Below are 56,813 nucleotides of genomic sequence, written 5' to 3' on the forward strand. Positions count from 1 at the left end.
CTTCCATTATTTCCTACTGGCACGGTTGCAATGCATCACACAGACCTACTGCTGGTCGTAATCTGATCATTTTTGGATTTTGGGAACATACCACATAGATTTATTTTAGAACACTGGATATGATTTTATTGGTAGTATTAGCAGACTAAAGTCTCAAACAGGGAAAATCATTCCACAGACCCCAAGACAGATTTCTTTTATGAACCATCAAGCCGTTCAGTTAATGTGTACAATAATATTCTGTTGCTGATTATGCTGATCTTATGATAACATATGATAAGACCTTATCTACAGTATATAGTACACAGTACGTTTATTCAGTACCAGTAACTGGCGAGCAGAGTTAGGGACTTTAGGGTAAGGATTCATTCAATTTATTCAGGGAAAATCACATGAATAAAAGGTTTGAATCAGGCTCCTCAACCTTAAGCTCCAAATGAACAATAGCTGCCAGTTCTAACTGCACAGTCATTTGCAATTTTTCTCAATTACTTACATAATATGCAGGAAATAAAAGTCTCTTTTCTCCACATCAGATATAACCCATGAATAAAACAACAGAAGAAGAGCTGTGCAGGTCTATTTTACTATTTACTATTTCTGCTTGCTGAGAATTTGCTGTGTACAAAACAGCACATGTGATATATAGATATATATATATAGATAGAGGTAGAGATAGGTTATCTACCTCTGTCCATATATCTAAATTTGTTTACTTTCTTTTTCCTCTCCTTTATCCACTATTCTTCTCCACTGTCAACAGTAAGTTCCTTTCATCACAGTCTTTATTATGTGTGTATTCATGTCCTGTTTGGAAGCTCACTGGCTGACACTTGGCTGGCAGTTGAAGATATTTTATTACACTGTTTATAAAATATATTTTAGACCAGATATTTATAGTAGATATTTATGAATTGTTATGTGGCTTTTTGCCGTAAAGGGAAAAAAGCATGATACTTTCCTAGACATTAAGGTTACATAATTATCAACATAACAACATTAATGAATGATTCATAAGTAAGGTCAGAATACTATTACAATGTGGTATAATGGCCATTGGTCAGTGGTCTTGGTCTTCTTCTGCATCCTATGCTTCTCAAAATGACATTTTGACATTTAGGGAAAAAATAGTGTTCTTGTGCTGGTTTTTAAAATCCCACACATTCTTTTAGTATTTGGCACAAGAGGCTTTTTTTGCAAAGCAAAAGTAAAAACTTTTATAATGCCTGTTAGTAGGTGTTGGAACACCACAAGCTGCCAAACCACTTCGATGCACCTTGATATAGATTCTTCAAGTCTCTGGAACTGCTTTGGAGGAATAACATAACATAACATAACATAACATAACATAACATAACATAACATAAAACATAACATAACATAACATAACATAACATAACATAACATAACATAACATAACATAACATAAAACATAACATAACATAACATAACATAACATAACATAAAACATAACATAACATAACATAAAACATAACATAACATAACATAACATAACATAACATAACATAACATAACATAACATAACAACATAAAACATAACATAACAACATAAAACATAACATAACATAAAACATAACATAACATAACATAACATAACATAACATAACATAACATAACATAACATAACATATATGATTTACATCATTTTACTCATGAAACCATTAAATAAACCCTTATGTCATGTGGACTAGGATATTTTGTCATGGAAGAAACCAGAAAGAGATAAAAACATGACAGTATTGGATGAAAGTTTGGTAGAATTCTATTTAAAAAAACTTCAAATCTAACTTGATATCTATTTCTATTAAAACTTATTATTCAATGGGGAATGGAATCTAAGACTAACAATATAACAGCCAATCACTTCTACTATACAAAAACACCCAACAGGGCCTTTTTTTTTGTTCACTGACTTCTGAAATAAAATCCTGGATATTCACCTGCCATCTTGTTTCATTTTCCATCTCTCTCAAAGCTAGATAGCTAGACTTATAAACAACAAATTTTAGAAATGAATACACATTTCTCCTCCCATTGGAACCTCTCTATGTTGGCAAAATTCAAAATGACAGATTAATAACCTGTTGTCTAGTGAGCATTAATCATTTGTCTCATTAAATCAGTAACTATCAGTGAGACCCTACAGACACTAATTGATGCACAGGCTTCACCAAGTGTGTATTAGCTCTGTGTCCAGAGCTACAAAGGAGAATATTCACGCAGGCTCTGCTGTTTGCCAGAAAGCGTTTGAGTTCAATGAACAAACAGTGTGATATTGCAGTGAAGTATTTCATCATTTGTTCAAATAAAATACTGAATTCCACCAAGATTGATGTATAATATACACTTTGGTAAGCATTTCATTGCTGAATTTTAATTAAATTTTAGGGTTCATGTGTAGTCTCAAAGCAATCACCTGTGAACAGAAATTTAGACTTCATATTAATTTGCAGTGTCCCTTCCCTCTAAGAATTCATGTGAGCCCAAATCATATCATCGAAATGCCCCGAAGCATAACAGAAGCTTTTTTTTGTCTTTCATTTGCCCCCATCCATATATGTATTTTCATCACCTCACTTGACACTTGAGGAGAAAACCCTGACTGAACCCTCTTGATTTGAATCTTGCAAGCTTGGCACATGATAACAACTATGCTAGTTGTGACATCCCTGAGTTGAATAAGTCCAGAATACTAATGTACCATCTTTTTTAAGCCTCTAGCTCAAGTAACCAGTACTGGTACAGATTTATCATTTATAAGAGGGAAGAGAAAAAGAACAGAGCAAGACTCACTCTTTTTACATTACAGAAGTACAGAAAGACTAAAGATAACTGAGGCCATAATTCAAGATGGTCTTTAGTGCATTTTGTCTCTTCCTATGCCTCTCATGCTAGATTTAGGGGCTTTTATGTCAGTGGTGTGAGAAAGATACAAAACTATAAGCCAAAGTATAGTAGCCCTGCACCTGAATAATGTTTCAAAAGAAAAAAATGATCATATCAAATCAAAACCTGTAAGGATTTTTGGAGTAACAGAGTAACATTGTATGGACTTGAAGGAAAATTGTTCATCACACCACCAACTTTAGTGCTAATGTTATTGTAATTGAATTAAATTACAGTCAAGTGGTAGCAGAACAACAACCTATCAGGAAAAAAACAAGGTGATAATTGCCAACTCTGGTAAGCACAGAGGGAATCACACGCCAGTCAGCGGTAATGTGGCAAAAGCTGAAGCTGCTAAGGCCGAATTGCAAAGAGTCAGTGTTTCCCTGATGCAACTCTGTGAAACAGGTCATGAAAACCTCCTACACCTTTGCATTTCAGCCAGTTTAGTGATATTGTTAACAATCATGGTAAAAGTACACAAATTCATTCAAATTGAGTGGCCTTTGAACCTGTGATTAAGAAATACACTTACATACCCATACAACTAGTGGAGCCGAAATCAAAAGATAAACCTTTTTAATCTGAGCCAAAGTCAAAACTGAAAAACTGGATATGGTTGTATTTATAGTGTGATACTCACCACACTGGTTTATTTCTGGAAACCAAAAGAATCCCCTTCTCAACACATTTTGCAAAAAAATATTACATCTGTTGTTTAAATAAATCCCTTTGTGTAGACTAAGGCATCAATATAGTACTATCAAAGGTAAACATACAGCCTGACAGGAAAATCTTATCAAAGTGCTGATTATCCATTAAAAGCTTTTCTGTAATGCATGTAAATACTGGAGAGGTTCAATGCTTCACAGCAGGAAATGCTTAAAATGGCTGCATAAGATCAAATAGAGTAAACCATACTCAACACTTTCTGGCTGCTTTCACATGTGCGCGCACACACACACACACACACACACAGATGTGAAGGAGTTAAAATCTTACTATGAATCAAACAATGAATTTCCGGTGTTATGTGTGTGAGTTGAAGACTTCCACAGTCGACTTGAAGATGGTGATGTGTTTCATTTGGGAAAGCAGCTTTCTGTTATATTTGTTGTTTGGTTTATTTTCATTATATGTTGCGTTAAACAGGTTTACATATATTCTAGGTTGGCATATCATCCAGTGGCAATGAGTCTGTTAATCATTCAAATTCAAATGCGAATCTTATGTCATGTACACAACTATACACAGTACGACATGCAGTGAAATGATTTTTCAACTCTCTGCGTCATTGAATTTTTGAACTGAAATAGAGTTAAAATGAAAATAAACAAGGGAAAAATTATAATAAAAAAGAATTTAAACTATAGACTGTGAAATAGCCCTACCGTGTATATTTACCATTATATATATTTATATATATACCGTCTATTTTCTAAATGGGTATTTAAATGTAATTCTTAGTTGTGGGTTCAAAAAGTCTGGCACCTATAAAGACTTTGTGTACTTTTAGCACGACAGATGACAACAATGTAGTTGAAGTGCAGAAATGTAGGAGGGTTTGTCATGACCTGCTTTAGAAACTAACAATACAATTACATTAAAATAGAATTTAAACTATACGTCAAGGAATATATAAAGAAAAGATATAAATATAATATAAAAATACAGCATGACTATTATGATTAATCATCAGAATGCAGAATTAATCACCTTCTCTTTCATCCATTATTATATTTTACTTTGTACAGCCTCCCACTTTATTGTAAATTATACATTATAGATAAAAAAATACTTTATCTCAATTTCGTGGACAGTTGTAAAACGTATTTCATTACATGTCCTACTGTGCACAATTGTGTATGTGACAAATAAAATATAATCTGAATATAAAATTCGAATTTTTTGTAGTGTTATCTAAAAGAATCTAGAAATTTCTTTTGTGTATTTGTGTAAATTTGAGTGTTAGATCTTTTAACAACACAGGTTTAATACAGGTTTAAAGAAACATCTTTTTAGGGAAACATCTCTTTGCTGTTCCTCAGACAGCTAGGATTGCTGTGTCCCTATGGTTACTGTCATGCTCACATGGCGCTTTAACTGCCCTAATTATTATCCTTGAGCAACAACAAACCAGAATAAATCAGAGCACTGCACAGATGGCAGGGGACTGTTTTCACTGCTCTGAATTTCCTGTAGCCCTCTTCTCAATCTATGAGTCAGAAAAACTCACAAAGAAATAGAAACCGGATGCAAACGACACAGCATAAATGTAATTATAATGTGGATAATTATGGTGATGTTTGTAGTGCTCGCTGTGAATGTTTCATCTACTGACTGGATGCTTTTAATGCCTACATCAACAGGCCCATGATTTGCATTTTGATTTGGGTCAAGACAAGGTGGACAAGGAGAAGAGGACGATGTGAAACTTTGAAAGACTAAAACAAACCTCTAATGGTTTCAAAATAAATAAGACTTTGCCAAAGACAATGAAATTATACATATGAACAGGACGGATAGCAAGACACTCGGTCTGGATAAGGATTCAAATGCTGTAATTGTAATATGTGATCAGAAGATTAGGTAAGATGAGGCTCTTAGAAAATGAAAGCTAACTTTTTTTAAAATGGTATCGTAACCCATGCTATAAAACCTGAGCTATTCTGGTCTATTATGTTTTCAACCATAATGTACTGGATAAAAGTGCAGAGAAGTGCTTTGTGAAGTCCCTCTATGAGGAAATGGTTCAGGATCTAAAGACTCGGGAGATACCAGATGCAGCGACTCAGTAGATTTAGTAAGTAATGAGGTAGAAAATACAGAAAGGGCAGTCGTAACTAAAGTGGAAATTGCCTCTGTCAGTCCTGAGCTTTTAAAGGGAACAGGGAAAATTCTGAAAAACACAGATACAGCATGGGGGTGAGGGTAAAAATGTGAAGAGGGATTGCCTTTGAAGAGGAAGTCAGAGCAAGTGGAAGCACAGGCTGAAAACTCATATACATTCTCCTCAAAGGCTGCAGGATCAAAAACAGGAAACTCAGATTGGTCCACATGGCAGGACAGCATCACTGCTGATTAGAATTTTTGGACATGCAGAAAGTAATTACAGATGCAAAATCATTCGCATTGTCTCTGAATTCTAATAAAACATTGAATTACAGTAATCAAAAGGAAACAAGACAACAATTAACCTTAATGTTCTACAGAGCATATTGCAGAGGATGAAACAACCATTCATTTAATATTTCACAATTGATTTGCATTGTGTGCTGACTTGAAAATAAACAATATTTTTTGTCACATAGGATTTGTCAGAAATACTGATTGATGCAGAAAACCTGTGTCTTTCATGTTTCTGCCTTCACATGCACACAGGCTTAAATATAATCATATAATCAAGAAATGTTTACAGTTTAGATAGCATTACTTTGATTTGACATGATACTTGATAATATGTGATTGATTTGATTCTACATCTTAAATCAAAATAAGTAACTCTTGCAACTCTTCTGAAGCAATATGCTGGATGTTTAATGTTGAAAGTGACACCTTTATGTTTAAAATTGTTTAAAATCAATCTACTCCTGTTTGATTACTGATATTAATACTTAATAGCCTTATATTGAAATTTATTTAGATCAGTTCAATCAGATCAGTTCAAACATGCATATGTGTGACAATCCATGGGTGTGGTGCATTTAAGACTTGTCTTAGTATTGGTGTTGTTTTCTGTATGAATCATTTATCCTCACAGACTTGTACAAACACATTCAGACATTCTCTCTGTTTCTTTAGAGTTTAAATGTGCAACATTTCTTCATTTGCAATTTTACCAGCAGAGACACAGAGGCTTAGTAGTTAGCTAAGATGTTTGACTCGCACCCATAGTGGTTGGGGGTTTGGTGTTTTTTAATTTTCACTAAAAAGTTAATTCACCATATTTAAAACATTGTGTTGCATCAACGTAAGTTTACCAGCAGTTACCACAAATCAAAAAGCATCATGCAAAACTTTGCCTTGTCTTTTTCTTCCTCTTGCATCTGACCCAATGCTTTATTTTTTTAGTGTGAAATTAGTAGTTAATGTCCATATAAATGCAGTGAAATTGTGCTTAATTATTGAACACCTAATGGAAACTGTGGCATCTAAAATGTATTATGCAAATCATTTTATATTTCTAAGGTTCTCTTCTTTCTCTTCTTATGTTCCACTAGTACTCAGGTTTCAAATCATGGTGTGCACAATAAAGCATTTATTTTCTTAATGCATATATATAATACTAAAGAGAATATGAAAAATCACTGCATCTCTTCATAAGACATTTTACTCACCAACTTATGAAAACTCTTTGAATGTGCATAGCTAGGCTAACTTGCTTTTTTAGCCCTTAGCTCTCTGCTGTTTTATGTAGCTCTGTGTTGCTTTTAAGTAGCACAGAGGTCCTGGAGGAACATTGTCTCATTTCACTTTGTACTACGTCAGCAGTATATGGTTGAAATAACAATAAAAGCTTGATTCTTGACTTGACTTGACTAGCTGCATATCTCAAACACAGATATACCCATCAGAGACCTGAGATAAGCAACAGAGGGTGTACTAATGAAGACATCACTCTAGCAGCACATATTGCCTGGAAGAAAGTGTAAGGAATTTTAAAGAGCTTCTTTTTCTATAAGAGCTATGAAAAAAGGTAAGGTTTTTTTTTTTTGTTTTTTTTGCTCTCTGCAGATAATGGATTTTTCTCCATATAATGTTTTTTTGTATGGAGAAGTAAAACTAATAATCCTAAAGCTTTATCGTCTGAATCTTTAATATACTATTATGGCCCTACATATGCAAGGTATTGTTAAGTGGATTTGTGCAGGTCAGTAACCATATGTTTCCTTTGTGTGAATGCTCTTTTTCTTTTTCTTCAAGGTAATAGGCGACAAAGAAATTTGTGTATGCAATTTATTTATACCTCATATTTTCTTAGAAAAAAGATGAATAGATCCTGCTATCATTTAGAATCTACTTTTTCTGAATACATAATACATCACTATACATCTTCGATAAAAAAAATATTATATTTATAGCAATTTTAAGCCATAAAGTAAATAAAAATATATTTGAAACTATATGTCACTGTGAGCCATATTGTAAAATATATGATGTGCAATATGTATATATTATATATGTATAATATGCAAATATTTACTACTTTTATCATTTCTACATACAGAATATATTTTTAACATGAATATAATATTTACTATGTTTATTTTATATTTTTAAAACTCTTAATTTATACGATGTGTGATATGTCATAAGGTATTTTTAAAAAAAGTTTTCAGGACAGAGTACAGGGATCATGACAAGGTGCATATAGCTGTTATAGCTAACTAATTAACTTTTCTTGTGTATATAATACAATACTAAATGTAACTCAGAATCAGAATCAGCTTTATTGCCAACTACATGTACAAGGAATTTCCTTTGGTGTGTCGGTGGACAACAATACAATCTAAACATAAAAATATAAAGAAAAATCTAAGAATTTTAGCTTTTTAGCTATAAACTAGTAACTACAAACAGCTATAAAGAATATTGTGTAGATTAATACAGTAGATTGCTGCAGCATAAGTGCACTTTGGGGTGTACTGTTATATATGTTGTATACACAAATTTGGGGTGCTAACTGCATCACACCACCCTGTTATAGATTATTTTTAACAGATAAACATTGCCTGTGTTTCCTGTAATAGAAATCCCTGTCATGGTATATTCCTTTCGTGTCCTAGATGTGCAATTCACCATACACAGTCTTATACTATATATAACTAAATGCATACCCACATCCAGTTTCTCCCTGGGGTGGCAAGCTGGGTTAATATCTGTGTATGAACTGAAGTATCTACTGAACTGAAAGTTGTGAGCTTGAATCCCAGTGACCATCAAGCTGCCTTGAGCAAATCTATCTATCTATCTATCTATCTATCTATCTATCTATCTATCTATCTATCTATCTATCTATCTATCTTTCTATCTATTTTCAAATGCTGTACATGTACTAAATGATTTCCTCCCAATTCTCAAGAAGAAGAAAAAGAAGAACTGAGAACAAGAAGCCTTTATTAATGCCACACATATATTACAGCACAGCGGAATTCTTTTCTTCACATATCCCAGTGGAGGAAGTTGGGGTCAGAGCACAGGGGCAGCTATGATACAACGCCCCTGGAGCAGGGAAGGTTAAGGGCCTTGCTTGATTGCCCAACAGTGGAGCTTGGTGGTGCTAGGGCTTAAACCCTGATCCTTAACCACTTTAGCCACCACTGCCCAAATCCACCCTAGGTGTGAATGTGTGGGTTGAGTACTCTCCGAGTACTCAACCCGGATCCACCATTGATCAACAATGTTGTTGAAGGAACGAGTGAATAAATTTGTCCTCGTTAACCTAGTGGGAAATTAGTGCATTCTTGTGCGCCGCAGAAGCACGCGCTCTGCCGGCGGTACGAGGAAGCGCAGCTGCAGCGTCTCCTCCCCCACAGCTGGATAACAGCACGATAAAGGCTGGAAAACACACACACACGTCTCCGGAGCATCTCAGCATGCTTTTCGCTCACTGTACCAGCACTAGAACGCAGTAACAGAGCGTGGACGTGGAGGAGAGCTGCACATACCTTTAGAGAACAATGAATGCGGGCTGATTTCACAGGTAAGAGACGCGTCCATGGCGTTGGGACTTGTTCAAGGCCGACCGACCACCGCTTTGTGCTCGCGAATTACAAACGCATTGTGGGGAAGAGGAGGAGGCGAAGGGAGAGGAGGGGGAATGGGCGCAAATCTGCAAGCTATTCCCGGCTGTCGCGCGTGCACAATGGCAAAGCAGCATGCTTCGAGTCGAGTCTGCTATCCATTAAAGTAGATCAGTTAGTTATTAGGGATCGTGCATGCAAGAAGTAGGTAACGGGATTGCGGCTGTATTACGGTCATTGTCTAAACCAAGTAGAGCATCGTGGCTTTAATCTGGAGCCAAAACATACAAAGCAGCCCGTGCTTCAGTTAGACTTGGTTTGTAAACGCTTGATCGATAATGCAGCATGCTCGGAGTAGTTTTGTGATGATCACTGCAACTTCACCATACACGTTGTTGCATTGTGTAGTCTTATTTATTTATTTTTAATCTTTTTATTTGACATGTTATTGTACTATGACTGCTCTGGGCATGACCACACAACGTGTATATGTTACTCTTTAGACTAAAAGTGGGCGTTGTTGCAAATACAAATACATTTCAATTAAATTTAGCCTGGATTTATATTTGTGTCCAAAATGCACACTATGTGGTTGCTTTTAAAGTCAATTCGATAAACATTTTTGTGCATTTTCTACAAACAGAAAGCCATGGATCAGAGCAGCTTGTGTTATTAATTAAATGTCATTACACCTGAGGACAAGAGCTTACATGCTGCTCCAGTCTGTTTATTCATCAGGAATAAACGTACTGTGGAGCACATTGATTTATCATCTTTCCTAGGTTCCTGCTTATTCTGAAGAACAAATAATGAAAATAATCTTCCCCAAAAATGTGCCACTGTTTGCTGAGTGTGGGAAAGTTAATGAAGCCTGTTTGGTCTGACTAAATTTAGCCTACCGAGTACTTGTCATTAGTCCACTATTGGTCAGTCACATTTAACCTTGATTTGTCCCCCGATTAAGTCTTAGTATTTTCCCATAAGTCAGTATTTTTTTTTGTCTGAAATGGAGATGTTTTGGTCACGTCGGCTAATACTTATTTTTCATGTCTTAAACACAAGTTCACTTGATTACCCCAATGAGGCAAACAGTTGTAAATTCTGTCTAAACAGAGTCATGCATTTGGATTTATGCTGACAGGAGCTTACAGCTTTTTAAATAGTATAGACCCGTCCAGACAAGACAAGAATTTGTGGTAAAGAAGGTAAAGGAGGTTGTCAGAGTATAAGCTTTCACCAAGTTTGCTTTTGATGTTTAGTTTTCTCCTGAGAGAATGTGCAATGGAGGGAGGAACAGAAGTCATTTTTAGACAAATGTTGGGTTATTTGTCCTCTACTGCTGTGTACTCTTCTCTAATTATTGCCACAAGCGTGTTTGTGCTGGGAGCTGAGGAGAATTTTTAGGCCTCATTCAAGCCGACCAAATGGGGTCTGTTCCTGTCAATTCCTAACTCATGGAAAGCCAATAATGTTCCTTTATCAATGTCCATCTTTTATTATTCCCTTTTATCAGTTGTTATGGTCATGCTATAATCTTTTCTGTAAACCACATACATATATGATTATATACATAATATATTTGCCATACTATATAATACTAATAGGATGGCTCTGAATAGGCAATACTGAATATTTTATTTATGGTTGTTGGTCTTTTTTTTTCTCTTTTTGAGGTCAATTTTGGATTTTTCATATCTTCACTAGAAATGACAATTTCAGATATCACATTAAAAGAGAAGAAAATAAAGCCTAAGATTTGACTGCCATGGAAACAGTAATACCACAAAAAGCTGTTTGTTAGACGATAATCAGTGATAAGTAGTCGTCCATTTCAGGCCACTTCCAGCCTAGGCGCTGACACTGTCAGTACAACACTAGTAACTGCGTTATTACTGGCTACATTTTCCACATGTAATGTTCTCTAAAATAATACAAATTAGTAACTAGGAATCACATTGTAGTCTTAGGATGATCATACAATGGTGCAAACTGTGTAGTATTTGAAATACCGAACGGTGCTCTGTTTCAGAATATGTAGCATGTGAATATGACTGGCGTGTTGACATCCACAAACATATCCTGTCATGGTTCTTTAGAGATTAGAACATGTGGCAGATACTATCAGGATGATTCTGCTCTTGAAAGGCTGTGCAACTGTGTTACATTTTCTGAAGTAGGAGTCAGCACGATGCAGTTTGTGGAAACACAAAATAAGGGTAAACTGGACCAATCCATCTATATATGGTTCTTCTCCAAACTCTTGCCACTTGCCTCTTCATTTGGGGAAGTTGGAAGCACACAATTATCTAGAATGTCTTTGTATGCTCTAGCATTATGATTTTCCTTCACTGAAACTAAATGGCTCAAACCTTTTTCCTTCCTGGCATTACCTCTGTGGGCAGTGTGAGGTCCATGAAGACATATTTTGCCAAGGTTGATGTGGAAGATCTCGAGCGGCCTGCATTGAGCCCTGACCTCAACCCCACTGAACACCTTTGGGCTGAATTACAGCACAGACTGCAGACTGGACCTCCTCACCTGGCACCAGTCCCTGATCTCACTAATGCTCTTGCAGCTGAATGTGCACAAATCTCCACAGCCATGCTCTGAAAAGCTAGTGGAAAGCCTTTCCAGGCTTCAATAACAGAGGATAATGTCCATTGTTTTGGATTGAACATTTATGGGTATGATGGTCAAATGTCCACAGTTTGGCCATATAGTGTAAGATATCTGTCACTTTCATATCTGAGAGTGGGTCATGGACGTGTAGCATTGATGAGTGCCATTGTGCATGATAGAAGATGATTTTGATTATGAAAATTTTCTATTACTGTTATTTATGTTACATTTCCAAAGTTGAAGTTTGGACCACTAAAAAAGTGATGTTGACTAATGGTAGCTAAAACACAAGCCCTTGTTGAGAAGATTACTTCCTTTATATGGAATTCAGTAACTGTGACAGTTATGCTAATGGAGATCTTCTATGCACTATGGAGATCTTCTTCCTGTAGCTTGTTGTAACATTTTTCTACCAGAGAGGGCTGAAAGTGTAGCTTTGCATAATGGTCTATTTTACTTAATGCTCTCAGTTGTGCAACAACCTTCGTACCGAATAGCAACATATGAAACGACACGCTGCTACAGAAACCAGTAAAGAGATGATGTCTGCTCAAGAGCATTCCTGGCGTCCCTGTGTTTGTTGGATATGTGTAGAACTGCAGTCTGTTCTCTCGTCAAACTCAAAGCTTGACACCTCACACTGTTTGTGTATGCTGCTGCCTTCTGATTCCTTTCTCTCTTTTTCATTTTTTTTCTCTGTCTAATGGGCTGTAAGGCATTAGAAGAGTGTCTGGCGTGCAGCACTGTGCTCTCTGGCTGAGACTCACAGAAATTTGAGACGATGACTACAGAGCAGCCGCTATGAGTTGCGTACCTCCATGGTAAATCTATCCGTGCCTGCTGAAAGCCACGGTTCTCTGACTTCACACAGACTGAAAGCACTTCAATTAGAGACACACAAAAGAAAGGTAATGGAGTCTTACTACAAACTTGTAAGAATTTGCCCTGGGTATAATGCCAAGACACACTACAGTTCTGATTTCATCTCTAACCCCTTTCTCTAAATGTTGAGTACTGCTTGCTTCTTTCCGCAGGAAGCTCTGCCATAACTTGTCTATTGCTTGTTTCTTGTACCTGATAGCTGACTCTGATGTGGTTTATATTTTAAATGGCAGCTCTGCTCTTCTTTAAGTTTATCAAGAAATTTATTTGTTGTTCATTCATCTACAGTAACTGATTTACTGCTACTGGTCAGGGTCATTGTGGGTCTGAAATCTGTCTCAGAAAAACACAACAATAGGATTAAACAAAACTTGCTGACTGCACTAGGGCTTTAAAAGGTCTATCACAGCCCATCATGCTGTTTGGCAGTGAATAGCTGCACTACAGAACCCAAGCTATCTTAATCTGCAAATCTTCTGCAATAGAGATCTTTGATGCAAATAAAAACTTTGGTGAAATCTGTTGAATGACCTTTTGTTATAGGGTTAAAAAATGAGGATGCAAGGGAAGGATGACCTGGAGAAAAATATTATAATGTGTCTTTGTTCAAGAACAGCTTGTGTATGCTGTCAGAATTCTTGAGGGCAATAAAAATAAAAACCTGATTACCTGATAACACACACCCTTCTTCCTTTCTGTGTTTTATTTATCAAAGCCTAATTAACAATTGTGTTATCCTCACCGACTTCTTTAAACCAAGAGACCACCAAAAAACACAACACATTTCAATGTAGTCATTTTTTCCCCAAAAAAGTAAACCACCATTTCGAAACCAAGTGGGAACAATTAGTACACCCTGTAATTCAGTAACACGTAGAACCACCATCAGCTGCAATAAGCTGAAGTAAATGTTTTCTGTAGGAGTTTATCATAGTTTTAGAGAAATTTTGCCCCACTCTTCTTGCGTGAGTTCATTGTGGTGTTGAGGCCATTTGTTTATGCACAGCTCTTTTTATGTTGTGTTTGCTTGCCTTAACTCCCACACATGCTTAATAGCTTAGCTAATATGACACAAATGCAATTTTACACAGAAGATATTCCAGTCTTTTTAAATCAGAAGTTTAATCCAACAAATGCATTTTTTTTAAAATCAATGCTTAGCAAGAACACACATTTATTAACACACAGTTATCTGTAAACAGCAAAACAGGAAATAAACCGAGTCAAAACACCAGAACAAGAAAGAAACAGGAAAGTGCAGGAAGTTTGCTTTTTGAAAAAAAAATGCTTACCATTAAAGGCTGTTAATTAGAGTCTCACACGGCATAACAGTCAGAGACCTGATTGTTGTTTGAATGCTCATGCTTTTATGTAGTTATAATTCTATATGTTTTATATAGTGTTCCCATTAACCTAGGTGGCTCTATCTGTTATGCAAGCACAGAGTTTTACACAAAATTCCACACACAGAATAGAATGTATATGCCTTAGTGGTGGATGTGTCATGGAGGGTCTCATTTGTGATTTGAGAATCTGCGTATGGGAAACATTGAAATAAGTCATTCTTACATGCTATTTCATTCTTAATCAATTCTAACAAAAGAATTTTTCAGAAGACCAGAGAAGAAGCAGTAAAAAATAAATAACGGTGAAAGGTGAAGAGAAAACCGTCCATCCATTATCTGTATTATTCCTCCTTATCCACATGGGGCCTGGAGTCTGTGTAAGGTGACTCAGGGCACAAGACGGGGAACGCCCTGGACATGGTGGTAACCCATTGCAGGGCGTAATCACACACACACACACACATACACACAGTCTAAGTCTACACACAAGTCTGTGGGCTGGGGGAGGAAACACATGAAGCATGGGGAAAACATGCACATTTTACAGATACAGAAGAGGGAATGGAACCTCCAGCCCTGGTGGTGCGAGGCAAATGTTCTAAATGCTAAGCCACTATGACCCCCATTTCCATGATAAAACCAATAAAATTGTCAATTAATTATGGATAATATAATTAACAAAAAAACATGCCATTAAAAAATTAAAACCTGCAAGTAACCCCCTCTCTCTTTCTCTGCTTCAGCAGGAAGTGGTTGAGGTGGCTTTATGTGTTTAAACAGCTACCTATGATAATTTGGTCACAACCTCTATCCCAATCTTTTGAACTGAAGAGTTTTCACAAATTTGATACGTGTCACAGTGAGCTGTGTGTGTGTGAGACAGAGAGAGAGAGATTGAAAGAGAGTGACATACACTTGGCTCCTGGCTCCAGAGTGGGGGGGTGAGCTAGGATTAGTGAGGTGAGATAGCTGAGTCTGGGTTGGGACACAGTGCCCGCTCTGGGCTTGAAGGGATATAAACGCAGCATGTCTGTGTGTGTAATTATAGGCCTGGCTCTGAGTGCTGCAGTGCTGGGCAGCAGAGCTTACAGGCATCACTCGGCTGTGTGTGTTCTAGCCAGGTGGCTGCTATAATAAGCCCTCATTTTCACCTTGACACTGTGTAGTTGGCGTGTATAGTGTGCTTTGTTCAACAGAGGCTAATTCAGCTTGTTTATGTGTGTGTATCTGTTTAAGTGTGTGTAAAGTCATGTGTGTGTGTATGTGTGTATAGTTAACGTCTGCTTGTATGAGCATTTGGGCCAAGATTTCACCCTGTGCTCAGGTACACGGTGAAAACAGACCAAATGAAAACTGACACAAGACCAGAGGGTGTAGGTGTGTGAGTGTGTAAGTGGTAAGGGCCTTGGTATCATTCTTTGCCTAAGCATGATGTCACACTTGAAAAGTAAATCCATGGCGTCTGCCAAACTTGTTCCTGGCTTGTGATTTTTTTTTTCTTCGGAAGAGTTGCTAAAATTTATTTTCTTCCCAGAAATTCCAGTAGTGCTTACTAATCTAAAATGAAGTAAACATTTACTGCGGTGTCTTGGAGATTGAAATAGAAGTTTCATTTCATTTCATTTCATTGTCTGTACCGCTTATCCGATCTATACTCGGGTCACGGGGAGCCTGTGCCTATCTCGGGAGTCATCGGGCATCAAGGCTGAAATAGAAGTTGTTCTCAAATATTAGCTACTTTTAGAATATAGCTGTTTTCCGGTTAAACATGATCAAATTTCTTATTAATCCGTAATAGAACAGAAGCAGGTGGTACAGTTTCAGTTGAATCTAACTGGCTAGTTTGAGGCTAGGTGATGAGATCATTATGGTAATAACACAGTATGCACTTCCATGCATAGACCTTCTGTTGCGCTTATCATACACACGGTCATGAGGAGCTTGGAGTCTATCCCAGGAGACTCTAGGCACAAGGCAGGGAACACCCTGAACAGGGTGCCAAGCCATCACAGGACACACACACTTTTACACACTACAGACAATTTAGAGATCCCATCAGTCTATAATGCAGGTGTGTGGAAATCACACTAAGCTCATTCCTGCTTATTCCCCATGAGTCATTGTTTCTGCTTAAACAGTTCTTATCACACAGACAATAAAATACTGTGTGAAGGTGCTGATAATTATGGAGAAACTTCCAGAAAGTTTCTTCCTGTTGTGCGAAGGCTAGCTGCAGATTTGGCATTTTGAGTTGTAATCTAAACTGTTTGACTCTGTAAATACAGAAATACAAGAACCGTCTTTCCTCAAAGCTCTTATTACTCCTTGCACTGCACTATGCTCCTTCTGATCTACTAGCACTACTTCACTAGTCCCACCATCTCTCAGGGTAAGAGGCAGGTATACGTCAAGACTTTTTTCTGTTCTGGCACCGAGGTGTTGGAATGAACTTCCCCTAGATGTCTTATCATTTGAGTCACTGGCAGTCTTCAAACAATGGATGAAGACCTACCTCTTCCTGAAACACTTAAACTACCTCTTATTTTTCCTGTTTGTTTTATGTATTTAAAATAAAAAATGTTGTGCTATATTTCCCCCCAACACAGTTTTTTAGTTTGATGGTATCCTAAGCCTGTGTCTATTGACCCAGTTTTGATGTATTCATTGATAAAGACTTCAAAGCACTTTTGTACCTCGCTCTGGATAAGGGTGTCTGCCAAATGGCAGAAATGTAAATGCAAATATGAATTAGTTATTACATCTGTTTGGAAGTGCTGTATTTCTGTAGATAGCCCGCATGGAGACATTTCTCTTGACGCTTATGAATTCTGTACCACACTGAGACAGAGCCAGTGTTTCTGCAAGGCAGAGTGAATTTTCAGTGCTATAATTTACTTATTCATTAACTTTATGTTCAGTGACTTCAACCAGTTTAAGACGATGTGTGATGACACTGGTCTTAGTCAAGTTTATTGCTTGTCACACAGCATGAGATGATCCAATTAAAATCTGGGCTGAAGTCCATAGCTGACTGTGATAACGTGTACTGCGTGTCTGCTTATATTAAGAAGCTCCTCTAACGATTGACCGGTGTGATTGAAGAAAATTAAAGATGTGTGCTCATGCAGATACCAGAGCCATATATCACAAACAGAAACACTTAATATAATTAAGATATTTTTTTGTCAGTTATCATTGCCGCTAGTGCAATCATATGACATCCTCTTGTTGGTTGCCTTTAAATGAGCATTGTAATCGTGTTTAGACCTATGCATTTTGTTTTTAAAATGTGTAGAACTTTGTGTAGAACTTTAACTCAGTTGCCTGTGAGCATGTCATGTTGTGCGGTTATAACCATAATGAAACTCGCAACCAAGTATTCATTTTTAATCAGACTCTAAACTCTTCATTTTTAATCAGTTTTTCACTTCATTTTAATAATTTCAATATTTGTGAACCAACTTGATTTTTTGAGGGGGTTATTTATTTATTTATTCATTGATTTTTTTAATTGCTGAAATTGAAAGCACCAGATTCTTGTTTTAAATTCCTACCAGCGAAGACAGCTGTACTCAACATGTGAATCGAACAGGGCTTTGGCTGAATGTGCATTGTGATGACGTCACATGACACACCTTGGCTCAAATCTTTGGAAAATCTGATATTTATACTCCAAAGATTTGAAAAAGCGTGATGTGTTAATTTACAAGGATTGGATAACGTGCAATTTTCGTATGCTGTAATGCCAGCTTGAGTGTAGTATTACAGTTGGAAATAAGGTGAACTAGTTAAGAGTAATGAAAACAGACCCTTGCACTCTGTCTAGCGGAATATAGATGTAGATACTGTAGAATATATTACAGATGGATGTACCCTAATGTAAGAAACTATTCCTTATGAAACTATTACTACTCCTTTTTAGTCTATCTGATGGTGTAAAGCACACAAGGCTGTTTATAGACCCAGAAGCATGGTATGGAAAAAAAATAAAAAGCAATCATGCAAAGCATGTTCTAAATACTGAGTATTAATTTGCAAGTGCACAGCTAAACCACAACACTTAAGCAATTCTGCTCTGTTTCTTCTTTTCATTTTATGCTTCTAAATGATGAACATGACTCACCTCCATTTGAGTGAGTTTAAATGACACTTTATGTAATTAAGTGGGCTTTCATTTCACATTCTGCTGTTTTTGACGAGGGCAATATGGCAGGAATTTAAATGCGAGTACAGTTGTCTCTGTGACGCATTTCCCCCATATCCCTGTTCTGCATTATCCTTTTATGTAGTGTCATTTACATGAATGAGCACTCAGACGAAGGGAAGTATTTAGCTCTGAACCTTTGCTTCATTTTTCTCGACCCTTTTCTCATCATCATCATCATCATCCATCTATTCAGCAGGTTTACTACATGCAATGTTGCGAAATTGTTAAACTTCATTGAAATTCATCGAAAGGCTTGATGGATTGCCACATGCTAATCAGAGTTTTGCACATTACTGCTTATACACGCATTCAGACACCCAAAATTATTAGCGCCTCTTCAGAAGAGACAAATGATAAAGGGAAAAGCCCTGAGCTCTGCATGGCCCTGCTTCATAAGACATTTGTTCCTTAGTGTCAGGTTATCTTGGGATGTGTGTTTTATATTTAGTTGATGCATGTGTGTGCTTTTCTCTGGCATTAAGATGTAAGCTGAACAGAGCAGAGCAAAACATATGCAATAATTGTAAACCAGCAGTTGCAACCACATCAGGCTGTTTGAGTTGTACACAACCATAGCTTTTTTTGGTTCGCGTACAAGAAAGTTTTATAGACTGTTACTGCATTTTGAAACAATCTTTTATTAGATTTGTCTGTTCTGTTGCATTATCTAATTGAACGCACATTAATTTACATTTAAACCATTTGGCATTTGCTTGTATTTAGAGCAACTTAAATTTTATATAATTTTATACAGCTGAGCAATTGAGGGTTAAGAGCCTTGCTGGGGCATCTTGCTGGGGCGCAGAAATTTGAACACAGCCTCTCCAATCAGTATTCCAACACCTTAACCACTGAGCTACCACTTTCCATAATTTTCTTTCCTCATAATGTTCACTGGAACGCTAACATCAGTTTGTTTTCTTCCTCAGTAGTTCAGTGCAGTCTTCAGGTTTGTGAGTTTTTCTGCTTATTGCTATGGCTTCCACATAAAGCTGCTTCACTAACTGACTGAAACATTTTGCAGCGTAGACATCAAAATTTAGCCTGGCATTAAACCTCATTTACGAGGGCTTGCTGCAGAGTTTCATGCATATTTCATACTCAAGATACAAGCTAACATCATTTTAACTGCCATGCCTTTGTCATGCAGCCCTTCACTTGGAGGAAGGAACAGACAAATAAATGCACGACTGTAAAAAGCCGGCCTGTTACACCTAATTCCGCTGTTTGAACATGATTATAACTTCAATATAGTAGAGAAGCTTTACATATCTGAAGGACAAAAAAACGTCCACGTTCATATGTTTAGTGTTCAACATTCTGCTTTACCTGAAAAATCTGTAGAAACAGACACACTTCCCCGATATTTTGGATAAATAACCTTCATTGCCTTTCCTATTCTTATTCTACTTTCACGCAAACAGTGACTCTCAGTGACAAAGAAACCAGAGATTTTTTTCCGATGTCTTTGGCGAGTGTTGGTGTCTAGATATGGGCGAGAAAGTTGAACTGTATGCAAATAGGGAGCGAATTTGTGCTGTCTTCACCAATGTGAGTGAAGCCAGTTGAGCAGACATGATGTGTTAGAAAAAGCACACACTTCGTATGAGGCGGACATGCACTGTTGAATTTTATACACAAACACCAAACCTCCCTCCGGAATGTCCATATTCATATTAGCTGCCAAAAGTAAAATGTTAGTTGCACCACCCAGTCATGAACGTTATCACTAATTATCATATGCGTTGCTACTTAAACCACAGAATTCCTTCACTCCGCGTGCGGACATAGTCTGTGCTAGAATTCGGCTGGTATGCTGTATCGAAGCGTATAGCGCGGTGAGAGGCGATATCTAGAGGTCTAGGATTACTAAAGGCATCCGTTATTCTCTTCTCGGTATTTGAGAGGTAATATTACGAAAAGCAATTTAACAAGTTTTCACTAAGCTCAGAATACGGTAACTCGTATCGGAGCGCTCAGCACCCCGAGAGGTAATCTCGATAGTGGGCGGCGCGCGAGAGGCTCAGCAGCGCAGCGGTCCGCTCTTGCGCATTTCCCCAGGTGATTCTTCCGGCTTCGCTGGGTGAAGCGGTAGAGCTTTGGGCACGTGTCTAGAGATCGCTACGTCCTCGGTTCGAGCCTCGCTCTGGAGGTGCCTTCCAAGTACTCCACTCTACTTTTCATCTTCACTCTATTAAAACCCTCATTATCCCATTATATTATTCTCCTATCCTTCATAGCTGATACACCCAACAATTCTACTATACATTGCTTCAGTTGCACACTTTCCCTATCTGCCCCGGGCACCAGTCCGCTCTCCCCTCAGCATCCTCGTAGAGGACGGGGCTGACCCGGTACTTCCCCCTTCTTAACGTACTGAAGATCCCCCTGTAACACTGATTCCATTGAAGGTTTCCACATATTGAGGAAGAGATTTTGCTTGTCACTGTTTCCTCAGATTTGTTTGTTCAGGATTTAAATTTAAATACAGATTTCATTTTTCTGCTGCGCAAAACTGACTTGCCATGAACGTGACATACAAATTGAATTCAATTCATGGCTTATTAACATTTCAGGGTATTTTTTTTTTTTATGAATTTTTAGAGTATGTATGAATTGTTTTAAAAAGAACAAGGAATCTTTATGTGGATTTTGTGCCACAGGCAATTATGAATTTGAAACTGGACCAAAGTCTTGTATATAACCATTAAAAGGGCTACTTTTAGCCTATAACGTTTCATTTAGTATACTGATATGGATCTGTATCATTTTCTTGGGATCTATTATATTTAGCCTGAGGCTCATTTTAAGAGGCAGACCCAGGTTTAATAATCATATAATTATATTGTCTATCTTATGCTACCTTTAGAGAGCTCTTTCTAATTGCCTCATAAAAGCTCACAGGATGTTTATGGCCATGGTTTTCAATTTCAACAGCCTGGTAAGCTGCCTGCTTATTTAGCTCTTTAAATATATGCTTCAGCACCTTTTATAACGCATCAAAATGAAAAACCAATACCTGCTTATGTCCTTCTAAGCCAATCACTATCTTGTCAGGATGAAATTATTCAGCCTCTTAAACATTTGTTATGGTTTAAATCGAGGGCGTCCGGTGCGTGCGTAAGCATGTGCAATTGATCTGTTTCTCTGGGCTGGAGTTTTCACATTCAGCCAGTGTTTACCTCCATAAATTATTCCATTTACTGTTTGGAGAGAAATCAGACCAAAAGGGATGAATAATGGATGTGCTGAAATGGGCTTGTTGCTAATGGAGGTGTGAATTCAGCCTTGGAGCTGATAACTTTCACAAGCTCCTGCTCTCCCACCCTCCAAACAGTCACAGCCACTTCATCCCACTAGTTTTATTTTCACATCCTCTCTTCTTCCCCCACTCTCCAACGCACTGGGAAGTTCCTCAGAGACACCTTTTTCGCTGGGCTACTTAAAACAGCTCTGCTGCAGCTTTGCGTTCCCTCTGGCTTATCTTAGGCTCTTCTCCTTACTCTCTCTGGCTCTGGCATACATTCTAGGAAGCGGTTTGTTTCATTTAACATTTTTATTCAAGCGGATTAAGAGGTTGTGCACTGCAGTGTGCGTATCTGCTATGTGTTAAATGGGTTTGTTGTGTGTTGACGTGCTTGGGGAGTTCCTCTCTGCTCTCCACAGGCTGCATGGCCTCATTACTTACAGAAGGGTGGCTCTCTGGTAGAAATAACACAAACTAAGAGGAGGTGAAATGCCTCTGAGGAAATGGACAGGAAATAATTTTAAGGAGGAAGAATAATGCCGGACTGTGATGTTGTTCAGTGGGTTACTAAATGTATTGAAAGTAATTACAGCATAGTAATGGAGAAGCTAGGGGTCTTTGCGACCCTCTACAACCTCTATTAGTGTACCATTTATGAGAATATGCCCCTATTTCTCAGTCTGGTCATGAAATAGAGGGGACCATCTGTGGTCATTTTCAAGGTTGTCCAATAGGCCGCCTTTTATCTCTTTTGTTTTTTTTCCCCTGCTATACTGGCTGCCAGCTGAAAGAATGACTTTGAAGACAACAAGAGCATTTTTTTCCCCAAACATCTTTTGGTGCACTGAGTAAAATGGAAAATGTAATAACAGATATACATGACATGAAGACAAGAATAGAATACAGACAATCCCCATAACATGCAATGTTGATATTCCCACAGCTATTTTAACAATAGTAATAAAGCTATACATCTGTGTGGAAGGAGTGTAATGTAATGTATGCATGTGACTGGGTTTGGGGGGTAGTGTGAGGGTTGTGTGCTTTGTGTGAACGACTTGCATAACGATCAGGAACAGCCTCGTAGAATGCAGTGCGAAGCCTTCTTCTTCTTCTTCTAGCTACATAAATAATGGAGTGCTAGCCTCTCACAGTCTCTTTTCTCTTCTGCTCTTGCAGCACTCCTGCTGCTTGTCACATCTTTTTCACACGTTGTGTGTGTGTGTTTGTGTGTGTGTGTGTGTGTGTGTGTGATTATGGCTGCCTTTCCGTAATGAAATGTGTAAACCAGGAAATCCATGTCAGATCACTGGAGACCAGTGTGTATTTGTGTAAAAAAAAAAAAAAATCACTGTTAATGGAAGAAGGTTTCTAAAAGAAAAGCAGAATTCTTGGAATTTTTTTGGAAAATTGACAGCAATTAGAATCCTTATCTTTAGTATGAGACAACTTCATAGGATAAACATTTTTATTAAAATCTCTGTGGAAGTAAAGCTGATTTTTTATTAGGGCCCGAGCACCGAAGGAGCAAGGCCAGAGGCCTTGCACCGTAGGTGCAGAAGCCCTATTGTTTTCGTTAGAATTATTTATTTATTTATTTATTTATTTGTTTATTTATTTATTTATTTGTTTATTTATTTGTTTATTTTTTTTTTATTATTTATTTATTTATTTATTTATTTTTATTTTTTTTCTCAACCTTTCAGGGCATTTTGGACCCCTTAACATGCTCAAAAACTCTTGAAAATCAGCAGACAGGTTGGAATCTGTGGCCATTAGGACGTCACCATGGCTCGGCCCTGGGCGTGGCACACACCCGTTACAGCGCCCCCTGGAACATCTTGCTGCATAGCTGATACACACTTGCACATATCCATGTACAACTTGGTACACACTTAGATCTCATTGAAGGGGATTTTTGATATCTCAAACGGTTCAGCCGTGAGGAGCCCTTAAACTTATGGCGAATAAAAGGAAGCAGGAAGTGGCTAATAACTTTGGTGTATATTGTGTGATGTACATCAAACCTCAACTTTATGTTAAGAGAAGAAAGCTGATCACATGGACATGACTACTGTCAGTGTCAGTCATAGCACCACCAACTGGCAGCAGGAAGTGTGTCACTTTTAGAAATCTCTAATGTTTTCCCTTACTTTCACCTGATTTGGTTGAAAATCAGTCAGAATAATGTCAGGACATGGCTGATGTGAAACTGTGAAGGAATTTGTGATATCGTGAATGATGTTGCTATTGTGAGGACATAATAGAAAAATATTAATGTTCTTATATCTTAACAGTGGAAAGCCCTAATGTTTCAAAAAATTTTAAATAGAACGAACAACTGGTTGTGAGTGATTCTGCTTAGTTTCATGATTTTGTGACGCTCTAACGGCTCACAACAAATTTCTACATTTATCAGTCCGAAGAGTCCATGAAGAGTCCACTCCTGCAGTACTAGACTATGTCCACTAGAGGCTCTTATCCCGTTATCTTAATTTTTTTTACAATATTGCTTCATTTTCACAATTCATATATACAGAGCCAACCAAAAAATGTATATACACTTCAGGAAAAGAAAAATATTATGATGTAAATAATATTAGTATAATATTAATAATATTATAATAATATTATCATAATACCATCATATAAATCAATCTATAACGTATAGCAATAAATTTAGTAATACAATATTTATACAAATTTTTGTATAAAAAAATGTCTTAAATCCTGAAATGTGTATACATTGCATACAAATGTATACATGTGTATACATTTTTCTGGGTGACTCTCTCTCTCTCTCTCTCTCTCTCTCTCTCTCTCTCTCTCTCTAGTTTAGAGGGAGAGCCATTGTCCCTTTGGACATCACTGGACATTGCTATGATCTATTTCATTAAACCCAAACTGTCCCTTTTGCCCTTATATAGTTTTGAAGGAAAGTCAGTTTTCGTTTTGCCATCAGTGGACTTTGCTGTGATCACTTTCAGTACAGCCAAATTGTCACTCTTGTCCTTTTGGTATTTCCCCTTTTAATGCATGTACCCACTGTGCTCACTGTGTCTGGTGAGGTGATGGCACCATGTAGTGATGGCCCATAGTGCGAGGGCCCGTCATTGCTGCTTGCAGCTATATTTATTATTTGTCATTTTGTTGCTATAGGAACAGTAAAAGATGGCAGTAATTAGAAAGTTTATTTAATTTGAAGGATGGCAATGTGTATTGCAATGTGTATTGTGATTGATTTGTTTGTATATTCTAGTTGACTGCTTGAACCTGGGGAAAGGAATTAAACAAAGGTTGAGAGGAGAAATATTTTATTTGATTTGCCATATATTTTTATTTATTTTTGATAACCGAATGATCTGAAAAATCTCTAGACTTTGAGAGGTTATTAATGTAATATTAAAAGAACTGAATTATTGAGTTTATTTTCAGGCTTTGAGGTTTGTTTTTGGATTTTTGTGACCTTTCAGCATGGTTTATTGCAGATGTGCGCATTGTGTGAAACCCTCTTTTACATTGATTTTGTTTTACAGTGCCATCATGCTATGAATACTTCTTAAACAAGAAGCAAATCCATTCATTGTTTTTGGTTTCTTTTTTTCAAGGCCACCAGCTTTGTCCTGGACCTTACCTTTATACTACTTAAACCTTTTCCCTAAGGGGATTTTTTTCCTCGCTCTGCCCACCTTGCCATCTGTGACTTTCATTTTATTAGTCACTGAAATGGAAAATCCCTCACCACCTGTGCATCTCCACTCGCTCCAACTAACCACACACACAAATGGCAAGAATGGCACTTAATGCTCAGGTTTCTTTTTTAATCCTCATCGATTACAATTTTCTCACACTTCCAAAAAGCATGAATAAAGCTGGGAAGATGAGCTAGTTATGGCTTGTTCAGTACACACAGCTTTGCTGGTACATAGATATTAAAAAATAGATTTCATTGAGTATTATTGTTACCTGGGCAATATTAATTAATTAAATTATTGATTCTATGCAGTCATTTATTTATTATATGCTTCAAACTGTCACTTTTACCAATCAAGCTTTTGACTGGTGTATTGAACTGGTGACATTGCTTATCTTTATATACAGTATGTGGGTTAAACATTTCCATTATGCAAAAGCCTAAACGGATACAGTGTTCCAGACAAATTTGATATTCTGCATAAAAATGATGATAACAGATCACCTGCTTTTTAAGAAGAATTGTTTATTCCAGCTCTTGCTGTGTACAGGTGAGCGCTGTTGGTTTTCACACTGGGCACGTTTGCTGTGATCCAAATCCGAGTGAGATTCTATCGAACGCTGGTTTATTTTTGTTCGTATTACATCATCTCAAATGTGCATGTGTAATCTATCTATCTATCTATCTATCTGTCTGTCTGTCTGTCTGTCTGTCTGTCTGTCTGTCTATCTATAGAATTCGATTGTATAGTGTAGCACATGGTTTGCCGTACATATAACAATAATTGAATCTTGAATTATATGAACTAAGGCATCTCGCCTCTTCTGTGTAATGCAACATTCCCCATGCTGTATGTATTTCTGGAAAATAATTGTCATCATCAGATAAAACATAAACACAGGTTACTTTACTTCCTGAATAAGTCCGGACATGAGTACAAGTTGTGTTCACATTCACACTAATCGTGGCACAGATCCAGTGCAACTGAACTCATATCACCTCCTACAAGTAGGCTTGGGTTCAGTACCACGTTGTGCTTACTGAACCATGTAACAGCTTTATCAGTGCGAAACACTGTCAGTAGGAAAACCTCCTTTGTTATGCCTGTAGCCATAAATAATGCTAAACAACTGGTGCGACATGTAGTAAAAGCAAATACTGCAAATACTTCTGTGTATAAATTGCAAAACAAAGGTTATTATATAAAAAGGTTATTCATAGGCTTGGTTTCTTTACTCATCAGAATATTCAGAATAAAATGTACCTTGTTGTAGGGTTGCACAATTAATCAATTTTCTAATTGCGATTAATTCAATTCAATTCAATTTTATTTGTATAGTGCTTTTAACAAAGAGCATTGTCTCAAAGCAGCTTTACATGAGAAACAACATAAGAAAACAACAAACACATAAACAGACAAATCCCAAGTGAGCAAGCCTGAGGTGACTGAGGCGACTGAAAGGAAAAGGCAAGGAAAAACTCCCTTAGATGGTATGAGGAAGAAACCTTGAGAGGAACCAGACTCAAAAGGGAACCCATCCTCATTTGGGTGACAATTGTGTGATGCCGATACAGCATGTGTAGGATGTTATGTAAATCAGTAAGGAGGTTGTTGTCCACAGCACTGCTTTGAATACCCCAATCCTCACAAAGCAGAACCCGGCTGGAGCTGGTCCATCTCCGGATGCCACTGGAGCCGGCACAGTCTCTGTATGCCTCGGGATGGGTAGAAGAAGGGACAACAATGGAACAGCATTAGCGAAGCTGCTGTTCATAATATTAGCAGTACTAGATGATAATGTGCATTTAATCAGATGGAGCACAAGGTTATGGGATGTGTTAAAAGTATGCCATGCTAAAGAGATAAGTCTACGTTTAAACTGGGAGACTGTGTCTGAGCCCCGAACACTGTCAGGAAGACTATTCCAAAGTTTAGGGCTAAATACGAAATTACAGATTACAGTGACTGAGCAAAAATGTAGGTGAGATAATTAAAAAAACACCCCCCCCACACACACACACACACAATCCTCCACACTCACTCAAGGGAGGATTTCCCCCCTATTTTCCAGGCTCTGACTATCACAAGAATATTGAAGCCACAGTTCTGCATTTGAACCTGATTACAATTTTGAATGGGACTTTTCTTGGAAGGGAAAGGGAAGGGCCCTGAGATGGACTGGCGACCTGTCCAGGGTGTACCCCTGCCTTTTGCCCTATGTGTGCTGGGATGGGCTCCAGCAGACCCTCTGACCCTAATTAGGAATAAGCGGGTATAGATAATGGATGGATGGGATAGGGAAGGGGAAAGTCAGAAATCTAACAAATTGTTTATATTTATGTTTGTATATACAGTTTATATAAATGTAAATAAATTCCTATTTATTTCCATAAATTCCAATAAATTTCTGTTAAGTTTCCAACTTGGAAGATTTCCAAAATTCCCAAGATGAACTTCCCATTTACCGGAAATTTTTTGCCCCTTTGCAACCCTATTATATGACACGTGAAATGTGTGTGAAAGAGGATATATAGCATCGGAAGCCTGAGGGGAAATAAACAATTAAATTGGAGAAAACAGCCTTAAAATGTAGTTGAATGTAACACCAGCAATTAGCAGAAGCCGAAAAAATCATTGTCGGTTTTTAGATATACACATACACATTTTGGGTCACAGCACTGTAATAGAAACAGACAATTATGGATACTGAATATTACATATTCTAACAACAATAATAGAAACATCTACATTAGAAATAAAGAATGTAGGCATCATTGGCGATCCAATATTTAATTATTGTGGGTAGCTGGGACAAAACTGCGGTTAGGAGATTGTATGTGTATATGTTCAGAAAAATTCTCTGTGGTCTATGGACCAATATCATTTATTAATTAAAGCTTTCTTCTGAATAATCATTTAATATAAAAAAAGTTCATTTAAATATAAAAATATGCAGTGTGTCTCAGAAGAAGCGCATAGTAGCCTTCATCTCCTGGGCTGGCAGTTGTGTGTCATAACAAATTGGGGGTAAATGGGGTAAAAATTGTGATTTAGTGATTCTAAATGACTTCATGTCATATAGCGTTTGTAAAAAAAAAAACACTATACATAAAATATACTGTATACTATAGATTATGTTTATGTAGATTATGTAGCTGTAGCCATACATCTCAAATAAATAAATCTCAAGTGTATCTATTAGCACCCACCCACCAACCATGACCCCAACAACCCCTTACCCCTTACCCCTAACCCCCAAACACTCAGAAGGTGTCACTCAATGTATGATTAGCAAAATACAAAGACATAGAAATACTTCTGTCAATGTGTTTTTGTTCATATTACTTGGTAATGATTTTTCCTTTTTTTTAATTTTCTTTTGTGGTTCTGTCTTTCAGTTATACAGAAATAGATGACTGGAAGTATGACAAAATTTAGACATTTATATTAACTGTAAGGGTTAGCAGCATTTTAAGTTTTCTTAAATGAGGTCAATGTTTTCACACTTCCTAACTGGATCCGTTTTGTTTTTCAGAGCCTGACTGTATTACAAAGGAATGGCATCAAGCCAATAGGAAATCAGCTGAGGTGAGAATTGTGCCCTACTCTTCTGTTCTTCATTCCTTCCTGTTCTTGTCACCTTTGTTTCCTGGCTCTATTTTGATATTTGTGCACGTGTCATGCATATGCAAGCCAGTAAAAAGGCTTTTTCAGCTATTCTGTGAAAAAGACAGACAGAGAGAGACAGAGAGAGAGAGTGAGAGAGAGAGTGAGAGAGAGAGAGAGAGAGAGCGAGCATGCACTGTATAAAAAGAACAGAGATCAAGGCTAACCACTGATCAGTAGTGGTTTGCTTTGTATAGAAACTTTACTGTTTTTGAATAAAGCTGTCAGTTATGATCCAGAATAAATCTACATGTGTCAGCCTACTGCATTATAGGAAACTCAGAGCTTTAGCAAAAAAGACACTGACTCCTCCATGACCTCCATTCAGTTTTCATATGTTTATTCTAAGCATATACAATCCCTCTGAAAGTATTGGAACAACCAGGCCAGTTCGCTTGTTTTTTGCTGGATGAATTTAAGAGAATTACTTTCAGTTCCTGATATTCACATCCAGACGAGTTAAACAAATAACAGCATGTCAGCTTTGACTTGAACATATTTTTTCAACACCATTTTTCAAGTGATTAGAAATATTGGAACATGTGATATTGGAACAGTGTAAGATTACTATTAAAGTCATTATTAGATTAGGAAATCTTTCATTGTCTCTGACATAAAACATATCTAAAACACTTAAAAAGACACTATAAAAACACTATAAAAGTGAAGATATATCCATCTTTTCATTACCTTTCATCTATCCATTTCTCCATCAAGCTGTGCCATTCTTGTTACTTGTGAATATTTGTATCCCCCTAATGAAGCACAAAAAGCCATAATGTGATTAACAGTGCTTTATAAGAATGTATCATTTCAGACATGCCTTAAGTCAATCACCTGATCCAATCTAAATCCAAAATCTTTTTTTTTCCTCAGGCCTTCTGCTCTCTCCTGTTAGGAACAGAGGGCTCCAGAGAAATGAAGGCCAGCATGAAGCAGTGGCGTCTGGCGCTTGGGCTCATGCTCACCTGGGCGCTGCTCTTCCTTGCCCTCTTCTCCTACTTCATGGAGTCACGTGTGGATGAAGCCATGGCGCTCTCGCACGCCGATACGCGCCGCCTCACCTCTGTGCAGGGCAACACTCGCAGCGCTATGATGATCTCTCGCCAGACCTTGCCTGTCACTTCAGCGTCCACAACCTCCAGAGCTCAAAAGGAGCAGATACCCAACAGCGAGCAGGACAACTATGTTTACCCAGATACCCAAAGCCTAGCAACATGGTCTGTGAGCTCACGCTCAGACACCGCATCCCACATTCATGAAAAACAGGAAAGCAACCAAACCTTCCCTCAACAACTGGAAGAGGAGGACGAGGAAGATGAGCCGGAAATGTTTGAAGAGCAGGTCAAGAGCAGAAGAGACACCAACAGTTGGTTTGACTCCAATCCAGAGGAGTTCTACTCCTCGAAGTCAAAGTCAGTGGTGCATCATTTATGGCAGGGCAGGGCCTCGCTGGACATGCTTAGTCCACGCTTACAGAAGGCAGTAAAAGACTACATGAGCACTAATAAACACGGAGCGTTCTACAGGGGGCGGCGAGATGCAGGAGTGGATAGAGATTGCCTTTTGTGTGAGATGAAGAGGAAGGTCAAAGTGATGACACTGGATGGAAAAGAGCTACCGTTCTCTTCACTAGGCTGGCAAAAGATTGTACCTCCTTTGCCTCTTGAGCGCCTCTATGGAAAAGGCTTCCGCACCTGTGCTGTGGTCACTTCAGCCGGTGCCATCCTCCACTCCGGCCTGGGAAAGGAGATCGGTGAGTGGACAGATGTCTTAGAATTAATGTTACAACCCTAATACTCTGTACTGGTAACATTTTATTTGTTTGTGTTACTTACTAAGGATCTTGTCACTTTTACAGATATTTCTGAAAGCATTTTTTTTCAATGCACATGACAGTAAATGTGACTTGACTCATAAATATTAATACGTGTGTAAAGAGTAGGAAATGTGGAAAGTTAGGGGGAAAACCTTCTCAAAAGCTCATTCATTGATCAGTAACTGTCAGTGTCATGGTTGGACAAACACAGGATTTCTATCTGTGACCTGTGATGAAATATTCGCTCACTGAATGGTTTGCACAGCACGCATCTTATTCTGCCACTTTAGCACAAGGGTGTGATATTAAAACAAAGTGAAATTAAATTACAAAGTAACAACCTTATCAGCAAGCATGATGAAAAAGAAAAAATCCTAACGCTTACATAATATGCATAAGATTGCAGCGAGCATGTGCAGGTTTACACTGTGACCTTGGCAGTATTGAAACAGTGGATTGTATAATTTTCTTTCCACTGACCAAATTCTCAGTAGCCAAAATGCAGTAAAAAAAAATTTGAAATTTTCATGTGTGGACTAACTTATGTACTGAATTTATTTAGTAAATTACTTACATACTGACTTACTGACTGCCCTACCAACCGACTGATTGTCTGACTTATTTATGTACTGAATTGTGCAGATATATTTGCATAATTATTTACATATTAACTTAGTGACTGTCTGACCTCCTGACTTTAATCAGCACATTAATAACCTGTGTACTGACTCACTGACCGACTATTCTATTGACTGTCAGACTTCCTTTCTGTCTTATTGACTTACACCGAATGTACTGATATACTTCCTTATTTACTTAGCTAGGTAGTGAGTTTCAGAGTTACTCTTTTAATCCTCACTATACTTTCTTTGAAACATATTTTCCTAAAACTCTTTGTATAGAGGTCAGCATTCTGGTGTCATGACAGCCTCAGCAAAACTGAGGAAATGGTGCAGTTCCTTGCTAGTTAGTTCTGATGCTATTCCATAAACATTGGTGTGTCTGTTTATTATGGGATGTTGTGAAGAGGATGTGTGGTGTGTGGTGTTTACTAAGATGTCTTGTGCAGAGGATGAGGCAATGGGAAGGCCTCTTTTTCCAGGTCAGGTAGCAAAACAGTGTTAAATGGTGCAAACTAGCATGCAGGCCTGGGGTATGCAGTAACAAAGTATTCCTGTTTTGAATTAAAACGTTTTGGACATTGGGAGCAAATGTTTTCTGGTATGTAAATATTATTTTTAAATTGTGACTGTATACAGTGATTGCTCAGTGGTTAAGGCTCTTAACAGGGGCATTGTATTATAGCTGTGCTTCTCTTCCTATCAAACTAGGATCACTGAAGGACACTGAACTCATTGCCATCTTTATAAAACCAGACTTAAAAGTAGTAGACATTAGAAGATGGTAAACTGTGGTGATGAAGGGATGCACATAAACAGCAACAATACTAAAATGCGCTGTGGCATTAAAGCGATGATTGATTGGCATAAACGGGCCAAAAATGTGTCAAGAAAACATTCCCTACACCATTACACCACCTCCACCATCCTGTATATACTATACAGTTTGCTGTTTAATTAATTAAAAAAATACATCACTCATCTTGTGGCTAACAAAATATGAAAATAGGCATCAATTTTCCCTCTTCATATTCATGTTTGTCCAACATGCTGAGGTTGAAATTGACACAATTCCAACTAAATGCTCTCCACCGGTTTTCAGTGGAGATTAATTTAAATGACTTGCATGTGTCCATTGTCAAAGCTTGAATCTGTGAATGAATCTACTCTTTATGTGGGTGTTTGGATCATTGATCTAGCTGATAGGTCCCAGTACAGTTATAACTTCCTGTGAAAGGCTGAAATCATAAACCAGTCCAACCTCCCAACTGTGCTAATAGTAGGGATTATTGTAAAACTCTGTTTCTCCAGCTTTCTTTTCACTGTCAGTATGAGTCTAAGGAAATAAACCATAAAAATATTTTTTCATAAGCTGTTTAAACCCATGTTTACTTAGGGTGGGACTCATTCTAGTGCTGTCCGTTACTCAACGTGTCTATTTGAGATCAAGTTTTCATTTCAGTACAGTTTGAGTCATGTGTGTAATGACTAAAGGGGGGAATTTCGATAAACTATTGACTGCAAGCTTCTTGTTGACTACGTCAGACTCATTACTGTAAACTGAAGATGCCAGCTTGATATGGCAAACATGCTGAGACTGAATAATACTATACGGTATACGGATAACTATCAGTTATCTTCCTGTGGAAGGAGTGAGGGAGAGAAACTGTAGTTCTGTCTTACTGACCTGTTTTCTGCTCTGAATTTGGCTTTGCTCTCGTTCACCCCCTTAGTTTAGCGTTTCAGATTGTGGGATCCTTGTGCCCTTTGGTATTATCCCGGGGCCTTTGGGTGCATGGTGCCAGCTTTGGCACCCACCGTAGCAGAGTGACATTTCAATGGGCAGTGGAAGTGAAATTGTTTCCATGACGACGGGCCAACTTCCTTTGTTCCTGTCTTAAATGGGTAGTATGCAGTTTCAGGAGTTGCTCCATGTTGATATTACAACTTTATCTCGACCCTTTAGGAAAAGAGTTGAAGGAGGACGTCTGTTATTCAGTCACACCTTATACTTCGATATACAGCAAGTTTGTTTGTGTTGTGCTGGATGGATTACCTTGTGTGTCTAACTGTCTAACATTTGCACACATTGTTTTCTGAATGCTAATCAAGTCTATTTAAAGTACATATTCTAATACCGTTAATGATATATATTGATATTCTGAATATATTCATGAAGAACTGATAGATCTGTGGATCTCATAAGCCTATTAGACCTGCTCACATCTCAAAGTAATTCCCATGCCCTGCTTAGCCTTCCCTCCCTCCTTTCTCTATGGCTTAAAGCACTTAAGAGCAATCAGGAAAGCCAGAAAAAGCACAGCCGGGAGTATACATGATGGCTTCCAATGAGGACACAGATACCAGGAAAATCACTGAATCTGATATATCTGTGTGCAGACTGATAAACTGAGCAACAGTCTAGTTCAGTAAAGTATCATTGGCAATGACTGTAATCAGTATTAGCCCTGGTTTCCACAAAGTGGAAGTAGCGTCAGATCCTCTGGAGAAAGGTCTTCTTCTGCCTCCTAGTGGTCACAAATCAGTGTTGGGTCCAATTTAACAGCAGTGCTCTCATACATGAATTCCCCTGGTTAATTAGATTTTTTGAGTTTGATGAAAAGAAAAAACAGTAAATATGTCCACCTCTGAGTAGAAAAGCTTTGTAACGAACTTCTAAAACCTCTCACACAACACCCATACATCTGCCCTACATTACACAACACTCCTGTACTCCTGCTGGCAAATAAGAAAATAAAATACAGTCCAGTCATTCCCTGGTCATCCTGAAAACATGTAACCTTTACACAAACAGTGGATTTAAAGTGAAGCAATTGTGATGTTACTGAAGAGTAGACAAAACTATTTAACAAAAATATTGCATAAACTGTTTTGGAATTACAGCCATTTTTTACACATTGCCTTGATTTTCACAGGCTCAGATGTAATTGGACACCTGACTGATAATGGTGTGGCCTGTTTGATCATTATTTTGTAACTAGTTAAAAAGATAGGAGTTGATTTTGCAATTAGTAGCTGTTCACATTCATTTGTTGGTCCAAAGAGGTGTTGAAGCAAGTGAAAGCCATCCATAGGCTGCAAAAAAAAAAAAAAAAAGAGAGATGTGTGAGAGAGAGGGAGAGAGAGAGAGAGAGAGAGCAGAAACTTTAGCAGTGGCCCAATCAAAGGTTTAATACATTCTAAATTGTGCAATCTTGGTGAGTGCAACAACATTAAAAGTCCTGCAAAACCACAAAAGACAATAAAAGTGGATAAACTCAAAATTCTTTCCTTCACAACATCTAGCCAAGTGAAGAACACTCCCGAGCAGGTAGGTGTATCATCGTCAATCAAGAGACGCTTTCATGACTGTACTGTATATACAGAGGGTTTACTTCATGATGCAAACAACTGGTAAGACTCAAGAACAGAAAAGCCAGTTGAATTGAATCTTGATTGCTTCATTTCTAATTCATTATGGTGGTGTACAGAATTACAAAAATGGTGTCAGTGCCCAAATACTTAGACACACCCATATATTACATATTTCGTTCCATTGCTCTGTTTGATCACTAGAGGGAACTGTTTTATATTTAGTCTACACTACAGAAACCCTTCACTTGAACGTCTCATTAATGTGTATATCATATTTCAAGTATATTTTAAGAAGCACAGGATAAATGTAATTTCTTTCTTTCTTTCTTTCTTTCTTTCTTTCTTTCTTTCTTTCTTTCTTTCTTTCTTTCTTTCGTAAAGCCCTTTGTGTGTGTTTGTGTGTGAGAGTGAGGGAGAAAGAGAGAGAGAGAGAGAGAGAGAGACAGATTGAGAAAGAGCACCTCTACTTTCATCCTTTTATCTACATCATGGTCTGCTTCACTGAGCTGCTATTCATTGGTCAACATGCTGCATTCATCGTGTTTGAGTGACCCTGAAGCTCATCTTTCAAAAACTCTATCTGTTATTCATCCTTCCTTTCCTTTTCCCTGCCTCTTCGAGTTTTCATTTTTGTTCAGAGGTAAAAACAGTAAAAGCCTGTCTCTGTTCAAAGCTGGAAGTTGAATGAGGCAGGCTTGCTGCTTTAAAGTAAGATAAGAAGTTAATGAATCTGAATGTGTCTGGAGGCGTGTGATTACGCATTCTCAATGATCAGGTTTGAACGGGACTTGAAATGGAAAAAGCTGTTTGTATAAATCTGCCTGCAGGTGATGATGCTACATGTGAAGTTTCTGCCTGTATGGCTGTATGTTGTGCATATTACTATGCCTATATTTTATTTTCATATGTAATATTACATTTAAGCAAAAAAAAAGAATATGATGTAGAAGTATCAGTAGAAAAGACGCCTCACTCACAGCAGTTCTATTTTAAGGAGTCTCTTAATGAAAAGTTAATCTTGTGCCACTCCTCTTTCAGACATAGTGCACTTTAAATGAAACAAACTCATTGTTATTAAAATGAACCAGAAAGGGAACCAACTGATATCAGTGGTTTTGGAGTTCACAGTGTGGCCACAAAGAGGGAACAGTTTTTTTGGTCCTTTTTTAAGCACTGATGTGACCTCAGAGCCCTTGTTGTTCACAACACAACACTCCTTTTTAAGGAGACCATAGCTATCTGTTGATATTTGTCACATTTTATCCTTGAGTAACTTTTTTTTACTTTTACACGACCTCACAGTGCTGTTCTGTGGCAACCTCAATCTTTTATTTATTTTATTTTATTTTTTCAAAAACATGCAGCAATAGTTTTACGCAACACTCTCTCCAAATATCAATAGGAGCTCTGATCTCCTCTTGAGACCACTCAACCCCACAATCACACATTGTGTAAAGTTTTTTTTCCCCAGTGAGGGAAAATGAGAGCTATGTGTGGCACATCTCAAGGTATAACAGAAAGCAGACACAAATTATTTAAACTACAAAAGAAACCACAACCTGACCACTTCCTGATGTGTATTGTTTTTTGCAGGTCACTTTGATCAAATGTATTTTTAGCTAAGTGTTCATGTGCTTTGCTGTTCCTTTTACATCAGGCTTCTAGCAGGTTCCAAACCTGGACACTGAGATGGTCGATGAAAAATGTGTTTCTTTAATCATTTCTGTGTTGATCTGAAAGTTTGGCTTATCATCTTTTGAAAAAAGAGTTCTAACCATGGCCATGTCTGAAGCTTCTGGCAGAGGGGTTTGATCAGTAATGTACTGGAAGATTGCAGAATTCATGATGCTATTAATCCTCACAAAAATCCTGAACCACTAGAAGGTGCTAGATATTTGCACTGATTTGTTTGCATGTGTTTGGAATATACATATCTAGTACTGAAGACACAGGGATCTTTTCCTTCACTTTCTATCGGTCTGTTTGTATCACTATGCAGTTTGGTTGGTGGTTGAGGCTAAATATTTATCATAGCTCTTAAAATGCTTTGCTCCCATGTTAGCAAGTCTCTGATGCTGATGTTACATCCTGTTTGGGAGCTTATTCAACGTTTCCAGTCAAGCTTAAACCCCTACTCAGGTGGTAATATAACGAGATACAACAATTCAGGAATGTGAGCCTTTGTCTAAAAAATGACATTCTTAATCTCTATACCCATCTGAAGAGAAACTAAACGGCAATTACAGTGGAACCTCGGAATGCGAATTTAATTCGTTCCCGAGGTGAGTTCTTAAGGCAAAACTTTGTATTGCGATATGAAGTTTTCCATAAAAAATAATGTAAATGCAAATAATCTGTTCCAGCCACCCAAAAATATTACCAAATATCCAATTTCCAAGGGTCAAGGGTCCTCACAGGAAGTCGTGCCACCAAGGTTGGGCTAAAAATAGAACAGACCACCCACACCACCAATCTGTCAACAAAAACGTGTGAAAAATCAAGTAGCTTTTGAAAGCACGCTGAAGGCAACATTGGTATCGTGGGTTGACTCTTTTGAAACAGCTTTCACTGACTGAAAAAAATTTATAAACTCGCTTTAGATGCCTTCGCTTGGCTTTCCACTCACACAAACAAGTTTCAGTGCTCCCTTGCATATGCACACCTTAGGTGGCATTTGGTTCGTCTGTATGCTGAAAATGCTTCATATCCTGACGGAAAATTCATAAGGGAGGGCATTCGTATGCCAAGATTCCACAAATTGTAATTTATGAAACTAGAAAAACAACGAACAAGTGAATTAAGTCCAAATAACAGTCTCATTTTTGTTCAGCCTGTTAAACTAAAAATAAATTGTGAATACAGAATACAGATGTAACACATCATCATGAATTAGAATTCATGTATTTGATGCTGTGTTAGGTCTGGTTTAATACTTAAATTTTAATAATCAAGGAATAGCCTAATATAAATGAAGGAGTTTGATGAGTTTGATGAGAAATGTTCTCATTTTCCATGTTTAAAGAGTCACAATAACACAGTGCTACTTTGGTGTTCCTTATAATTTATAATTTTGATAGATTCTGTGCAATATCTGTTTAAGCGTCTTTAAGTGTCAAAAATGTATTATTATCTATTCATGGTTGTTTTGTTAGCTTTTAGAGATCATTTGGTAATCAAGACAGAGGTCTGTCATTCATATTCTAATATTCTAACATTGTCCTGTTTTGCTTTGTGTAAAGAAATGTGAGGAGAATGTTATTGTTGTGTTTCTTATAAATCTTTCATGTATTTTGGTAATTTCTTATAATTATACATTGAGACACTTTCAGATTTAAAATATAAAAAGACACAGTTTTACAAGGAGTGAACCCTCCCCTAAAATCTAGTAATTATTATTATCACTTCAGATAAGAATAAATTTCTTATCTGACTTCCCCAATTTTTAGGGTAAAGGCTTACACGCATGATGTACTGGTGACATAATGGCACTTAAGTTGTGTATCAGTGTGTGACTAAAGATAAGAAACTGAAATAAGGAACCAACATCTGCACTGTTATTCTCACAGCTCTGCATGATGGAGTACTACTCAGCAGTGAGCATGACTTTTAAAAACATTCATCACTATGCTTTCACTTCCACATTTTCTCTTAAAAACCATGCCACGATTACAAAAATGCCGTATTTGCATGATGAGAGTTGAAAATACACAAAAAACACATGCTCAGAAGTGTAGGTAATACTACTTATTTACTTAAAAGTGAAGTAAGGGATTGTTATATTAATTTTCTCTTGTAGATTCCCATGATGCTGTTCTGAGGTTTAATTCAGCCCCTACCAAAGGTTATGAAAGAGACGTTGGAAATAAGACTACAATTCGCATCATCAACTCGCAGGTAAGATCATATTCACACCTGTCTGTTTAATGAATGTGTGCCACAGGCATTTGTTGTTGTTATTGTTGTTACTGTTATAATATAATAATAGAATTATTATTCTGTGATAAAGACTTTCTAGTTTTTAGTATGCAAGAAATAAAACAGTTACATTTTGTGACTTTGTCATTTTCCTGTAATAGCAAGTCGTAAAGTGTTTTTTTTTTTCTTATACTGCATCATATATAATTTTTGTTTTATTAAACAACACAACATGCTTTGAAGCCATCCATGTAATGGAACCCCCACGAGACATTTATTTCTTGTTATCACTTACTTGATAGCAACTATAATCAGTTGTTCCCTCACCAGACACTCTTTTTTTCCTCTCTTGAAATAGACAAGAAAGTGTTACCAGGAAATAAGAACGTGCTAACCCTCTCCGATGTTTGAACAAGTGTAGACACTTGAGACCTCTTCTGTAAATGTCTAATAAAATAGAAAACTTCACCAAATCATAACAGTTTCTCTTTGCTAAATTATAATTTTTTTAAAATATGACATAAAAACAGTGCAGTGGTGGCTCAAGTGCTTTGGGCTATGGGTTGTAGATTGGAAGATTGGGGTTCAAGCCAAACTGTCACTGTTGGGCACCTAAGTAAGGTCCTTAACCCTCTCTGCTCCAGAGGCACTGTATCATGGCTGACGCTGCACTCTGACCCTAACTTCCATAGTTGGGATATGCGAAGAAAGAATTTCACTGTGCTGTTATGTGTATGTGACAGTAATAAAGGTTTCTTCTAAAATGAGTGTGTTATTATATGATTTGAATCCAGTTAGCTTTACTGTCAGCTTTAGAAAATTGATCAGCACCTTCTGACTAATCAGATATACGTGTCTTCATAGCGTACACAGTTACTTTGATAAACATATGCTTTTTAAAAAGGTTTTTATTTGAGATTTTATTTTTTTTCTCTTAATGTATTCAATGTTCCTTGTACACTGTGTTTCTGTGTAGATCCTGGCTAACCCCAGCCACCAATTTAACAGCAGCTCACTGTATAAGAACGTGACTCTGGTGGCCTGGGACCCTGCGCCATACGCTGTCAACCTGCATAAAGTGAGTACTGATGCTGCTTCCACTTCATATTTCTATTACAAAACAAAACAAACTTCATTGTTGTAACTGAAGTTGCTGTAACACACAATAAATTACTTACCACTTACTGTTGCCATTCAACACTTTTTTTTTCTCTCTTCGCTGTCTTTGCCTCCAGCACACGTGCACTAAAACCTGACTGTGGTGTCAGTCATTTTAACAATTCGTTGTACACCGAGATTTTCAATAATTTTATGCTTCCAAGAAGGAAATATGCAAGGTATATAATCAGTAATGAAACTGTTTGTGTAACTAGGTGCTGTGTGTAAGCTCAAGGCTATATAGTGATGTGCTATTATGTTGAAGATGTGCTGCAGTTTGTAAATCCGTTCTATGGTGAGGAGGAAAACAATAGACACATCTATTTATATGTCAGGGTTAATGCTATGCTGGTTAGTGCTTTTCTCTCTTTTATGTTCTTTCTCTTCTCTCTACTGGAATGTCAGTATTTTTCCCCTGCTCCACTCAATCTGTTTTTTTTTTCTTTTCAGTTTTATTACATGACAGATAAATTAAAATACTGCAGTTGATATTAAGATTGTGATTTCTTAAAGCCAAGTGAGTGTAAAAACTAGAGATGGGCAATGTTTTGTTGGGTTTTTTTGCAATGGCTAATTACTTTTTTTTAATTACTTTATCTTTTTTGATTTTCAAGTTGGTTTTGAAGTCAATTTTGCAAGTTACAACAGAGAGCAAGCAAACCAATTTTCCTTAACAATTTTGTATTGTGAAGGATTAAAATGTGAGTGTGTTTAACCGCTGCTGCATTGCTGTGTCCTTGTGTTTGTGGACACAGTCCTACTGAAAGGTAATGTTTCATCCCTAGTTTTATTTACAGATTGAAATTGGTTATCTTGTAATATCCCTCTGTCTATGCTTCATTCAATTTTGACAATGTGAGGCTGAAAAGCAGAACAATCTGCTACCACCATATTTCCCCAAAGGGAGGGGGTTAATTGAGATATTGCCTGTGTTAGGTTTGCACTACATGTACCTCTTTGAAATCGCAATCTTGGTCTCATCACAACAAATGAAACACCTTCACTTAGTCACTCTTGTGCTTCTATATGGCTCTTCTTGAGCAACATTTTCTTTCTAGCCACTCTTCCATACAGTACATAATCATAAATGCCTACAGGAAGTGTACACACTGATCAGCCATAACATTATGACCACTTGCCTAATATTGTGTTGGTCCTCCTTTTGCTACCAAACAGCCTGGCCCGTCAAGGCATGGACTCCACTACATCTCTGAAAGTGTGCTGTGGTATCTGGCACCAAAATGTTAGCAGCAGATCCTTTAAGTCCTGTAAGTTGCCTATACTTACAGGACTTAAAGGACTTACAGGACTTTTAATAGATACTGACAACTGCAATCCAGGAACACCCCACAAGAGCTGCAGTATTGGAGATGCTCTGATCTAGTCGTCTAGCCATCACAGTTTGTCCCTTGTCAAACTCAAATCCTTATGCTTGCCCATTTTTCCTGCTTCTAACACATCAAGTTTGAGGACAAAAAAGTTCACTTGCCGCCTAATATATCCCACCCACTAACAGGTGCCATGATGAGGAGATAATCAGTGTTATCCACTTCACCTGTCACTGCTCATAATGTTATGCCTGATCAGTATGACAGATATTAGTACCTGAATAACAGAGAATGAAGAAATAACTGGAATAAAATGCTGTGTATTTGTGTTCAGTGGTACAGGAACCCAGACTACAACCTGTTCACTCCATACATGAAGTACAGGAAGCAGTTCCCTGGTCAGCCTTTCTACATTCTGCATCCCAAGTTCATCTGGAAACTCTGGGACATGATCCAGGCCAACACACTGGAGAACATTCAACCCAACCCTCCTTCATCAGGGTTCATCGGTAAGACATTTACACTTGTCTGCAGAATTAGTGTATGAACGTGACATGCTTTATAGTCTCGATCAAAAACGATTCTCCATGCTTTATATTTGTGTGAGAATATTATCAAGCTAAATTTCTGTTAGAGAAACATCAAGGGATTTTTTTTATTTAACATTTTTTTTCCCAGAGGCCAAAAAAATAGGATTTTGGGGTGTACAGGAATCAGCATTTCTCGTTGTCATTTCACTCCACAGCGGGTGTTAATGGCTCATATGAAAGTAGACAATCAGGGCTTAGAAATGTCTAGTTTTTCACAAGTATTTCTGTTTTTACATAGCCTACTAGGAGCATAATATTCATAGAACAGTTCCAAAAAACATGTTTACATTCTCCTAGTAAATAGTGATATCAAGCCCATTTCTGCTCTCTGAGATGCCCCAAATACTGGTTCATAAGCATCTGTAATATAAAGATGTTATTTTCAACCAATTTTGTGTAGGTTTATTTGAAAAGAGGCAAAACGTCTCACTGAAAGCCAACAGTGTCCTGACTCATATCAGACTTGCAGAAATCCATCCATCCATCCATTGTCTATACCTGCATATTGCTAATTAGGGTCACGGGGGTTTGCTGGAGCCTATCCCAGTGCACATAGGGCGAAAGGCAGGGGTACATCCTGGACAGGTCACCAGTCCATCGCAGGGCCGACTTGCAAAAATGAAATAATTAATTTGTTTATACTGATTTAAAAAAATCTTTGATAAATCAATTTCTACGCTGGCAGAAAGGAACAGCAGTGTATTGGTACAAATTAGTACTTGGTGAAGAGGTTTTTAGTCTTCGTTTGTATACAGCTAGTGATTCAGCTGCGTATACACACATATTCAGCTGTCTTATCCACAAAGGCCTGGTGTGGATGCAGGCTTTCATTCCAGCCAAACAAAAGACACATCTGACTTCACATGTTTAATCAGTTCACCTTAGTCTTCTATCAACTGTCAAGAGTGCCTCCAATTTGGCTGTATTGAAAGCCAGCAGCCACAGCAGCCCCTGTGGATAAGATTGAACACCTCTGTTCTGGAGTATTGAGTCTAGAATAGAATGTGGTGTAGTTAGTGAGTGGTAAATTCACTCATGACAATAATCAGCTAAGAGATTTAATGCACTTAGATTATAGGGATTCAAATACTGTATATATAGTTAGGTCCAGAATAATTTGCACATTGACAACATTATTGTTATAGTATCACAATTCCTACCAAAGATTAATGGAGTTTTTGTATATTAATATAATTAATTATATTAAAAGAATTTGATTGTTGACTTGAAGGGGCTTTTCTTCACCAGGGAAGGAATTCTTCTGCCATCTACCACAGTTGTTTTCTGTGAATTTACAGACCTTAATATGTTTCTGAGCTCAACAGAGTGACATGATTTGCTGAGCACTTTATTACGAACGCATGTTCATCTACTTATTCATCCAGTTATGTAATCAGCCAATGTGGCATTGCTTAGCAGTGCAATGCATAAAATCATGCAGATACAGCCAGCAGCTGCAGGTAATGTTCACATCAACCAGAAAGGTGATCTCAGTGATTTTGACTGTGGAATAATTGTTGGTACCAGGCAGGCTGATTTAGCATTTTTATAACTACAGATCTCCTGGGATTTTAACAATGTTGTTGTTCTTTTGGCTGCTCCTGGTTCTGGGTTTGCTACAGCGGATCATTTGGTCTGTATGTTTCAGTTTGGCACAGGTTTTACGCCGGATGCCCTTTCTGATGCAACCCTCCCATTTAATCCGGGCTTGGGACCAGCACTGAGAGTTAACTCTTTAACTGGCGGTCCAGAAGCAGGAGCCTGTGCTGTCATTGCCATGGCCAGGAGGCTCATGGGACTTTAACAATAAATAATAAACATCCAGTAAAGATCAGATCTGTGGACAGAAATGCTTTGTTCATGAGAGAGGTTAGCAAAGAATGGCCAGGCTGGTTACTCAAATAAGCACTCTGTACAATTGTGGTGAGCAAACAAGCATCTCATAATACACAGCATGATGGGCTACAACAGCAGAAGAGCACATCTGTCAGCCTAAAACAGAAAGCTTGGGCTGCAGTGTACACAGGTTCACCAAAACTGGACAATTTAAGACTGGAAAAAGGTAGCCTGGTCTGATAAATCACGATTTCTGCGGAGGCATACAAATGGTAGAATTTAGCACCAACATCATGAATCCATAAACCCAACCTGCCTTGTTTTGAACATTTTCTGTATGTCGCTTTATTTCCTGCAGTGAATAGACTATATAACTGATCTGTAGCAATGGCTGCATGTGGATTAATTGAAGTGCTGTAGCTATTAGGGGTCATGAGGTGATGGTTAATTACCTCCAGTAGTCATTTTGTTGTGTTTTACTAAAGAAAGCAACAAGATGAATAAGGGCAATTATAATCAGTTTACAGGCAATTTTATTTGCAGAGCAGGTGTTTTATTACTGACTGTTCAGTAATTACAGTAATAACAGCTAATTTAGATCAAACACAATTTGTTTTTTTAGCTACACACATTCAAACAGCACTAGAAAACTGGACAAATGCACCACTCATTTAATCATCTTCAGCTTTATCCTGATCAAGGTCCTGGTGGATACAGGGCTTATATTAGGAGCACTGGGTGTAAGGAGAATATGCTCTGTCCTCCATTGCAGGACACCATACACACAAACTTTCACACCTAGCTGCAATTTAGAGACATCAGTCCACCTGCTGGCACATAAACCATGCACATAAATAAACTGTGCCTCTTATTATATAGAAAATTAGTGTCTATTTCTGTCTGTTATCACAAGGGAACGATTCTTAACTGACTACCATAGAGTTGAAAAAGTCGCTAGGCAACAGAAGTTGAGAAAAATGAGACGTTGTCTAATAAAGTAGAAAAGTAGTGTCTGGAACACCACTGTCAACACACAAAATAAAGAATACGACAAAAAAAGACACCACAAATCCAGAAAGTTCTTGACGGAGTCACAGAGACTGAGCAGAGACTGTGGTATGCATCACCATAGGAGTTAGGTTGTGCTGCTGGGCTCCGTAACGATGATGCTACATCTGTGTTCCTGCATTAAGGCAGGCTCATGTGCTGTACAGGACTCTGGATCTCTGTGCACGATGCTTCCCAGCTGGATCACGGTGTTCTTGGTGGTTAAATACTGACCTTCTGTCAGTGCTGACCTTTCTTTATATCCTAATAGCATCAGGAAACATCTGTAGAACTAGAGAGGAAGGGAAGAGAGAGATGATGGTGTAAATGATGACAGGAAACAAGGGGAGAAGAAAGAAAGGAAGCAAATCATTAGAGATAAATGAAATGGTACAAGGACAATGGTGCTTAGAGACCTTGAGACTGATAGAGTGCATCCTTGTGTGTGTTTGTAGGCTTTTGACAATTTGTTTGTAATTTTATTGCATTACAGGCATCTTGCTGATGATGCGGTTATGTGACGAGGTTGACGTCTACGAGTACATTCCATCTCTAAGACAAACTGACTTGTGCCATTACCATGAGCGCTACTACGATGCTGCTTGCACACTAGGAGCCTATCACCCTCTGCTCTACGAGAAGATACTCGTCCACCGTGTCAAATCTAGTCGACCTAAACGCGACCTCCAGTTAAAAGGCAAGGTCACACTCCCTGGCTTTAGGACCATCCACTGTGACCCTTGAACTTTTATCCCCAGAGGAAAGGTTGCAATAATTGGGAAGCAGGTATGAGGTGTTACCTGCAGGCAGTCCACAGAGACAGACTCTGCTCCCACGGGCAGTTTTTAGTTGCGTTCTCTGAGCCTTGTGTGATGTAGAGGTCATTGGGTAGCAATAGGTTTGTTATAGAAAAGCTGTTTTTAGGTATCTGGTGATTTTGCCATAGCTAGCCATCATGTGACGAGACTGAAAGTGTTTGTGTGCCTGTGATGGAATTGAAGACTAGTCATTAACAGATAATGTCACCATTATAGACACACACACACCCATGTAAAATATAAATTAATGCTCTTAGTAGAAAAATAAACCATTTTTTATTGCTGTAATGAAACACACTACTTTACCAGTGATGATACCTGAGTAATATTTGGTTTCTGTTGTATTACAGTTTTCTCAGCTGTTCACAAACGAAAAATGTGGTGCATGTCTGAGAGTACTGCCTGGTCTGTGCCATATAGTGTCTATATTGTAAATGACATCACTTTTCTCTCTTGAATGTTCATTTGCCATGAAATGATTGTCGAAATACAGGTGGAAGCACCGAATACCATTCCATATCATACAGCTGAGAGAATAAAACTTCCAAACAAAACCTTCTGTATTCTATGGGGACCATCTTGGTTCAGAAACGTCTGACGCCCCTTAATGTGTTGAGGGTTTGATGATCCATTCCCTTTTCAAAGGATCCAAAACCACGATCATCTGACTGTGTTTTTCTTTTTTTCTTTTTTAGCCCTTTGGCAATATAACCAGTGAGCAGTGGTTGTATTAATTGTGTAGTGTTTAAACCAGCACAGTCTGGTTGTTTTCTGTATTTTGTCCAGGAGGTCACAGGTCTTCACAGACTCCTTACGGAGTAGTCAAAAGCGAATGAAATCAAAATTTCCTTGCATTGTATTTTGAAACTTTTCATTTGAACTGATTTTTACCTTCTCATTGTGTTTTATTGATGTAAATAGTTTTTCTACCAGTACAAGGTGTTATCTGGTTATGACGTGTACACATTTGTTCTTTACATGCCATTAATCTGTAAAGGAAACGAATGCTATGCTTTGTATGGACTAAAGGAGGAGAGCTGAAGTTCTGTATATCTGTAAATTGTGGTGGCAAAACTGGGAACTGCTGTTTGCTCTCAGGTCTGTGACAGACTCTGAAGCGCACCCTCTCTATCCATCTGTTGGTTAAATATTTCATTTAGGAACCTCTGCTGGTAGCGTAATATTCAATTGTGATAACTACCTACCTAGTCGCCCCATGTTGGGGCAATGTAAACTGATATTGATTAATAGGGTGATGAGTTTTCCTTCTTGTCAGGATGATTTCATCTGTAATCCTACAGCAAATCCTTCATTCTGTAATTAGGCTCATCCTGTCATAGTGTGAGTTTTTTTTTTTATTGTATTTTTTTTTAAAGGTAATGTTAGTCTAAACTCTGTGAACTGTGTTTTTGCTCTTTCCCTACTCCATCTCTAAAGATGAATCGCATATATCTCTGTCACACACCATCCTGTGCTTCCCTGTTAGAGAGAGGTATATTAGTGGTGATGAGATTAGAGGAAACTGCAGTAGAGCCCATAGAAGGGTTTTTTTTTTTTTCTCTGTCTTACTGCAGGGAATATATACAGGAGCACACTACTGAACACTTACTGAATGTCTAGTAAGCCTTTAATCACAGCACCATCAGCTAGAGAAAAGAAGAGTCACACGCTGCTCCCTGTATTGTCTGTGCATTCAGAGCAACACGCTCAGAGTTGACTTTTTTTATTTGTTTGAAAATTTGCCACTTGAATCTGTGCTTCCCGAAATATTTGCAGTCCATTACACATGTACACAAATCTGTTCCAAATCTAGAAAAGCTCAGTTTACATTCATGTTCTAATCTGTGGAAATCTGTTTTCTTTTTTTTTCTTCTTTTTTTTTTTTTGATGTGATTGACTACTCTTTCTTTTCACGATAAAGTCCTAGCTTTATCATTTCACACTACAGAGTGGACTCCGCATGCTAATGAGCAGGGCTTGTAAGCTCATTGTGGTAAAGGTATTTATTTGTAAATGTAACAATAATTAAGCTATCTAACTTACTTGCTTACTTCAACTCCAAGTTGTTTTAGGTATCAGGAATAGAGGAAGTCGTATTGGGACATTTCATTTGGTGAGATGATCCATGCACTGTTTTTGGGTATTGGCAATACTTGTGCCAAATAAGTGTTCATTGTTCAGTGATCAGGTTGTAAGGGCCTCTGGTGTGTTTGGGGCTGTAACTTTGGTGCTGTGACTCTGTATTATGGACTGGAACTGTGGTGCTGTGAATTCGTGCTAGATTTCTTTCTTGCTAGCTCTCTCTCTTTATCTGTCATGTCCATAAATGATTTAACAGAAACCGTTTTTTTGTTGTTGTTTTTTTAGCCAGGACACTGAATTTGCAGTGAAAACATGGACGCAAAAATACTCAGCATCTGCTTTAAAGACTGCTGGGTGAAGTGTGTATTTTTGTACACATCCCTAGTTTCAGGGGTCTGTATGTTATAGTAAAAAAAAAAAAAGGTTACAATTCTAAAGTTATGACTTTATATAAATTGTTTGAAATGAATAAATAGCTGGATTTTCTACATGAATGCTGAGATCCTAACATAGTCACTTTCATTCTGTTTGTTACTCAGTCGTCAGAAAGTGAAACAGCATGCTCAGTGGTGATTAGCTACACTGAGTCCGATGACAGCTGTAGGTGCGAACGCTGCATTAATTTGACAGCTGTCTGTTGGGTGCGGTATCCTTAAAATAATAATGACTTGTTCGTTGTTTCCACTTCAAATCCAATGTGAAGGCTAATCTTGCCAGAACAACACAAGTGTTCAGCTATTTATGGACTCTCTGGACTCTCTCTCTCTCTCTCTCTCTCTCTCTCTCTCTCTCGCTTCACCTTACCACCACACAGCCTTTTAAAATGTGATCTGATGTTGTACATTTGAAGCCTGATCTAAGGAGTGTACATAGTTAAGCCAGTTAGCCTTCAAAAGCCATTGGATGCTTTTGATGCCATTTCTTTGTTCATCTGTTGATGCAAATTTGATTATTTTAATTGGATTTGTGTGTTTATGTTTATAATTTTCTAACATGAAAATAAACATGCATAAGCAATTGGTGTATTTTATATTATTGATAGATTGTCAAAGAAAAAGTCTTATACTTGGGCCAGCTGAGTTTGTGACAGAAATAATATTGCTAAAGGGAAAACACAATAGCCTTATATAATATGTATTTTACTAGTACTTTACAAGGGATATCAATATCAATATGAACTTTTTGTTTTAATTTATTGCCTAACTTTCTTTATGGAAACAGTGTGGTACGCCATTGTTCTGACACTTGACACTGCTGTTTTTTGGGTGCATGTAAATTGTGCAAAAGTCCTTCCTGAAAATCCAGGATTTCTGAATTGTATGTTTTTTTTTGTTGTTGTTTTTTCCCCCAGTCCAGACCTCAAAAATAACATGGTGAATAAAACTTTCTAGTCTTGTTTCGTCTTAACAAGTTGGATTCTCCAATAAAGCCTTCTGGTCACTTCACTTCTCTTTGTAGCTTTCCATTGCATACATTCTCACACCTCTTACATAAAGAAATGTTTATATTTAATCTACACTGTAAGTGGTATGTGGATTTAGAAATGTTTTCTAGGGTGTCTTATGATTACAGTTTCTTACCTGTTTGTTCATGAAGATGTATATAACTGGGTTGATGACTGTGCTGCTCTTGGCAAGTACAGAGGGAATTATGCTTGCAACAGGTGTAATGATTCCCGGTGGGCCAAAAGTAGCCATTATGGCCACAACACTGTACGGTGTCCAACACAGCAGATAACACACCACCGTGGTGATGACCATAATCAGCAGGTGGTAATCTCTCCTTCGAGCTGTCTTACGAATCTTCCCTAACTGAACACGAGAAAGAAGGAAAAAGTCCACATTTATTCATGGATCTACAATGGAGTGCATTTTGCATTTCTAGCTGGTTATAACAAGCAGTTAGTTTTTTTTGTTTTTTTTTTGCTGCATAATTTTTGTGTGGTTATTAAAGTTTTGATTAATTTCTATTTAAAAAAGACTTCTCTATATAGCTGTGACAGGGTTTTGAAGAGGTCTGGGCTGTAATGTAATAGATGTTACAGCAATATGGGTAGAATACAAAAAGATAGAAGTCGATCAAAACTGATTGCTTTATTAATTGCCAACTATAGCTACAACACCAGTTCATCAACTACTACAGAAACCTACTGAGCAAAATGCAATTTATTTGCAGTTGTTTTCTGTCACTGATCTGTAAAGGTTCAAAAATTCAATAACAAAATTAAATTTCGTTAAAAAAAAAAAGTTTTATCTTTTATCAGATGTGCTTAGTCCTAAGACTTGAAAGGACTAGTTGTATTTGAATGTGTACCAATATTGGACTTGTGTCAGGAACACTAGACACTTCACATCAACACACACCTCCAGATTTGTTTTTATGATTATGACCTTCATGATAAAAACTGTGTGAATTGTTCAGAATGGTTTAAATGCTGCCAAATTTCAACATTCATATTAGCAGATGCAGCCTTTTGTTAAACCCTCCATCACACTTAATCACAGCCAGTGTGACTCCAGATCTCACCTGTTTGACAGCGTATAGCAGCCTGCCATAGCTGTACACCATCACCAGCACTGGCAGACCCAAGCAGAAGATGAACAGGCAGATAATGTAGGCATGGGATTCAGAGGAGTGATCAGTCCATGTCACTGAACAGCTGGTGCCAGCTCCCTCTAACCCATAACTACTCCAGCCCAGTAGGGGTGGCACTGTCCAAATCAAAGAGTACAGCCATGAGCCCCCAACTGCCAGCAAGTGCTTACGGTAGTTTGGTCCCCGGTTGTTATACACGGTCATTGTGCTGTAGCGCTCATAAGACAAAATCACCAAGGATATTAGAGACACAATACCTAAGAACGAGAAGGGAAAATAAGGTGAAAGAGGTAAGTTCAGGGTTCACATCTAAAAGACATACAATGATATAAGCTGAACTGACGGATGAAGTACAAAAGAGAGCACGGCTTTAACATTACAGATAGGCCAATTACCTAAATAATAAGCAGTAATTATTATTAGTAGTAGTAGTAGTAGTAGTGGTAGTATATTTGATGTTTGTTGTGCTAAATTATGACTCTGTTTTCAGATTTCATGAATATAAGTAATCTATGAAATTACTATAAAACCACTATTTCCAGTTTGCCTCAATTGTAAAGATATTCTTTTGAATCAAAAATGTATGAGGTATGCTTTATTTCTCAAAAGAAAGATTTATTTTTGTGTCTAAATAATCTGTTCTCACACATTATATGGCCAAAATATGTGAACGCATTACCATGACACCCGTTTGTGTTTCGTCCCCAAACTGTTGCTCCAAGCTGAGAGCACATCATTGTCTAGAATGCCTATGTATACTGTAGTTTTTAGATTTCCCTTCACTGAAACTAAAGGGCCCAGCCAAACCCTTTCCATCCTGATAATGCCCCAGTGCACAGAGCAAAATCTATGACGACAAGTTTGACTAGGTTGGAGTTGAAGGAGGAGTTGGAGTTGCCCTGAACCCTACTGAACAGCATTGGAATGAACTGGAACACTGACTGTATCCCAGACCTCCTCACCCAGCATCAGTGCAGGATCTCAATCTTTGGAATGGGATGTTCAATAAGCACATATGGGTGTGATTCTTAGTTATCCACATACTTTTGGCCATATAGAATAGATGGGTGACACATTAAAGGAAATACCAACATAAAGTGTTTTAGTAAGGTGTTGGGCTACCACAAGCCCTCAGATGAGCTTCGACTTCTTACAAATGATATTCCCTCAAGTCAAGTTAAGAAGTCAAGAATCTTGACTTATTGTCATTTTGACTATATATAGCTGATGCAGTACATAATGAAATGAAACATCATTCCTCAAGAACCTTGGTGCAAAATAAAGACAAATGGCTAAATAAGACACTACAGAACTAAGGGCTAATATATTTAATATATCTCACTCTTGGGCACGATCAAGCTGACACTGGCCCTCAGACTTTAACCAATACAGTTTACTTCTGCATATTTGTACTTACCGTCTGATTTGAATAAATTTTACCATGTTTTACATCTGTTGGTTGTTGCAAAATTCCTTCAAACAACACACACACTGGCACTTGTTAGTGCCGTATTATTTAAAAAAGAAATGCAACTCCAGATACAGCAGCAAGCTGCACATAACTACAGAGGGCACTACTCTACAGCAGGCTTCCCAATGCAAATTCTGCAACACTGCCCTCTTCTGGTCAATGTATATCAAATGGTTTCATATTGATGAACGTAATCATGCAAGACTCCACAAGATTTTGCTAAGGAAAGGAAACTATAACTGCCATTTAAATGATCTGATTACTTGTAAAACACATCATCAGCTCATGATCAGCTCGCAGCTCAAGGAGTCATCACTAGTATCCCCCCCTTTTGTATATGTGTGTGTGTGTGTGTGTATCACACTTTGAATTCTTTCATATCGAGGTTTTTGCCATTTGAGTCTGACAAACCTCAGCCACACTAATCTCCTAAACCCATGGTGAGTAGCACAGCCATACACAGAAGAAATCTAGATGCTGCATCAGCCATTGTTGGTAACTTCTTTTATATGTCAGTGTCCCTGCCACATTAGCAGGGGGCAAGCCCGGCCATGTCGATGCAAGTAACTCGCATTATGTCCATCTGTTTTTTCCTGTCTTACAGATATTACACATTTCTGCATGTGATGTAAGTATAAATATGCCGACTGATGTTGACTGATAAGCTGATGTTTTGACTGACTCTATATTGACAGCTAATCTATATGTATGATCACAAAACTAGAACTGTCTGTCTTAAGCGAATGTTTTGCTCTTATTGATACTTTTTGTGTCTACTAACAGTCATTAAAAACAACTGTAATAGTAATCCAATACTATTAATCAATCATACTATATGTATGGTGTCCAGCTAGTTTGACTGGAGAACATCTACATCGTCCCCGTCCAGCAGTGTGATGAACTATAGCTTCAAATCAAACATCAGTCTTCGGGAGACTGGCTAATCTTAACAGTTAGTCGGACCTTTTTATAGTGCTATCACATCTTATATAACATGACACCAGAATGCTCATCAGTAGGGCACTGAGGCCACATATCATGGCACATTATTGGATTGCTGTGGCATTTTGGTAGAATATGAGTTCAAACACTCTGCAAGAGCTTAGGAGATCACTGTTTTATTGTGTGTGTGTGTGTGTGTGTGTGTGTGTGTTTAGAAATCAAAGGAGTAGGGGTTGTATCATGACAAACTTCACAGGAAGTATCTAGATAAAATTAGTCTTACTGATCATGTGGATCCACACATACTCCCAAACAGAGTAGATATACGAATCATCTGGTGTGCAGTTCAGCACTTATTATTTTAAGCAGTTTAACAATTTCAGGTAACCTAAAGCCCATTTACAGTATAGAAATTAATTGGTGTAGGGCTTGAAGATCTAAAATATTGTTCAAATTAACATTTATAGCTAATGGTACAATTACAGTAATCTCATTGTTCTGCACAGGGATTTTTTTTTTATTAACATTTGCCCTAATGGGTTAAAAATAAAAATAAATTTAAGCATATAAGCATTAGTGGTCTAACATAATGTCACTGTAGGTGTCAGTATACATTTGAGAGAATACACAATAGAAAATATCCCCCAGGTCCACTGACAATCAAGTCAAATAAAGCAACAGCAATAATCTTCACTTTAAGACATATGTGAGAAGGCAGCAAAAATATTATTAATAATTCATGCAGATGCTTTTACTGATCCAAAAAACATATCAGACTTTAGGAAAAACATATGGGAATGAAGAAAATAATTAAGCGCTGAAGTAAATGTTAAGCAGGTGGATGGATGGCTCATCAACTGCGACATGTGTTAGAAAACCTCCAGGTTTTGTTTTTGCTGTTTTAGGTTCTCATCAGATATTACAAGTGTGCCACTGATTACCTTCATTTTAAGTTCCCTTTTAGTGCATGGAGCAAATCTAAACATTGCTATAAAATGAATGTAAGATGTTGCTGCTTCTGCTGCTACTGCTGATGATGATGATGGTGATGATGATGATGATGACGATGATGATGGTCAAAGTCCACTAGAGATCAACTGCTCTGATTCACATTATATAGACTTTGGGACAAATTTACATTTACCCGTGTAAATGCTTGCGCACGTTAACGCACGTTCCTCCGTCGCGCGCCACCGACGCGCTTGGGACGTTTGGCAGGTGAACGCATTCAACAAGTCTCAGACATGGAATGTGCAACAGGTCTTCTTTATAATATTTCTCAGTATTACAAAAGTACAAAAGCCATGAGCCATGAAGCATAAACCTCTAATGGAAAACAAACAAAACCACTACTTATTTTTTTTAAAGGTATTTTATTCTACCGTACCCAAGTGCAAACAGATTTCAGTAAAGTTAGATAAAAAAAAACACAACTTATTATTCCACCCTACAAACAAGTCCAAACAAATTTGAAATGGAAAGCAAACAAACAAACAAACAAACAAACAAAAACAGTTGGCAGTAGCTTTTAATGATGTGTGTGTGTGTGTTTCTATTTTTTAAGGTGTAAATGACATTTCTTAATTGCAGGGCAGTTGCTCACCGAAGCAGGAGTTGATGAAGCCGTACCACATGCAGCCGCTCCTCCCCAGCAGCCAGCGGCCGCGCACACTGGACGCAAAGCTCAGGGTCGTGCCGCATAAACACACCAGCATGTCACTCACACTGATGTTCAGCAGGAGCATGTTCACTGGCGTCCTCAGCTTCTTAAATCTACAGAAAAGCACCAAGACGACGAAGTTGTTCAAAAAGCCGAAAGTCATTATAAAACCCAAAAAGACTGAGAGCGCGACGAAGCCCGCAGGGGAGAGCTTCGGCACTGAAGAATTGACGTCCAGAAAAGTGAGAAGGTCCTTATTGGTCATGCTGAAGCTGGATGTGAACTCAGTCCAGATGTGAGAACACGGAGGAGTCGGCTTTTACTAAAGCACAATAGAAGGAGAAACTTGTAAGAAGCCAGTCCAGTGTGCTCAATTAGTGATGGGAATTCCAAGGCTGTTCTCACTGAATCAGATCATTCGGCTCAGAGTCGACTCCTTGGGCTCGTTGTCTTTTTTTTTTTTTTTTGGTTTGCGATTATTCTTTTCTCTTTGGCTTAAATTGATTCATAATATCTTGCCCTATTTTAACAAAATAGCATCTTTTTTATTTTATAAGATATATTTAAATAATTATAAAAACAACAAAGCACTAAAATGTGCATTGTCAAATACAGTCAGCATCAAAGAATTCATGTTATAGATTCTGTGCACAAGATTCCTCTTTCTATTTCTAGATACTGATCTCCTCTTCTACATACAACCCAACAAGCAGGAATGCTTCTTATCCTCCCTTTCACACTGTCTCATACACAGAGCCGGGAGTCACACGTGTAAATGGCTAAGATATTGAACAGAGGTTTCCATGGAAACGTTTTGATTACCTTTCATACCAATGAACAGAACTCATGTAGGCGAGTCGGCTCTCAACGTGCCGAGTCAAAGAGCCGACTCTTTGGAAAACGACACCTATAGATTATCCATTCAACACAGTCTTTAGAAACTACAACAGAGCAGCTTGTGCGCTGGTAAAGTTCAAACTAGTAAAGTACAAGAGAGGAATATACACATCATAGGGCAACATGCACACACACACACAGACACACACACTCATTCCTTTTGACTTTTTGGAGTTGCCATGTTTAGGAGGTAGGAAGAAACCTTAGTACCAGTAAGAAGGCCCACATGGGCATGGGGAAAACATGCTAAACTCAACACAGACAGTAATCCATTAGAATAAATAAATTGCACAATTTGCAACAGTGACTTCATGATATCCAAACAAAAGTACAGCACTTCTCCATGTCCATTTCTCCATGTCTGCTTAAGAGGGTCTCATGATGATAGAAAAGATGAACACCCACCCCTTTCTGAAAAGATGAACTGCTGCACAGCTTGATATTTTTTTTTATGTACTCTACATCATAAATGACAGTGTGAACATCTTCATGAGCTTGGACATTTTTGAGCACACATCTGCTTTGAGTGCATGTCTTTTCTATTTCAGTACTTCCACTTTTCACACATTACAGCATGTTTTATGCAACAGCCCTGTCAATTGCATGTCACCTGCTTGGAAAATCATGCACATGAGACTAGCATTTAAATGAAAGATTTCCCATGCTACCCTCAAAATTATACCACAAAGTAATGAATTTGAGCACACATGCCATATAATTCACACACACTGGGTGAGCTTATTGAAAATTGATTTTGTCCCCCTATGTAATTATGAATGTTTGTGGGGATTTTTTTATTGAGTGGTCTTACAATGGACTTACCCAATACAGTATTATAATTGGACCATTTTGCTGGAACAATTGTAGTAAAGTGGGTTTTCATTTTCATTCATTTGTATAGCTTATATACATTGGAACAAAATGTTTTTTTTCCTCTAGAAATAGGCTGCAACCCATAATAGTACACAAGACTACATCAAGAGCAGATAGTGGAACACAGGACAATAAATACACAGGACAACAACTATACAGAATAAAGAACACATAGAAAAACAAAACAGCATTGTCGCTACATAGTGCCTGACAATATCACTAAACTGCCACTTGATAAATATGCATTATTTTGAAGTCTGTAATTTAATTTCTAAAAAAAAAAATACAAACTTTAGACTTCTGGTACTCAGACGAAGTCCAAGGATTCACAGTACCATTTCCATGTTTTGACTGTTTCCATGGAAGGCCAATATATTACTACTAACATTTAAGTGATAATTTTTTTACTGAAATATAGCTCACTTAATTTACATAATTCAAATGTATACTTCAGTGCCATTTAACCGGATTGAGT

The 56,813-nt window shown here is 37.7% G+C and overlaps 2 protein-coding genes across 3 annotated transcripts; one reads left to right on the plus strand and one right to left on the minus strand.

Annotated features, from left to right (window-relative positions):
• The first annotated feature begins 9,420 nt into the window (after positions 1-9,420).
• On the plus strand, positions 9,421-49,345 carry st6gal2a (ST6 beta-galactosamide alpha-2,6-sialyltranferase 2a). 2 transcript variants are annotated; one of them, XM_058391705.1, is made up of 8 exons: positions 9,429-9,610; positions 12,985-13,177; positions 29,182-29,234; positions 30,189-31,068; positions 38,923-39,020; positions 40,018-40,119; positions 41,862-42,036; positions 45,494-49,345. In XM_058391705.1, exons 4-8 carry the CDS (start codon positions 30,231-30,233, stop codon positions 45,742-45,744), a joined length of 1,464 nt encoding a protein of 487 aa, XP_058247688.1. In that variant the 5' UTR covers positions 9,429-9,610; positions 12,985-13,177; positions 29,182-29,234; positions 30,189-30,230; the 3' UTR covers positions 45,745-49,345. The 2 variants fall into 2 exon arrangements, with proteins under 2 accessions (XP_058247687.1, XP_058247688.1); XM_058391704.1 differs by lacking the exon at positions 12,985-13,177 and having other exon boundaries at positions 9,421-9,610.
• Positions 44,626-54,921, minus strand: tmtops2b (teleost multiple tissue opsin 2b). Its single transcript, XM_058391709.1, has 4 exons — positions 54,512-54,921; positions 50,427-50,752; positions 49,481-49,711; positions 44,626-45,292 (listed from the first exon to the last, which is right to left on the minus strand). Exons 1-4 carry the CDS (start codon positions 54,831-54,833, stop codon positions 45,089-45,091), a joined length of 1,083 nt encoding a protein of 360 aa, XP_058247692.1. The 5' UTR covers positions 54,834-54,921; the 3' UTR covers positions 44,626-45,088.
• Between the last annotated feature and the right edge of the window lie 1,892 nt (positions 54,922-56,813).

The sequence above is a fragment of the Hemibagrus wyckioides genome, linkage group LG06, assembly GCF_019097595.1.
Source record: "Hemibagrus wyckioides isolate EC202008001 linkage group LG06, SWU_Hwy_1.0, whole genome shotgun sequence".
NCBI classification, from domain to species: domain Eukaryota; kingdom Metazoa; phylum Chordata; class Actinopteri; order Siluriformes; family Bagridae; genus Hemibagrus; species Hemibagrus wyckioides.

What these genes read in the sequence shown, in the direction of transcription:
- tmtops2b (XM_058391709.1), bottom strand. Translation starts at nt 54,833, where the DNA reads ATGACCAATAAGGACCTTCTCACTTTTCTGGACGTCAATTCTTCAGTG. An exon ending in CTTCATCAACTCCTGCTTCG is followed by an intron (nt 50,753 to 54,511) that starts GTGAGCAACTGC and finishes TCTCGTTCTTAG; the next exon opens with GTATTGTGTCTCTAATATCC. An exon ending in TGCTATACGCTGTCAAACAG is followed by an intron (nt 49,712 to 50,426) that starts GTGAGATCTGGA and finishes TCTCGTGTTCAG; the next exon opens with TTAGGGAAGATTCGTAAGAC.
- st6gal2a (XM_058391704.1), top strand. An exon ending in TTCGCATCATCAACTCGCAG is followed by an intron (nt 39,021 to 40,017) that starts GTAAGATCATAT and finishes GTTTCTGTGTAG; the next exon opens with ATCCTGGCTAACCCCAGCCA. An exon ending in TCCTTCATCAGGGTTCATCG is followed by an intron (nt 42,037 to 45,493) that starts GTAAGACATTTA and finishes ATTGCATTACAG; the next exon opens with GCATCTTGCTGATGATGCGG.